General features: G+C 33.4%; 1 protein-coding gene across 1 annotated transcript; it reads left to right on the top strand.

The window, feature by feature from the left end:
- The first annotated feature begins 27130 nt into the window (after nucleotides 1-27130).
- Nucleotides 27131-29148, top strand: LOC139858150 (uncharacterized). Its single transcript, XM_071847002.1, has 4 exons — nucleotides 27131-27262; nucleotides 27718-27901; nucleotides 27987-28050; nucleotides 28188-29148. Exons 2-4 carry the CDS (start codon nucleotides 27726-27728, stop codon nucleotides 28518-28520), a joined length of 573 nt encoding a protein of 190 aa, XP_071703103.1. The 5' UTR covers nucleotides 27131-27262; nucleotides 27718-27725; the 3' UTR covers nucleotides 28521-29148.
- Nucleotides 29149-72089: the final 42941 nt, after the last annotated feature.

Below are 72089 nucleotides of genomic sequence, written 5' to 3' on the forward strand. Positions count from 1 at the left end.
ACAAGAACTTATTATCCTCTTCGATGAGCTTACTATCGACGATACACTCCACTTCATAGGAGAACCGGTTGAAATTATAGATCGTGAAACCAAACTCTGAGACGACGTGAAATCCCGACTGTCAAAGTTCATTGAAATGCCCAAGGAAGTGCCTTCACCTATTCGTAGAATTTGCAACGCAAGATCTCGAGGAAGAAACAATGACTACTACTTCCAACTAAATTTCGGGACGAAATTTCTTGTAAGGTGTAGGTAATGTAACATCCCGCGTTTTTCCGTTAAATTTATTTTTAACACCGTCTTTTTTATAGATAATATCTTTCGTTATCTAAATTCGTATCTTTCGTTAACTAACGTTCGTAATATTTTCGCTATTTGATTTTAACATCTCCCGTTTACTCTAGCATTTTTAAAATAATTCGTGTGGTTAATTCACGCACCCGCTTCCAAAATCGAGGGACTATTTGTGCTAAGTGACCAAACTTGGCCAAGAGAGTCAACTAGTCAAAGTATCCTCCCCACCATTCATTCATCACCCACCACCATCTTCATACTTCCATTTTTCTCTCAAATCCTCTCAACAAAGAATCATCATCCAAATCTTTTCAAGGAAGCAAACATTAAAACAAATCGTACTTTTGGAATCCTCTCTTCATCCTCTACATCTTGATACCAATTTCATTTCGTTTGGGTAACATTTCTAAAACTCTAGATTTCTCTAATTCGATTTATAAACTTTAAATGGTGTTAGTTAGTGTCTATGGCTCAAGTCTAACATGAATATGTGTTTAGTTTGCTCGATTTGTTGTTTTGAGTAACTAGCTTGAATATGAAAAATGGGTGTGCTTAATCTTGAATTTTGGAGGATTAAATGTTGATATTATGTTAAACTTCATGTATTAAAAGTGTTACTAGCATCATTAGCTTCATTTTGATGTGTAGGTTGATTTAGAAAAGCTTCGTTTACAAAATTGATGAATTCTTGATTCTTGGTTAGGGTTTGATGAACTTTAAAAATGGATTTTTGATGCATTGAATGCTATGACATCTTGTTAGTAAGTGTTTAGTTGCAATTTATGTTTAATTACCTTCGAAACGGCGTATCGTATGCATAAATTGGATTCTCGAATCACCGTTTGCATTTTTGAGCTTGAAACGTTAAATAATGATCATTTATTGAGGTTTTCATTATTGTTAATGATGGATTTGATTTATGAAATGTGTTTATTTATATTCCTCATTAAATTACCTTTCTAACGATATAAGATACGTGTTTTGAATGTTTACGGTTCATAAGGTATGGTTGTTTGAAGTTGGATTCGTTTAAGTGTTCAAAACTGTCAGACTTGCTGAACAGACCATCTGAGCGCCGCTCAAGGTCCTGAAGCGCCGCTCCCGGCCCCGGCTGTCCAAAAATGTACATTTTCGTTTAATTCTAACTATACTACGCACCCCCGATCAACATGAAACTTGGCCAACATGCTTATATTTGATTAAAAACCCCAGAAAAATAGTTCGGGACCCGACCCGAATGAAATGTCCCGTTCATATTTATTATAAACGTTCCATATTAATTGATTTCTTTTCGAGGTTTTAACCTCTATATGAGACGTTTTTCAAAGACTGCATTCGTTTTTAAAACAAACCATAACCTTTATTTTATCGACAAGGTTAAAAGGACACCACCTAGATTATCAGAAATGATAATCTAAAAAATATCACACTTACACACTACCAATACATATTGGTTTACAATATTAATATGTTACAACAAAGTAAATTTTGAATGCAGTTTTAAACAATATTATACAAGCATGCTGACTCCAAATCTTGTCCATATATTAGCATGCAACAGTGAAAGCTCTTAATAATCACCTGAGAATAAACATGCTTTAAACGTCAACAAAAATGTTGGTGAGTTATAGGTTTAACCTATATATTTATCAAATCGTAATAATAGACCACAAGATTTCATATTTCAATATACATCCCATACATATAGATAAAAATCATTCATATGGTGAACACCTGGTAACCGACATTAACAAGATGCATATAAGAATATCCCCATCATTCCGGGACATCCATCGGACATGATATAAAACTCGAAGTACTAAAGCATCCGGTACTTTGGATGGGGTTCGTTAGGCCCAATTGATCTATCTTTAGGATTCGCGTCAATTAGGCGTGCACTAATTCTAAAAATTAGTGATGTTCCCTAATTCTTAGGCTACCAAGCAAAAAGGGGCATATTCGGCTTCGATCATTCAACCATAGAAAGTAGTTTCATGTACTTGTGTCTATTTTGTAAAACATTTATAAAGCTGCATGTATTCTCATCCCAAAAATATTAGATTTTAAAAGTGGGACTATAACTCACTTTCACAGATTTTTACTTCGTCGGGAAGTAAGACTTGGCCACTGGTCGATTCACGAACCTATAACAAATATGTACATATATATCAAAGTATGTTCAAAATATATTTACAACATTTTTAATACATTTTAATGTTTTAAGTTTATTAAGTCAGCTGTCCTCGTTAGTAACCTACAACTAGTTGTCCATAGTTAGATGTACAGAAATAAATTGATATATTATCTTGACCCAATCCACGACCCAGTGTATACACGTCTCAGGCTAGATTACAACTCAAAGTATATATATTTTTGGAATCAACCTCAACCCTGTATAGCTAACTCCAATATTACTGCATATAGAGTGTCTATGGTTGTTCCAAATAATATATATAGATGGGTCGATATGATATGTCAAAATATTTGCATACGTGTCTATGGTATCCCAAGATTACATAATATATTAGAATAAATGTATAATACAATATAAGTTAGCTAGGATATGATTTGTATAGAATTGTTACAATATTTCCCGTAGCTACAACAATCAAAAAATATCCAATCTTGTTTTACCCATAACTTCTTCGTTTTAAATCCGTTTTGAGTGAATAAAATTGCTATGGTTTTATATTGAACTGTATTTTAAGAATCTAAATAGAAAAAGTATAAGTAAATAGTCAGAAATATAAGTTACAAGTAATTTTTGTAAGAGGTAGTCATTTCAGTCGAAAGAACGATGTTTTGATGACCATTTTGAAAAACATACTTCCACTTTGAGTTTAACCATGATTTTTGGATATAGTTTTATGTTCATAAGAAAAATCATTTTCCCAGAAGAAAAACTTTTAAATCAAAGTTTATCATAGTTTTTAATTATCAAACCCAAAACAGCCTGCGGTGTTACTATGACGGCGTATGTCCAGTTTTACGGTGTTTTTCGTGTTTCTAGGTTTTAAATCATTAAGTTAGCATATCATATAGATATAGAACATGTGTTTAGTTGATTTTAAAAGTCAAGTTAGAAGGATTAATTTTTGTTTGCGAACAAGTTTAGAATTAACTAAACTATGTTCTAGTGATTTCAAGTTTAAACCTTCGAATAAGGTAGTTTTATATATATGAATCGAATGATGTTATGAACATCATTACTACCTCAGGTTTTGTGGATAAACCTACTGGAAATGAGAAAAATAGATCTAGGTTCAAAGGATCCATGGATGGCTTGAAAGTTCTTGAAGCAGAATCATGACATGAAACCAAGTTCAAGTAAGATTTCCACTCGAAATAAGATTGTTATAGTTATAGAAATTGAATCAAAGTTTGAATATGAGTATTACCTTGTATTAGAAAGATATATTACTATAAATAAAAAAGATTTCTTAAGGTTGGATGATCACTTTACAAGATTGGAAGTAAGCTAGCAAACTTGGAAGTATTTTTGATTTTATTAAACTAGAACTTATAAAATTTATGAAGAACACTTTGAACTTGAAGATAGAACTTGAGAGAGATCAATTAGATGAATAAAATTGAAGAATTAAAGTGTTTGTAGGTGTTTTTGGTCGTTGATATATGGATTAGATATAAAGGATGTGTAATTTTGTTTACATGTAAATAAGTCATGAATGATTACTAATATTTTTGTAATTTTCTGAGATATTTCATGCTAGTTGCCAAATGATGGTTCCTACATGTGTTAGGTGACTCACATGGGCTGCTAAAAGCTGATAATTAGAGTGTATATACCAATAGTACATACATCTAAAAGCTGTGTATTGTACGAGTACGAATACGGGTGCATACGTGTAGAATTGTTGATGAAACTGAACGAGGATGTAATTGTAAGCATTTTTGTTAAGTAGAAGTATTTTGATAAGTGTCTTGAAGTCTTTCAAAAGTGTATGAATACATATTAAAGAACTACATGTATATACATTTTAACTGAGCCGTTAAATCATCGTTAGTCGTTACATGTAAATGTTGTTTTGAAACCTTTAGGTTAACGATCTTGTTAAATGTTGTTAACCTATTGTTTATTATATCTAAAGAGATGTTAAATTATTACATTATCATGATAATATGATGTATTAATATGTCTTAATATGATATATATATATATACAGTTAAATATTGTTACAACGATAATCGTTACATATATGTCTCGTTTCGAAATCCTTAAGTTAGTAGTCTTGTTTTTACGTATGTAGTTCATTGTTAATATACTTAATGATATGTTTACTTATCATAATATCATGTTAACTATATATATATATATATATCCATATATATGTCATCATATAGTTTTTACAAGTTTTAACGTTCGTGAATCACTGGTCAACTTGGGTGGTCAATTGTTTATATGAAACCTATTTCAATTAATCAAGTCTTAACAAGTTTGATTGCTTAACATGTTGGAAACACTTAATCATGTAAATATAAATTTCATTTAATATAAATAAACATGGAAAAGTTCGGGTCACTACAGTACCTACCCGCTAAATAAATTTCGTCCCGAAATTTTAAGCAGTTGGAGGTGTTGACGTATCTTCTGGAAATAAGTGCGAGTATTTCTTCTTCATCTGATCTTCTCGTTCTCAAGTGAACTCGGGTCCTCTACGAGCATTCCATCGAACCTTAACAATTGGTATCTTGTTTTGATTAAGTCTTTTAACCTCACGATCCATTATTTCGACAGGTTCTTCGATGAATTGAAGTTTTTCGTTGATTTGGATTTCGTCTAACGGAATGGTGAGATCTTCTTTAGCAAAGCATTTCTTCAAATTCAAGACGTAGAAAGTGTTATGTATACCCGCGAGTTGTTGAGGTAACTCAAGTCGGTAAGCTACTGGTCTGACACGATCAATAATCTTGAATGGTCCAATATACCTTGGATTTAATTTCCCTCGTTTACCAAATCGAACAACGCCCTTCCAAGGTGCAACTTTAAGCATGACCATCTCTCCAATTTCAAATTCTATATCTTTTCTTTTAATGTTAGCGTAGCTCTTTTGTCGACTTTGGGCGGTTTTCAACCGTTGTTGAATTTGGATGATCTTCTCGGTAGTTTCTTGTATTATCTCTGGACCCGTAATCTGTCTATCCCCCACTTCACTCCAACAAATCAGAGACCTGCACTTTCTACCATAAAGTGCTTCAAACGGCGCCATCTCAATGCTTGAATGGTAGCTGTTGTTGTAGGAAAATTCTGGTAACGGAAGGTGCCGATCCCAACTGTTTCCGAAATCAATAATACATGCTCGTAGCATGTCCTCAAGCGTTTGTATCGTCCTTTCACTCTGCCCATCAGTTTTTGGATGATAGGCAGTACTCATGTCTAGACGAGTTCCTAATGCTTGCTGTAATGTCTGCCAGAATCTTGAAACAAATCTGCCATCCCTATCAGAGATAATAGAGTTTGGTATTCCATGTATGGAGACAACTTTCTTCAAATATAATCGCGCCAACTTCTCCATTTTATCATCTTCTCTCATTGGCAGAAAGTGTGCTGATTTGGTGAGACGGTCGACTATTACCCAAATAGTATCAAAACCACTTGTAGTCCTTGGCAATTTAGTGATGAAATCCATGGTAATGTTTTCCCATTTCCATTCTGGGATTTTGGGTTGTTGAAGTAGACCTGATGGTTTCTGATGCTCTGCTTTGACCTTAGAACACGTCAAACATTCCCCTACGTATTTAGCAACGTTGGCTTTCATACCTGGCCACCAAAAATGTTTCTTGAGATCCTTGTACATCTTCCCCGTTCCAGGATGTATTGAGTATCTGGTTTTATGAGCTTCTCTAAGTACCATTTCGCTCATATCTCCAAATTTTGGTACCCAAATTCTTTCAGCCCTATACCGGGTTCCGTCTTCCCGAATATTAAGATACTTCTCCGATCCTTTGGGTATTTCATTCTTTAAATTTCCCTCTTTTAAAACTCCTTGTTGCGCCTCCTTTATTTGAGTAGTAAGGTTATTGTGAATCATTATATTCATAGATTTTACTCGAATGGGTTCTCTGTCCTTCCTGCTCAAGGCGTTGGCTACCACATTTGCCTTCCCTGGGTGGTAACGAATCTCAAAGTCGTAATCATTCAACAATTCAATCCACCTACGCTGCCTCATGTTCAGTTGTTTCTGATTAAATATGTGTTGAAGACTTTTGTGGTCGGTATATATAATACTTTTGACCCCATATAAGTAGTGCCTCCAAGTCTTTAATGTAAAAACAACCGCGCCTAATTCCAAATCATGCGCCGTATAATTTTGCTCGTGAATCTTCAATTGTCTGGACGCATAAGCAATTACCTTCGTTCGTTGCATTAGTATACAACTGAGACCTTGCTTTGAGGCGTCACAATATATTACAAAATCATCATTCCCTTCAGGTAATGACAATATAGGTGTCGTAGTTAACTTTTTCTTTAACAATTGAAATGATTTCTCTTGTTCCTCTTTCCATTCAAATTTCTTCCCTTTATGCGTTAATGCAGTCAAGGGTTTTGCTATTTTAGAAAAATCTTGGATGAATCTCCGGTAATAACCAGCCAGCCCTAAAAATTGGCGTATGTGCTTCGGAGTTTTCGGGGTTTCCCACTTTTCAACAGTTTCAATCTTTGCCGGATCCACTTGAATACCTTCTTTGTTCACTATGTGACCGAGGAATTGAACTTCTTCCAACCAAAATGCACACTTTGAAAATTTAGCGTACAGTTTTTCTTTCCTCAACAACTCTAGCACTTTTCTCAAATGTTCTTCGTGCTCTTGATCATTCTTTGAGTAAATAAGTATGTCATCGATGAAAACAATGAAAAACTTGTCAAGATATGGCCCACACACTCGGTTCATGTGGTCCATGAACACAGCTGGTACGTTAGTCAACCCAAACGGCATAACCATAAACTCGTAATGACCGTAACGCGTACTGAAAGCAGTTTTTGGAATATCATCCTCCTTCACCCGCATTTGATGATACCCAGAACGTAAATCAATCTTCGAATAAACTGACGAGCCTTGTAGTAGATCAAATAAGTCATCGATTCTCGGTAGTGGGTAGCGGTTCTTGATGGTAAGTTTGTTCAACTCTCGGTAATCAATACATAACCTAAATGTACTATCCTTCTTCTTGACAAACAAAACAGGAGCTCCCCATGGTGATGTGCTTGGTCGAATGAAACCACGCTCTAAAAGTTCTTGTAATTGGCTCTGAAGTTCCTTCATTTCGCTAGGTGCGAGTCTGTATGGAGCACGAGCTATTGGTGCAGCTCCCGGTACAAGATCTATTTGAAATTCAACAGATCGGTGTGGAGGTAGTCCCGGTAATTCTTTCGGAAATACATCGGGAAATTCTTTTGCGACGGGAATATCATTGATGCTCTTTTCTTTGGAATTGACTTTCTCAACGTGTGCTAGCACAGCATAGCAACCTTTTCTAATTAGTTTTTGTGCCTTCAGGTTACTAATAAGATTTAACTTCGCGTTACTCTTTTCTCCGTACACCATTAAGGGTTTTCCTTTTTCTCGAATAATACGAATTGAATTTTTGTAACAAACGATCTCTGCTTTCACTTCTTTCAACTAGTCCATACCGATTATCACATCAAAACTCCCTAACTCGACTGGTATTAAATCAATTTTAAATGTTTCGCTAACCAGTTTAATTTCTCAATTCCGACATATATTATCTGCTGTAATTAATTTACCATTTGCTAATTCGAGTAAAAATTTATTATGCAAGGGCGTCGGTGAGCAAATTAGTTTAGCACAAAAATCTCTACTCATATAGCTTCTATCCGCACCCGAATCAAATAAAACATAAGCAGATTTATTGTCAATGAGAAACGTACCCGTAACAAGCTCCGGGTCTTCTTGCGCTTCTGCCGTATTAATATTGAAAACTCTTCCGCGGCTCTGCCCATTAGTATTTCCCTGATTCGGGCAATTTTTAATAATGTGACCCGATTTTCCACATTTATAACAGACTACGTTGGCAGTACTTGCTCCGACACTACTTGTTCCGACATTACTCGTTCCGGAATTATTTATTCCTTTAGTTCTGTTAGACATTGGTCCGTAGACCTCACACTTTGTCACACTATGATCATTTCTTTTACACCTGTTGCAAAATGTTATGCAGAACCCCGGGTGATTCTCTTCACACCTTTGGCATTGCTGTTTCTGATTATTGTTGTTGTTGCGGTTGTTATTGTTGTTGGGACGATTATTGTAATTGTTGTTGTTGGGACGTTTGTTGTAGTTGTTGTTGTTGGGATTGCGATTGTTGTTGTTGCAATTTATGTTGCGGTTGTTGGGATAATTGTTGCAATTGTGGTTATAATTGTTGTTGTCGTTGTTGTACTGGTGACTCTTGTCACTGTTTTCCTCCCACTTCCTCTTGAGTTGTTTTGTGTTGGTTTCTTCGACCGCCTGTTCTTTAATTCTCCCCTCAATCTGATTTATGAGTTTATAAGCCATTCGACTTGCCTTCTGTATGGAAGCAGGCTCGTGTGAACTCACATCTTCTTGAATCCTTACTGGTAACCCTTTTACAAACGCGTCGATCTTCTCTTCTTCATCTTCGAACATTCCCGGACACAATAGGCACAACTCTGTAAATCGTCGTTCATACGTGGTAATGTCGAACCCTTGTGTTCGTATCTCTCTAAGTTCTACCTTGAGCTTATTGACATCGTTTCTAGGACGGTACTGCTCGTTCATCAATTGCTTGAATGCCAACCACGGTAGTGCGTAAGCAGCATTTTGTCCTACCTGTTCAAGATAGGTATTCCACCATGTTAACGCCGTACCTATAAAGGTATGCGTAGCGTACTTAACTTTTTCCTCTTCAGTACACTTACTTATGGCAAACACCGATTCGACCTTCTCGGTCCACCGTTTCAATCCAATTGGCCCTTCGGTTTCATCAAATTCTAAAGGTTTGCAGGCAGTGAATTCTTTGTAGGAGCATCCTACACGATTTCTTGTGGAATTAGTTCCACTGCTAGATCCAGAGTTATTGTTATTTTGCATCGCAGCCTGTACTGCGGCTATGTTTGCTGCAAGAAAAACACGGAAGTCTTCCTCACTCATGTTCAAATTCTGACGAGTTGTCGGTGCCATTTTCTTCAAAAATAGCCAAAAGAATTGAGTTAATCATATAGAATTTAAGAGTAGTCAATAGTATTTCGTAGCATAATATGAACTTATTTATAAAAGTTTTTTCTTCATATTAGCATTTTATAGTTTTAATTCGGGTAATACCTACCCGTTAAGTTCATACTTAGTAGCTACTATACAATTCAACTACTACGATTCTATATGAAAAAACTTATTACAATAATAATTCGCGTTCAAACTTTATACAATAATTTACAAACTTACAGTACCGCCATTATACATATAGGATGAAATATATCACATAATATCATTGCTACTCGGCAGCTATAAAGACAATTCTAGTTAATACGCAAGTTGTTCAGCAAAAGAAATAAAGACACGTAATTCATAAGTCCAGAAACAAGTCATGCATTCTGGTTTTACTAAGACGACTTCCCATCCTTGGTTTTGTGGAAAGTAACCGTTATGACCATTGGCTAGGCAGCATGTTGTAATGTCGTCAAAAGGACGAGGGTTTCGTAATGCCCAACAGCCCCGTAACAATCTAAAAACCTTGTTTCTCATCTCAACTACCTAGTCTGTCACTTGTGGGAATATTTTATTTAAAAGTTGCAACCCAATGTTCTTTTTCTCAATTTGATGAGAAGCGAACATTATTAACCCGTAAGCATAACATGCTTCTTTATGTTGCATGTTAGAAGCTCTTTCTAATTCACGAAATCCTATTTTGGGATATGTTGAGTCAAAATAGGTTCTTAACCCGTAGCGTAAAATTGCATTTGGGTTCCCCGCATTTAACGCTTTAAAGAAAACACGGCATAACTTACGGTCTCCCCAATGTGATATACCCCACCTATCAAAGGAAAGCCTTTTATAAACTAAGGCATTTCTGGAAAGTCTTTCAAATGTTTGACAAGTTAATTTCGCCATAACTAAATGTGCCGATGAATTCCGACCTACTCTAGACAAGATTTCCTCAATCATATCCTCTGGTAGGTCTTCTAAAATATTCGGTTGTCTACCCTTAACGTCCATTTTGTTTTTATACTGTAAAATAGACAAGGATTAGATTCGTAAAAGATAATTAACAAACAACACAAGAAATTTTTACATGGAACATAAAAGTACAAGCACACTATAATACATATAATACACAACATGATTACAACCCTCTAATCAAAATCACTGGTTTCATCTTCTTCAGACTTGGTTCGTTTTCCTAATTTTCTAGGGATATATGATGTTCCTCTAATATGAGCCGTCATTTTCCACAATGGTTTAGAAAACCCTGGTGGTTTAGAGGTTCCCGGGTTATTGTTACAATTTAGGAAATACGGACGTTGCCGATACATATAAAGTTCATCGGGGTTGGAATCAGGTTTCTTTAATTTTATACCTTTTTCCTTATTATTTTCTTTTGCTTTATTAAATTGGGTCGAGGTAATTCCTATAAAATCATCGGAATCCTCATCGGGATCCGATTCATCGAAAAATTGTTAATCTTCCCAATAATTTGCTTCCTCGGCGGAAACACCATTGACCATTTTTAACGTTGGTTCGTTGGTTGAGGATTTTCTTTTATTTAATCGATTTACTGTAGGTATCAATATTTCTTCCTCCGGAACCTCTTCTTCTTCTTCCGGTTCCTCCTCTTCCAGTTCCTCCTCTTCCAGTTCCTCTTCTTCCGGTTCCTCCTCTTCCGGTTCCTCCTCTTCTGGTTCCTCTTCGGAAATTTGTTAATCTTCCCAAAGTATATTCGACTCTTCATTATTATCGAGTGAGTCGATGGGATTTGTACTAGTGGTAGACATCTATCACACAATATCAAACATATTAAGAGGTTAATATATCACATAATAATTACATATAGTTTCCAACAAAAGTGTTAAGCAATCGTTTTTAAAGAATACACGGTCGAAGTCCAGACTCACTAATGTATCCTAACAAACTCAATAAGACACACTAATGCAATTTTCTGGTTCTCTAAGACCAACGCTCGGATACCAACTGAAATGTCCCGTTCATATTTATTATAAACATTCCATATTAATTGATTTCTTTGCGAGGTTTTGACCTCTATATGAGACGTTTTTCAAAGACTGCATTCGTTTTTAAAAATCATATAAGAATATCCACATCATTCCGGGACATCCATCGGACATGATATAAAACTCGAAGTACTAAAGCATCCCGTACTTTGGATGGGGTTCGTTAGGCCCAATAGATCTATCTTTAGGATTCGCGTCAATTAGGCGTGCACTAATTCTCAAAATTAGTGATGTTCCCTAATTCTTAGGCTACCAAGCAAAAAGGGGCATATTCGGCTTCGATCATTCAACCATAGAAAGTAGTTTCATGTACTTGTGTCTATTTTGTAAAACATTTATAAAGTTGCATGTATTCTCATCCCAAAAATATTAGATTTTAAAAGTGGGACTATAACTCACTTTCACAGATTTTTACTTCGTCGGGAAGTAAGACTTAGCCACTGGTCGATTCACGAACCTATAACAAATATGTACATATATATCAAAGTATGTTCAAAATATATTTACAACATTTTTAATACGTTTTAATGTTTTAAGTTTATTAAGTCAGCTGTCCTCGTTAGTAACCTACAACTAGTTGTCCATAGTTAGATGTATAGAAATAAATTGATATATATTATCTTGACCCAATCCACGACCCAGTGTATACACGTCTCAGGCTAGATCACAACTCAAATTATATATATTTTTGGAATCAAGCTCAACCCTGTATAGCTAATTCCAACATTACTGCATATAGAGTGTCTATGGTTGTTCTAAATAATATATATAGATGGGTCGATATGATATGTCAAAACATTTGCATACTTGTCTATGGTATCCCAAGATTACATAATATATTAGAATACATGTATAATACAATATAAGTTAGCTAGGATATGATTTGTATAGAATTGTTACAATATTTCCCGTTAATGGTTTATCCTAGGAGATACACGCATAAAAACATTATTTTATACAGAAAAATCGAAAAAAGAGCACAGAAAATAACAAAATCTAGCGGTGTTCAGAATTTGTCGTCCAGCGTTAAGCAGGCCGCCCAGCGTCAAGCGTAAGCCCTGCAGGCAGCTTCTATGCATAAGCCCTTTTACTCCGCGCGTGAACGGCAAGCAGCCACATCAGCACACGCCACCGACATTCTGGATACTTCACGTAACAGAACCATTCAGTGATTGACACGTGTATCCCGTGAATTTTGAACATTCTGTGCCTATAAATAGACCCCCTGGGTCACCACATTTCACATCATTCTGATCTGAACTTCGGTCAGAGAGAAGTACACTTTCTCTCTCACACAGTTCTTTCTCACTCTAAAATAACATTAGCCGCTTAGCAGCTGTGCGCTAGACGGATCATTACAGATTGATCCACAGATTGATTGAGGCCACCCCACAAATCTTACATCTGTGTTCCGGGTCTGCAGAGATTATTTCTCGAGGGCAAACAACAATCAACATTATACGCCATATGCTAAGCAGTTATTCTCTGTACTAGTACCTTACAGCCGCTATACGGAAAATCGTACTAACAGATGGCGCCACCCGTCTCAAAGACCACCAAAACCACCAAGAGCACGAAGGCAACTGAAACAACCACGTCAAAAACAACACTTGAACCAGTCGATGAAAACCTCATTGAAAATATACAAGTTGATCAGTTAACTCTTGAAGAGACTTCCGTTGAAGAAGAAGATCATTTGCACACTGACATAGCAGATGATCAAGTTCATGAAACCATACCACGATTGAGAAAACCATTGATGGGAGGTTCTAGCACAGGAATATGGAAGGCTAGACGAGGAACACATAATGTCTCTTTCAAGAAGACTTCTGATGTGAACGCTAGGCATAATGTAACGACCCTGGATTTTCCAACTTTTAATTAATAATGATTATTATTAATACCTGTGATTAAATGAAGGTATTGTTATACATTTACTTGTTACCATGATTGACTTTTAATTGCCCGACACGTCTTTGTGACACACGAACATTTCACGAATAATATTTTTAGATATTATTTACATTCATGATTGAATTTTATTAATCATTTTTAATTAACTAAAGTTACTAGTTAATTACTTGGGCTTTGTTGGATTTAAATTGTTAATCACTTGAACTTGGGCTTTCATTAGTGTTAGTGGACTTAGAAGCCCACTCTACTCACCTTAATGGACTTATTAGCCCATCACTCATGTAAGTATTACTTTTAAGATAAAACTAGATGGATTAGTGCATGGAATCTAGTTACAAGTTACTTACACATCTTTCCCATGCAAACACCCCTGATAACCATCTTTTTAAGACAATTACATGTAAGAGACTTGTGGACAACTCCCTCCCCATTCTCCTTGTGAACCGTCGGCCTAGAGGCCTTGGAGAGAGTTCAAAATCTTTTTTTTATTACTTATCCTCTTGTATCTTCATTTCTCACACACACTTCAAACTTGCATCTTATTTTCTCTCCTTTTTCTCTCAAGACTTGTGAGTAACAAAGCTTTTTCTTCTCTTCTTTTCCTTGCAAAAACCATAGCATACATACTCCCATATCATCATCATTTGCTTGTTTATTTACTAGTTTCTTTTTGTTGTTTGATTACTTGTAGTTGTTGTTGTTACTTACTAGTTACTAAGAATCAAACTCTCTAGTTTGTTATTCACTTTATCTTGTTCATACAAGAACATACAAGAACATAAACTTTCTAGTTTATGTTCTACATTTAATGTTTGAAAGATTGAAGGTTCATGAGTTGTAAAACCATACTTGAAGTTCATGTTGTAGACTTAAAGTTTACTTCCTTAAAGATCAAAACTTTGGCTTGAATCTTTAAAAGTGTGAGCAACCATGAACTTATTTACTTGTAGATTCCAATTATTTCTCCATTTTGTTCATGTTTAATTCGTGATTTTGGTTGTTGTTGGTCAAGTGTTACTAGTTAACTTTGATCTCATTTTTCTTGAACTAAAGTTAACTTGTAAGTTCAAGAACATGGAAGTATAACTTTTTAGTTATAACTTCATACACTTGTGTTGGATTTAACTTAATAACTTTAGATCTAGACTTTTGGGTCTTGGATCTTCAAGATCTAACTAAGAGCTATGTTCTACAACTTAAGATCTTGATTAGTTAGTTTACTTTCAAGTTTGTAGTTCAATATTACTTTTATAACTCTTGTATGTGTTGGATCTAAGGTCTTGATGTAACTTTGGTTCATCAAATATCATACAACTCTTAAGTGAGTTGTTCTACATATCTTAGACTTATACTAGTGTCATGATAGTCTAAACTTGGTTAATATTACCTTTAGAGTTCATGTATGTGTCGGATCTAAGTTCTTGATGTAACTTTTGTTCATCAAACTACTTGCAACACTTAATTGAGTTGTGCTACTTATCTTAGACTTACACTTGTGTTATGATGGTTAAAACTTGGTAAAGATGATGTAAACACATCAACGAGTTGTACACTTGAAGCTAAATGCATCAAGGGTGAGAACCGTGATGAACATCAAGCACCAAGAACCCACCGAAACCTACTACTTACTGTTTTTTGGAACTGATCATAACACCTAGGCTACTTTAAAGTTGATTTTCAGTTAGCTCTATTCGAGTAGATAATTTTTCATTTAAGACTCGTCTTAATCCGAGTTACGGTTTAGGATCTATGGCCCTCCAAACGTCACTATGTCCTTTTAACGTTGTGCTGAAAAAATTCTGACCTACTCGCACTTAAACCGTCGCCATGGTCAAACGAAGACGATTTTTCTTCTGGAATTTTTACATCAACTAAAGGACTCATATACGGAGTCATCGCCACTGGTCTCACCTTATTTCAGTAGGTGTAGAGGCCGTGGTGACTGACTGAAGTCAGCCTTTGTTTTAAACTCTTTTCTAGAATGAAACTTACTTTATACTTTTTGTTTAATGATGAATGGTGATGACCCTTAAGACCTAATTTACATACATTTAAACCTATTGGAATGATTTACTGACTTAGTAATATTTGACTTAGGTTGAGGACTTTCCGGACCTACATACTTGCTTACTTCCCGACTCAACTTTATTACTACTTTACCACTGTGAGTTATAGCATCCCTTTTTACTTTAACTATTTTGGGAACTGAGAATACATGCGCATTTTATGTTTTACATACTAGGCATGAGTACTTAAACTTTTATATATGTGTGGGTTATACAACGGCATAAACATTCCCTTTAGCTCGGTAACGTTTAGTCATTGGTTTTTGAACCGGTGAACGCGAATCTTAGATATGGATCCATAAGGTTTGACATCCCCACTCGGGCTAGTAGCGCTAGCATTTAACGGGTGTTTAATACTTTGTAATCATACGCACTCGCTAAGTGTACTTTCAGGGGGTTATAAACGTTAAGTTAGTTACCAAGTGCCCACGGTTAAATATATACTTTATCATACTGTTTTGAAACGCTCTTTGTAGCACTGAAATCTCGTGGCCTACTTACATTACTGTTATACTTAAACTATAGCTCACCAACCTTTGTGTTGACGTTTTAAGCATGTTTTTCTCAGGTGCTTAAGGTTGCTTGCTTCCGCTGTTGTACTAGTCTTGCTGTAGACACCCGCTGCTTTAGAGATGTCACCGCATGAACGTTTATCTTGCATTCATAAACTTATTTACTTTTGAACAATGATTTGTAACGACCTAAGGGTCACGTACTATTATCTTTGCTTCTAGTCATAGAAGCATACTTTTGGTTGTAAAACAATTGACGTTGGTTATGACGTCAGCTTTTATCATGAATGCAAACTTGTTTTGAAAACGCATATAGTGTTTGACCTTGTAATGATCCTGTTGTTGATGATTTGTACACGATGGTTTTGTACGGGGCATCACACATAACAGCAAAGGAAAGTCAATTTCCAGATCACAATTGTCCAAGCTATTTAATCAGTTGAATGCCTTAGTTGATGATACAGGCAATCAACACAATGATGAAGGTTTTTTGGACGATGATTGGAATTTTGAAGACGAATGTGAACAATTCTTTATGACTGAAGAAATGGCAAGCAAGTTACTGGATGGAATTTTAACTAAAACAGCGCCATCACGATTTAAACAAAAGTTAGCACAACCAACCATCCGTGCAACAGCTGTGGATAATTTGTTTGCTTTGATTACTGGTGATAAAGCTATCAAACCACCAGCAATGGCAGAATCAACATAGTGTTTTATTCCTCGAATTGCAGATTATCCATTACCAAGAAATTTGGGAATTCTATCAATCGGTGTTTATGATGGTACAACAGATCCGGAGGATTTTTTGACTATGTTTGAAGGTGTTATGAGGTTACAGCATTGGGAAGATGAAACTGCGTGTCATATGTTTCCAATGGTACTGCAGAAAATGGCACGCGAGTAGTTTGCTAGTTTGCCACCAAGGAGTATTACCAATTTTCTTGATTTGAGGGCAAAGTTCGTGATGCAGTATCAGAGTTTGAGAAGATGCACGTTGTCACATCTTGATGCACATGAGATAACAATGCGTCAGAATGAATCATTGAGTGATTTCATGAAGCGTTATACCATTGAATGTCAGAAAATACCAGACATACCAGAGTCTCAGCTTGTTTCAGGATTTATATTTTGTCTCGATCAGCGATGTTTTGGATGATTAATTCATGCTTTATGTTATGATATTCCAAAAACATTGCATCAAGTGTTGGGTATTGCTCAGAAGCATTTACGATCAGGTGAAATGGGATATCCAAGAGTGGATAATTATCAGAGAAATTTCAGGCAGCAAGGCGGAGAGCGGAACAAGAATGACAATTATCAGAGGCAACGAGGCTATGACAATAATTACCAGCAACAGCAGAGCAGTTGGAGAGGAAATAATCATCCAAATGACAATTATCACTATCGAAAGCCATTAGACAGGCATCCACTTATTATGGAATTAACCAAAACTCCAAAAGAAATCTTGTTCACCGAGCCAATTAAGGAATCATTTCACCCTCCACCACCGATGGAAGAGCGTCAGGGACTATAGAGTGATAAGTGGTGTGACTTCCATGAAGCATATGGACATGAAACAGATAATTGCAAGTCATTAATGAGGGAGATCATTGCAAAGATCAAGGCTGGAGAGCTGAATCATCTTTTGCCAGGAAAAAAGTATCGATGAAATGATCCAAATAAACATTTTGCTTGGCAGGGAAAAGTGGGTCACGGTGGACGACGTGATTGGCACAGAAGGGAAGAACGGAATGATGAAAGGGATCCAACTCCAGAAATGCACATCAAGATCATATGGAATGAGGAGCAGGAAAATGAAGCAGACGGAGAACGCAGTACAGAGAGCTGGATGTATGCTCCAATCATATTTCATACCATTCCAAATTAGCGCCTGTCAGAAGAGCCTGTGGTCATTTCAGCTGTAATAGCAAACAGAAACATCACTCGCATTTATACTGACACAGGTAGTGAAGCAGATATTTTGTATTTGCATTGTTTTAAGGAGTATCCGTTCAGCGTGAAGGATCAGCTACGCTACACGAACTTAAAGATTGCTGGTATCACGGGTGAATCAATAAGAGCAGTTGGTAAAGTAAAACTGGATGTCACACTGGGAACACACCCTTTGGTCCGTACAGAAATTGTGGACTTTACAGTTCTTGATGGCAGATCACAGTTCAGTGCGTTGTTCGGTAGGTGGACCCTTCGCAAATTCAGAGCAATTACCTCTACACCGCATGCAGAATTGCAGTTCCCAACACCAAACGGTGTAACAGTAATACACTCTGAATATGTTGGACCATCAAGAGAGAGATCAGTTGTTCATGAAGCTCCAGGGAATTTTTTCAGGGGGAATCATCAAGGCAGTTGTTCAGTAGAAATGATGTGAACGGGTACTTCAAACCACCTAAAATGTGGCAACATTGAAAGCAGGACACAACACGGTACACGGAAGACAGTATAACAGCATGAATCTCGCAGAACAGTTCTTATCACATTTTTAATTTCCATCAGTTCAGGCAACAACACAATACACTTTTTGTAATTTTCTGATTGGGACTTGATCACCCCATACGAAGATATTACACAAAAATGTTGTATGTGTGACAGTGTTATCAATAAAAATTTTTAAATTTTTCTTACGCACAGCATTACGCGTTACGAATATAAAGCATGGCATTCATTCCTACCCACATAAGGCAACGCATTTTTATGTCCCCGATGGTAGAAGCTCTTGTGTCAACATTATAGAGATAAGGGATCGGCTAGCGTAAAGTTTTTACTTCGCTAGAGGGCACCGAGGCAAAACTAAAGATCTCATAATGTCATGACATACAGAATGGTTTATCACAACGGCATAAATCCATTTATAACTTGTAAACAGAAAACATTAAATACAAGTATATTTTATAAAGCCGCACAAAACCTAAGCGCAACACGCTAAACGGAACATTGCAAGTTCCATAAACAGAATTATCTCTAACACGTTTATCAATTTTTATAACATATAGACAGAATACCATCATTATGATTCATTCACATCCTATTTCAGAAGTTATCAAAAGACTTCTCGATATTTCTTCATAACATAATTCAGCTAATGCAGAACGGAGAATGGATAAGTTGTTTACACAGTAATCATAAAAATTATACATGTTTTGATCAGCTACAGGCCAGATATACAATTTTTAAACTGAATAACACAATGACATTTATGTAGCAGTATACTTTAAGATTCATAAATGAGAATGCTGTGATGGGGTATTACGAACAACGGATGACGGATTACAGTTCAATGCATAATCAACAATCAGTTTAAGGCAAACATCATTTCATATGACATGCTATATGAAATTCAAATGCACATAGCAGCAAAATAATAAGAATAGCAAAATATGCTAACATTAAGCATAATGGCAGTATACACAAACAAATTATTAAGTTATTACATATTGTTATTACAGAGAAAATATTTCCTTAAATAGGCACTTCTAAAATGTCCTTAACTGACACATCTTCCCTAGCACACACCTCCTCTACAGAGTTAATCTTCAATGAAGTAACTTCATCCATGGCCACTTTCAGTCTAGCATCAGCACCTGGTTTGATAAATTTTGCAATAGCAGCTGGTAGGGGGTCAGGCTTCATGGGAAGAGCATCTAAAATTTCCAAAGTAGCATCTGAAAGATCACTTTCTGTAGATACCTCAAGATATCTATGAAAAGTTTGCCCAACAAAGGGAGAACTCAACACCCTCTGCATTAGTGCAGGAATCCCATTCTTTAATTTCACAAATTTTTTCTCTGAAGCAGCAGCAGTAATGGCTTTTTCATCAGCATGACCTTTTTCTCGTTCAACCATTCTTTTCAATTCTCCTACTTCTTTCAATAGTTTTTCTTTCTCTTCTATAACCTTCTCTTTCTCGGTCCTCTCTGCAACACATTTTTTCTCAATTAGCTGCAATGCCTCCTCCTTCTTTTTTGCCATGTCAACTGCCATTTTCCACTTAAGATCAGCATCTTTTAAGTCAATCTCCATCCTTTTCAGCTTGCTGGCAGTATGGATAGCATTATCCACAAGAGTTGCTTGGGCCTCTTGCATTTTCAGACCATGAAGAACATGGTGATTCAGAAGCAGTAGTGATGCAGCTGTTGATTGGCAACTTTGTTTAAGGGTCATTGCAGATAGAGAAGAAGAAAGATCAGTAATTGTATTTCCCTGCAACATAACCATACGATCAATAAATTATAGTAAAAATGAACAATACAGATAGATTTCCACGAATTAGCTGATAATATGCACCTTCAGAAAATTGGCAAAGCTGTCAGATTTATTGACAGGATTTTCTAAAAACTCTCTTAAGCCGGCCAGGGGAACAATGGAAGGCGGCTGCGATGCGGAAGAAGACTGTGTTGTATCAACCCTTGATGAAGTTAATGGATTAGTATAAGGAGGAGTTTTAATAGTATTATTTTCATCTGCTTCTTCATTGTCTTCTTCATCATTATCATTCTCAGCATCAACAACTTTATCACTCTTATCACCACTAGCAGTGGCATTGTCACCATCTATTGATAAATTCAGTTCTGCATCATAGATAATCAATCTTACCGATAAACATTAACAAACATTGTATAGTACATAAGAAAATGATGAAGACATACTTCTTTTCTTTGTTTGTTGAGAAGCTTTGCTAGATGCACGATTCCACAAACACTTTGTGCATTTTCCAGTTTTCTTAGTGATAGGCGGTTTTAGATCAGACTCAATAATTTCCACATCCGATGAGGAAGGTTGCACAATATCATCATTATCACCTTCCGTAGGCCGTTCAGGGCTTTTCAATTGTTCTTCAAATGCAGTATCTCTGGCCTTGTCAACCTCAAGTTCAGCATCAGTTTTTGGCCGTTCAGAAACAGTAAGAGCATCCAGATTGGCCTTCTTGAATATTTTAAAAACCTGCATTTTGTTTTCTGCAAAGCATAATAAATGCATTGAATGCAAGGCACATACGAATACATTTTACAGTAACATAATGTAAGTAAGACACATATAAGTTACCTACCACAGCCTTTCCAATGCAACACTGGCACAAATCCATCACGCCAATTATCACTCATTCCACACCGTGCTAAGATGGCTTCATTATCAGCATATGAACATTGTGGTAGTTCCAGTGATTTCCATTTTTCAACAGTAATTCTTTCATCATCAGACAAAACAATTGACTTACTTACCCCTATTTTGGTTTTCCTCCATTTTCGAATGTTTGCCCAATTATCCTGAATAACTCTTTCATTAACAAAGAAAAAGGGTTCTTTCCATCCTTTTAGAGAAGTTTCTTTTGTTCCAGTAAAGGCTTTATTAGCTTTACAATCAAAAGTATACCAGCATTTACCAATCAATCGAGTCATAAACAACTCGTGAAAATATTTATACTTGGAGTCTTGCTAACAGCATTGCAGTATAGTTCAAAAAGCATAATTTTTTGTAAACCTAGTGGGTGAATCTGACTAAGGCCAATCCCATAGTGAGATAACAGTGTCTGCAGAAAAATTGTGGGGGGAATACGAAGATTTCCAATTGTAAGCTGAAGCTTATACAGTGTAATCATCTTCTTAGGGGGATTATTTGCCCTCGCATCAGGAGAGGAAACCATGGGGTTTAATAATCTAAGGTTTTTATGATCAATACATAGCTTGTCGATTTCAGCTTCAGTGATACTGGACGGAATAGTGCTCGCATCTCGATTATCTCTTTGAGATGAAGTGCTGCAGGATTCGGCCATGGTAGTGTGAAAAGTAAAACAGGGAAAAGAGGTAGACAAGTGATGAATAATTACACTAACCTTGAAATTCACAGTTTTGCTAAAACAAATATTTGCAGTTGTCTTTAGCACAGATGATCGGTTTTCGAAAGAGTAAAAAGAAAAAAGGGAACGGTTTATGTATAAGTAGATTAATGAATGGAAGAGGGGACGAGATTACGACGCGTGTATGGATCAAATTAATCGAACAGAACAATTTGAATTTTGAAAATTTATCAAAAAGATTTTGGGGGCAAATTCATAATTAGATATGTGACGTCAGAGCAGAAAATCATACGGCTGCAGCAGTTTTGTGTATTCGAGGAGAAAGGCATTTCTTATTTTTTAGTTTAATGACTTTATTTTTTACAAATATAAAGACATCAAACTGGGGGGACTTAATGGTGTATCCTAGAAGATACACGCATAAAAACATTATTTTATATAGAAAAATCGAACAAAGAGCACAGAAAATAACAAAATCTAGCGGTGTTCAGTATTTGCCGTCCAGCGTTAAGCAGGCCGCCCAGCGTCAAGCGTAAGCCCTGCAGGCAGCTTCTATGCATAAGCCCTTTTACTCAGCGCATGAACGGCACGCAGCCACATCAGCACACGTCACCGACATTCCGGATACTTCACGTAACAGAACCATTCAGTGACTGACACGTGTATCCCGTGAATTTTGAACATTCTGTGCCTATAAATAGACCCCCTGGGTCACCACATTTCACATTATTCTGATCTGAACTTCAGTCAGAGAGAAGTACACTTTCTCTCTCACACAGTTCTTTCTCACTCTAAAATAACATTAGCCGCTTAGCAGCTGTGCGCTAGACGGATCATTACAAATTGATCCACAGATTGATTGAGGCCACCCCACAGATCTTACATCTGTGTTCCGGGTCTGCAGAGATTATTTCTCGGGGGCAAACAACAATCAACATTATACGCCATACGCTAAGCAGTTATTCTCTGTACTAGTACCTTACAGCCGCAATACGGAAAATCGTACTAACACCCGTAGCTACAACAATAAAAAAATATCCAATCTTATTTTACCCATAACTTCTTCGTTTTAAATTCGTTTTGAGTGAATCAAATTGCTATGGTTTCATATTGAACTCTATTTTATGAATCTAAACATAAAAAATATAAGTTTATATTCGGAAATATAAGTTACAAGTCATTTTTGTAAGAGGTAGTCATTTCAGTCGAAAGAACGACATCTTGATGACCATTTTGAAAAACATACTTCCACTTTGAGTTTAACCATGATTTTTGGATATAGTTTCATGTTCATAAGAAAAATCATTTTCCCAGAAGAAAAACTTTTAAATCAAAGTTTATCATAGTTTTTAATTATCAAACCCAAAACAGCCCGCGGTGTTACTACGACGGCGTATGTCCGGTTTTACGGTGTATTTCGTGTTTCCAGGTTTTAAATCATTAAGTTAGCATATCATATAGATATAGAATATGTGTTTAGTTGATTTTAAAAGTCAAGTTAGAAGGATTAACTTTTTTTGCGAACAAGTTTAGAATTAACTAAACTATGTTCTAGTGATTTCAAGTTTAAACCTTCGAATAAGGTAGTTTTATATATATGAATCGAATGATGTTATGAACATCATTACTACCTCAGGTTTTGTGGATAAACCTACTGGAAATGAAAAAAAATAGATCTAGCTTCAAAGGATCCTTGGATGGCTTGAAAGTTCTTGAAGCAGAATCATGACACGAAAACAAGTTCAAGTAAGATTTTCACTCGAAATAAGATTGTTATAGTTATAGAAATTGAATCAAAGTTTGAATATGAGTATTACCTTTAATTAGAAAGATATCTTACTGTAAATAAGAAAGATTTCTTGAGGTTAGATGATCACTTTACAAGATTGGAAGTAAGCTAGCAAACTTGGAAGTATTCTTGATTTTATGAAACTAGAACTTATAGAATTTATGAAGAACACTTAGAACTTGAAGATAGAACTTGAAGATAGAACTTGAGATAGATCCATTAGATGAAGAAAATTGAAGAATTAAAGTGTTTGTAGGTGTTTTTGGTCGTTGGTATATGGATTAGATATAAAGGATGTGTAATTTTGTTTACATGTAAATAAGTCATGAATAATTACTAATATTTTTGTAATTTTATGAGATATTTCATGCTGGTTGCCAAATGATGGTTTCCACATGTGTTAGGTAACTCACATGGACTGCTAAGAGCTGATCATTGGAGTGTATATACCAATAGTACATACATCTAAAAGCTGTGTATTGTACGAGTACGAATACAATACGGGTGCATACGAGTAGAATTGTTGATGAAACTGAACGAGGATGTAATTGTAAGTATTTTTGTTAAGTAGAAGTATTTTGATAAGTGTATTGAAGTCTTTCAAAAGTGTATTAATACATATTAAAGCACTGCATGTATATACATTTTAACTGAGTCGTTAAGTCATCGTTAGTCGTTACATGTAAATGTTGTTTTGAAACCTTTAGGTTAACGATCTTGTTAAATGTTGTTAACCCATTGTTTATTATATCTAAAGAGATGTTAAATTATTACATTATCATGATAATATGATGTATTAATATATCTTAATATGATATATATACAGTTAAATATTGTTACAACGATAATCGTTACATATATGTCTCGTTTCGAAATTCTTAAGTTAGTAGTCTTGTTTTTACATATGTAGTTCATTGTTAATATACTTAATGATATGTTTACTTATCATAATATCATGTTAACTATATATATATATATATATATATATATATATATATATATATATATATATATATATATATATCCATATATATGTCATCATATAGTTTTTACAAGTTTTAACGTTCGTGAATCACCGGTCAACTTGGGTGGTCAATTGTTTATATGAAACCTATTTCAATTAATCAAGTCTTAATAAGTTTGATTGCTTAACATGTTGGAAACACTTAATCATGTAAATATCAATTTCATTTAATATAAATAAACATGGAAAAGTTCGGGTCACTACACCGAACGTGTTGACTTTTTCGTTGACTTTGACTTGGACCAAAAGTTGACTTTTATTCAAACGTAACCAATACTTTGTTTAATCGTTATAACTTTTCTTTTACACTTATATCTTGCATGAAACTTGACAACGTGATTCACATGCTTTATAATCGAGTCGTAATGAGCCATAGGACTAATTGAACACATTTCGCCCGACCTTGTGTCGTAACCGGTTAATTGATACAACTTACTTGTTTAGGTCAAGGCTAGGAAACTTTCATATATACCTTTACTTTGTGAAGTACCTTTATACTCATGCACTCGAGGTGAGATCATAGTCCCATCTTTTAAACAACTATTATTCTTTTAAATCGTGGGCTGAGAAACTTATACTTTGTTATATCTTGTACGACTTACTTTTATACTTTGAACACAAGTACGAAGAAACAAACATTCCACGGCGAGTTTGAACAAAAATCCTCAATTCGATTATCATTAGTTACACTTGCCGGGTGTAAGCGAGAACTTATGTTGTATGGCCATATGGGTTTGACAAACCCTCATTCGGACGGTTCGCTACCGTTCTACGGATGAAATATATTTTCGAGAAACAGTGTATGTTCTAACACTATTGTGATGGGGTTCTTGGATGGAAAGTTAAGCTTTGATAATTGGGTGCTCGCGAATAACAATTTTTGAAATGCAAACGATTTGGATAATCAACTATACAAAATCTTGTGGTTCAAAAACAACGTTTATTACTACACCTATGATTTCACCAACGTTTTTCATTGAAAGTTTTCTATATGTTTCTCAGGTTCATACTTGGCTACTTGAAACATGCTTCCGCACACTTTGATTACTTGCTTGGAGTCAAGCATACATGCATACGCTAGCGATAGCACTTTTGGATTTAACTTAAGCATACATACTTATGCTATTTATAGCAAACTGTGATTTTCAACTTATATTATGTCGCAAGTTGTTTCATTTATACTTTACTACTTTTGTAAACTTAACTTGTTGTCGAACCTTTTGATAAACTAAACTTCGTAAGTCTTGTACGTTTCAAATTAATGCGACATAATTTTGGTCAAACGCGTCTCATATACGGACTATGACCACGTAACGGGACCTAAGTTAACGGCGCCGTCAACGACGATTTTGTCGGGCGTTACAATCCTCTCTATTGATAATTGTTTTGCTATTAAATTTGAACCTTTTGGTTTTAATATGAAGGAATATCCGAGTGGAATCATAATGCGATGTAACAGTGCTGGAGACCATTATCCTCTACCTACACACAAGCTGCATCAACTTCAATCCCATTTTGCTTTTTTCATTTACTTGAATGATTTGTGGCATCAAAGTCTTGGTCACCCGAGTGTTAATATCATTTAATCCTCTAGTAATAAAGATTATGTTTCACGTAATCCATCTAATAAATTATCTTTTTGATCTTGTTAATTATCTTTGTTAACATCTCTAGTGAGACAGAAGTAATTATACGTGACAAATAATTAAGGAAATGCATGGGTGGCCGTAGTGATAGAGACAAACAACTTGATTGAAAAAGATATTTTTAGTTGTCATTAATATGTTTAAAGAAAGGGTTCAGACATTGCACTCGATTAAATCCAATGTCTAATAAAGAACTTTACAACTGTCGTTAAATATATTTTAAAAGTAATCCACATGTTTTCTTAAAATTTTTTACTAAAATCTCGTCGTTAAAACGCCTTTTCACCCGCAGACATAGGACTATTATTGTCTTTTATTTAATATAAAAACAAACACATCTAAATGTCATAAAAGAGTTATTTATAATAGTTATCAATTAATTAATTTACCATCGAAGCTTAACTTGAGTGGTATGTGGCTCGAGGATTCAACTTGGAGTACTGTCAACCCATGTTCGATTCTTACTTAAAGCAAACCAATTTTCAACCTAACTCTTCAAAGATACTACTAACATTAATGCAAATTATTTAAATATATATAAAAAGGGCATAAAAGAATTATTTATAGTAGTTAATAAATTAATTTAGGAAGGTCATATCTTTTCCTTTAATATATATAATAAATAATAAATAAATATAATAAATAAATAATAAATAATAAATATATAATAAAATAAATAATAAATACTCATTAATATAATAATAATAAATAAAAATAATAAATAAATAAATTTAAATATAGATACTCTGTACTAAAATACTCCATACAGTACGTAGTACGTAGTACTCCGTAACTTTCTTTTTATAAATTAACTAAATCAAAATTAAATTAGTAACCTGTTTCAATTTCGTATGCATCTATCTATATATTACATCCGTATCTACCTCTTTTTCCTTTTCTCCTTCGTTTTTCTCCGTCTCCAATTTTGTTTCCGACTACATTAAATAACTCTCCGTTCACGTCTTCTTCCCTCAGGTAAGATATCCCCTCAACCCTTTTTTTATTTCATATTCTTTTTATTTCACCTTTAATTTAATTTAATCATTATTTTTACACGATATAAACTTTTAACTCAACTCTACTGATTTCAACCATCACGCATCTGTATTTTTCTTTCTTAAAACGATATATAATTCATTCTTCATATCATTAAACATCTGTATATAAATTTTTTCAAATATTACGTATACATGTGTGTATCTATATATCATACATATATTTCTGTATAAAAATTTGATTTAGGCTTTTTACACAGATCTGCGTAGGTATTTACCGATTTATTTGCTCGATCAAATTCGACCTGATTTCGATTTCAGATCTGGTTAAATTAGGGCTAAAAATTGAAAATTGGTGAAATGTTTTATCTTCTCAGATCTGGTTAAATTAGGGCAAAATAAATCTGATATAATAATTTTTTATAATTAAAACAGGAAAAAATATGAATCACTGTGGAATTCATCGAAACAACACCTTTGAAGAGATGAGGAGCTCCGTCTCCGTTTCATTATCATTCGAAAATTCAGGTGAGCCTATGGTTTGCCCTAAACCTAGGCGACTCAGTTTATTTAATTCCACCGTTAATGAGCCTGTTAGGCCTCTCCGATGGCAGATGTGGTAATTTTTTTGTTTTAAATATTTTCAGTCATCAGTTGAGCTTTAATCTTCTTTTTTATTTTACTATTATTTGTTTTATTGGCAGCTACCAATCAGAAAGTTTTGAATCGAAAGCTGGCCCTGAGCTTCTTGACATCATCTTTTCAAAGGTAATTAGTTGAATTCACATGACTAATATTTTAATATTAATGGATTTATCAGTTGAATAATCAGTTACTGATCTGTATGAATTGAGATAAAGCTAATTAATTGATTAATTAAATATTTGGTATATTGTTTATTATAGGGTGGCAGTAATGTTGGATCAGATCAACCATGTACAAATATAGCTTCGTCGCCCCCGTTTTTTAGTGGGTCGCCACCAAGTAGAGTTTCTAACCCGTTAATTCAAGATGCCCGATTTGGGGATGAAAAGGTTATCCCCATTTCGCCGCGTCAAATGGTCCCCATTCCTGCAGCATCGGCTGGTGTGTCGTCAGCGTCTTCACAGTCCTCGTCTGCGAGAAAAGGTGGATGTCTTCGTTCAAATTTTGGTAACAAACCGGCTGTCAGGGTTGAGGGGTTTGATTGTCTCGATAGGGATAACAGGCGCAATTGCAGTATCCCGACTCTGGCTTAAATCAAACCCCTGAGTTTAAACATACTTTAAGATTATCGAGTACATAAAAAAATCATTTTACAGAAACAGATAAGATCAGCAGTAAGTTTAAAATGTTAAGTCTATTTAAATTTAGTCTTCTAATGAGGAATTTTGAAGTGATAAAAGAGTGTGTGAGCGAGAGATATATGGAGGAGTAAGGATTCAGTGGGTTACTATTAGTGTAAATAAGAATCTTTTGAAAATTGAATCTTCATTTTTTAAGTATGTAAGTAAATTAGGGAGATGATGGTGAAAAATAATGTGAGAGATGAGTTTGAGTTAATGGTCTTTCTTGGTTTAGGTTTAAGGTGTTATCGTCATGGTGATGATTTGTAATTATAAAAAGTATCTAGAGGGTAATTTCCGAAACATCAAATTTTCCTTTTTTATGTTCTTTGAATTATTTTGTTAGCAGCAGAGCAGCAGCTGATTTGCGATTTTACGAAGCGAAATGTTTATAAAGTTTTAAGATCGCTAATCGATGTGAGTTGAATTGAGTTTATGACATTGTAAATACGTATATGTAAGCTCTTTAAGGGAACTTAATATCAAATCTTGTTCTTTGTTTTTGATACATTCTGTTCATTTTTTTTGTGCAACCTTATTTTAATCATGTTTTTGTTGATATGCGTTATGTTATGTTTGTTTAGAGTATGCATTGAATTGAATTAGTTGCAAAGAAATTACCAGAAAGTGTGAGATCAATTTTCAAAATTTCTAGTGTTGGGTTGGATTCAACTACGAGGCTTTTAAGGTGAAAAACCATGATTGCTTTGTAGTTGGTTAAAAAATCACATAATTTCCCTCCAAGATTAATTACCATTGACAGTTACAAGTGAGTGTGATATTAAGGTTCTTAAAGTGAAAACTGTGATACTAGATTACTAGGCTATTTTTGGCGTTTTGAAACAACTTGTATTCTGGGCATCTTGTTCTTGCAAGTTGAAACCTATACATAGTCCGTCTCGATTATTTTGAACTTCTTTGCTATTGAAAGTTGAACCTATACATACCCTGTCTCGGTATTATTTGTTAATAATGTTGTTTTCGTTAGTCCTGCAAGTCAGAATCCACTGCATTAATCATTAATGTTGACATCTGTTTCTATTTACCCTCTCTCGTTTTTATTCTTCACTATTCTATTTCAAATTTATTTTTTAATTTTTCTAATAAAAAAAATATCCAGGTAAAGTTGTATATTCCATCCGTCCAAAATCTATGGTCCTCAGACAAAAAATAACAGTTTAAGAAAAAATACATGTTACATGTACTTTTCTGTTTACTTTTCAATCTTACCCCTTACTTTTTACCTATCTTTTTGTCATACATGCATAAAGTAGGGGCACAAGAGATTTTTATCACATTATTCTTTTCGATTTATGGATGTGAACAATTAATTTAAAATATCGTAAAATGGAATAATGGACTATAAATTTTAGACGGAGGGAGTAATATGTTTAATATACGCATATAACAAAAAAGTGGGTAAAAAAAGCTGTAATAATCTTTGTAATAATCTTTAATTTAATACAGTACATGACTTTTTTTAACCGCTTATTTTCTGTCAGAAAGTAATAAGAAATTTAGAACGATGGGAGTTGTACACACTCACCTTTAATACGATCCGATAGGGGGGCATATATGCCGTTTTCTTTTTTTCTTTTTTTTTAGAAAAAAAAAAAATGCCGTTTTCTGACATAAAATAAATTCTGTCATTTTTTTCTAAAAATAAAAGAACGAAAAAGGTAGAGGAAAAAACAAGTCTTATCCATGCGTCTGCCTATCACTATGAGAGGTCTACATTTTTGTATACCCATCTTGTGGATCCCTCTTATCTCTAAAAGTGCACACCTTCCGTACAGGATAATATTTGAAAGGCAATACGTACAAAACTCATATATTTCATAAAAATCTTAGCATGTGGAAACAACTACCATGACAATTGATACTAAAGAAGTTGTTAGTGATTTTAGCATGATCCAACGTCATTTTAGTTGATTGGATTGCTAAGTTGAAAGTGCTCGAACCATTGAAACGCTACACAGATTGGAGAGTGTAAAGTACACGTTCGTAAAGTGTAAAATGATTTGAGGATATGTTAGTGAGCTTGGAAATAACATTTGGAACTTAAGGAATGCGAAACGCGACTTGAAAGAATGCGAAACACGACTTGAAAGGCTAAACACACTTGAAAATAAGCTTAAACTTGATTTTGGTGTGTAGTAGCTTTAAGCCGCGGCGCGGCTCATGGGCACGCGGCGCGGCTTAAAGGGTGATTTTGAGTTCGAGAGTTTTGGCATTTTTGGAAGTGTTGTGCTTTGTTAGCTCGCAGCGCGGCTCCTGGACCCGCGGCGCGGCTTAACACTGAACTCGCTGAAAATGTGCCTTTTCAACCCAAAAGGCACATTCGAACTCCAAAATGCACATTTGAACTCCAAACGTTATGTGGTTGTTTCAGGACATTTATGAACGGTTTTTCCATGTATTTGGACTTGTTTAAGCACAAATACATGGGTGTGGCATTTCAAGCATTATGTGAGTTCATATGAAAAGTTGCGACTCTTCAAAGACACCTTTTGACTCATTATAAATATATGGATTAATTTCCTTATGAATGGTTAGACACTTTACACAATGTTCCAGAGTTTGAACATGTCTAACACACTTTCAACGCAAAACTCCCAGATTTATACAATCTACAATTGCAAGGAACAATTATCTTTTGGTCAAGACGATTGTTCATACTAGTCTTATCCTAATAGTGATTTCGTGTAACCCGTGACCAAGTGGGTCGAAATACTCTATTAAGAAAATGTTCACACGATTCTAGTATCAATCCAGTTGTTGATTCTTTACCCACTAATCCATATTTCTCCAACAATTTAATAGAGTATTTGAGAATCAAGGCCGGGGTGAATTTGTGAAGTTTTGAAGGAATGAAGATTATGAAGGAATGGCTATATGGGATTTTAGTCATAATTAAGGCATGATTTGTATTGCACTTTCTGAATGGGATGTATTATGTTCATTCTTCTGACTGCATGAGAGATTATTGGGGCTGCCAATAATTATCGGGTACGCATGTTTCATTCCCAGTTTGTGCCTAAATGACTTGTTTATGAATATAAAATTCAAATGATGAACTTATTCAAACCCTTGGACAAGCTGTTATTGCTAAGGTCAAAGACCTTGAATATTTAGAGTATTTTATTGAAATTTGTGAAAGCGAAAATTTTAGTGGGTTCACTATCAAATACTTAGGCGGCCACGACCTAATGCTTATATTTGAGGAATCCGATCTGGCCCTTGATCTGATAAACAACTCGGACCACCCATTATGGAAATGGCTTGAGGATATTAATCCATGGGACCCCGAAGTTTATAAAACCTCTGGTAGACTTGCCTATGTTAATATATTTGGGGTACCTATTACTTGTTGGTTAGAGTCCACTTTCGTTGACATCGCAAAAAATTGGGGTGAGGTAATTGAAACGTTTAATTGTTCAATAACTAATGAAAACAACCAAGACATATCCCATGGCTCGGTTATTGTCAAAACAAATAACTTTGCACCGATAAACGGTCAAGCAATTGTTAATCCTGGAGACATCAACCAAACAAAGGTTTATATCACCGAAATCCAAAACTTTACCATGTTTAACCCTTATGGTGATATCGATAACTCATCTAATTGGGACGATGAAAGTCTCTCGAATGGTCATATTTCTGATGAAGAATCTCACTTGGATTGTGAAAATCAGGTTGAAGGTAACGTTGAAAAGATCACTCAAAATAATAATCATATACCCGGTCAATCACAAATGGTTAACGCACCCATAAAACAAACATCACCCAATTCCTCCAAACGTATGGATACTATACATTTTAATAATAACACTTGTAGCCAACCTCATCAATCAACCAATATTTCGAGATCTATCAACCGTAATGATACCACCAACATACATACTCCAAACCTCACCAACTCCAATACCGAAGCCAAAACCAATTGCTCAGAAAAGATATCTTGTTCCTCAAATGAAAATTTGCCACCACCCATACCTGATTTTGTTGTCCATAAAATTAACACCAACATCTCAACTCCTACACATGGCGAATCTGCCTCTCCAAGGCTTTCAGTCAACCCACAGCCCTACATCTATACCGATACAAACAACCCAAATCCACTAAATGATGAAGCAGTCTTACCGATACCACACGTGACAGTTCAGCCAAATACAGTTTATTCTAGCCCACTGGACCAAGTGCTTAATGATGATACACCAAGGTCCACTCCTGATACCCTTGATCAGAACAGCCCCATCTGTAGTGAAACATCCCACATTCCAAATTCACCAATTCGTGACTCAACCGTGCAAGGTGATAATGATTTCGACTCTAGTCAGCAGCACAACCCCATTAATTCACCATTAAACCTCCAATCAAACTCACCATTACAATTTATGCCCGCCCCAAACGACACACAACAAACGAACTCCGATCCTTTCAACATTGATCCCTTACTTTTTACGGATAAGACAATCGCTAAAAAGAGAAAAATCACCAATTCCATCGCCTACCCTATCACTAATCCAAAAACCACCCCTCAAAATCCTGATATAAAAAGGCCTAGATCCAATATGCTCTACATTAAACACCTTGCAAGAAGTGGCCAAAAACTCAGAATTTCACAGTTGGCTAAACGTGGTAAATCCTCAACTAATGGTGGCGGTAACACATCCAGTTACTCGAGGGGATCTCACACGGACACGGTGCGTAACAAAAAGAATAATAAGACAAGTTCTACCACTAGCAACAATTTGGACACAAACGAATTCGGGAAATGTATCGGGATCCGCCGCAACAAACAATGAATCCAGCCTCCGTTACATCGTTTTTGTAAGTTTTCTTATGTGTACGATTTCTTTAAATATTCGGGGTATTGGGCAAACGGGTTAAATAAGTTGGCTTAAACGTATTTGCAATAAAGAAAAACCAACGATTTTAGGTCTACAAGAAACTAAATGCGGACAAACACGTGATAATACCATTGAATCTTTCTGGGGTAATTCTGATTTTAAATTCGTCCAAAAGGACTCTGTTGGTGCTTCCGGAGGTATCTTAACTATTTGGGATACCAATATCTTCTCCGTTAACTATGCTATTGAGGGTGAATTCTTTTTAGCAATTTGCGGGTCATGGGCGGGTCATGACTCTGAAATTGCCTTCATTAATGTATATGGCTCTCATTCCAACTCCAAAAAACTAAGACTCTGGAACGAACTTTCATCCCTCATTAACTCTCTTAACATTCCACACATTGTTTTTGGCGATTTTAATGAAGTAAGAAATAAAACGGAACGTATGAATTCGGAATATAATCAACATTGGGCGGATAACTTTAATAACTTCATTAACCACTCAGGATTAATCGATCTCCCATTAGGCGGTAAAAGATTTACACGGATATGCGAAAAAACAATGAAGTTTAGTAAGCTAGATCGATTTCTCGTTTCTGACGGTATTTTTACAATCTGGCCCAACACATCATCCAAAACTCTTGATCGTGACCTTTCTGATCATTGCCCCATCATCCTAAGGAATAATCCCATTGATTCTGGCCCAAAACCTATACGCGTGTTTAACACATGGCTTGATCTAAAAGATGCCGACATTGTCATAGAAAGGGCTTGGTCGATCCCAACTATTGGTAATAGACCAGATTGTATCTTCCGTAATAAACTAAAAAATGTTAAAATGGAACTTAAAAAGCATAGTAATCAACTCGATAACATAGATTCACAAATCCGAGATCACTTAACCGAATGTAATAACTGGGAACAAACCGCCGAAACCAGACCATTATCCGAATCAGAAAAACAAAAATGGATTGATGAAAAAATGAAAGAACCCGTTCATATACATTATAAACGATTCATAATAGTTGATTTCATCGCGAGGTATTTGACCTCTATATGATACATTTTACAAACATTGCATTCGTTTTTAAAAGACAAACTTTCTTTACAACGAAAGTTGACGGCATGCACACCATTTCATAATACATCCAACTATAATTGGCTTAATAATAATCTTGATGAACTCAATGACTTGAATGCAACGTCTTTCAAAATATGCCATGAATGACTCCAAGTAATATCCTTAAAATAAGCTAATGCACAGCGGAAGATTTCTTTAATACCTGAGAATAAACATGCTTTAAAGTGTCAACCAAAAGGTTGGTGAGTTCATAGGTTTATCATAACAATCATTTCAATATATTAATAGACCTCAAGATTTCCGTTTATAAATATATGTACACTCGCAAGTGTATAAAAGTATTCTATAAGTTGTAGGCACCCGGTAACAAGCCTTAACGTTCATGTTTTACCCTCTGAAGTACACCAGATCAGGTGTGTTTAAAATAACCTCGAAGTACTAAAGCATCCCATAGTCAGGATGGGGTTTGTCAGGCCCAATAAATCTATCTTTAGGATTCGCGCCTACCGTACATAGACAAGTAGTTTAATGTTACCAAGCTAAGGGTATATTTCTGGTTTAAACCCACATAGAATTAGTTTTAGTACTTGTGCCTATTTCGCAAAACATTTATAAAAACAGCGCATGTATTCTCAGTCCCAAAAATATATATAAAAGGGAGCAAATGAAACTCACCATACTGTATTTCGTAGTAAAAATACATATAACGTCATTTAACAAGTGCAAGGTTGGCCTCGGATTCACGAACGTATCAATATTGAGATTCAATATTGCAGGAAATTACGTAGACGCAACGGAGATGATAAACACTAGATTGACCTCACGAGCATACCCATGAACCATACCCATCACCTCCATAGCTATAACCCATAATTTCCTTAGCTTCGACTCATTAAAAAAAAAACTATTTTGAAATCACTCGGACAGCACTCCGTCGTAATATTTTATGTATACTAATAATATCTTGAAATAATACAGAGCAGATATATATATATATATATATATATATATATATATATATATATATATATATATATATATATATATATATATATATATATATAATCGATTGAGAGAGTTTAGAGAAATATATTTTCAAGTTTCTATGAAATAATGAAACCTATTGAATTCTATTTATAATAGATTTTTGAATTATTAAAGTGAATTATTAAAGTATGAATTATTAAAGTGAATTATTAAAGTATGAATTATTAAAGTGAATTATTAAAGTATGAATTATTAAAGTGAATTATTAAAGTATGAATTATTAAAGTGAATTATTAAAGTTAAAGTAAAGTAAAAGTAAAGTAAAGGTAAAGTTAAAGTATAGTAAAAGTATAAAAACTATGTATGTATAATGCGCGTATAAATATATATAATATTAATTTAAATCGTTATATATATTTAATGAAATAAAATATAAATATCGTTATATTTATTATACTGGTTAAGTAATGAGTTGTCAAAAGTGATTCTAGATATTTATAAAAGTTATATACGTTTTAATAATAAAGTTCTTTTTAAACTGAAAACGTCATTGTACGCTTGAAAATAGATTAATAGAATATTATGGAAACCAATTCTCCACTAACTTTTGTCTAACTTTCGTAAATGACACTTTATGTTTTTATTTATAAATAGCTTTACAAATTATTCTGAATATCGTTAAGAGGAATAGATTTTCTCAAATCATAGTGGACCTCTCAACAGAGACTTGTAATCATAATTCAATGTTTCTGATAATTCAATCATTTAATATATTTTTTTTTAATTTCGTCGAAAATCATATTGAAACAAATACGTTCGTGTAAAGTATTATACGTTTAATACTTTATTAATATTCTCAAGTTATAATATATATATACATATACATATCTATTTATATATAACGGTTCGTGAATCGTCGGAATTTGGTCGAGGTTATAATGAATGTATGAACACAGTTTAAAATTCTTGAGATTTAACTTAACAAACTTTCCTTATCGTGTCGGAATAATATAAAGATTAAAGTTTAAATTTGGTCGGAAATTTTTGGGTCGTCACAGTACCTACCCGTTAAAGAAATTTCGTCCTCGAAATTTGATAGAGGTCGTCATGACTAACAATGAGAATGTTATTATAACGATTATAGAGTTTTATCATGTTCAAGAAGCATGGATAAAATAATTCGATTACTCGAAACGTGTGAGTGAAGTTATCGTAAACGAATGAAATAAGATAATAGTGATTCGTCGTATCTTTTGACGTCATCACGATTGATCTCCGAAAAGAAAATCTTTGTAATCTATATTGGATTTGATTATTAGGCGATTAAGGAAATTATGATCCTCTTCGAATTAATGCGATAATCCATTTTGATTTCTCTGTTGGATATTTCACTATAAATCCACCTCCTTTGTTTTCTTACAACTCACACCTTCTCAACTCATATTTTAAAGTATTTGTCAATATGCTTCATCCAGTGCTGATTCTTGATATACTCCTCACTTTCATATCTGTCGCTCTTCTTTTTCATCTGCCTCCGGAAGAATCTATTTACTTCTACTATACTCTTGGTTTTATAGTGTTTTTAGTTCTCCCGTGTCTTTATATTGCTATATGCATTGATATATACGGTTTGTGATTTCTGGGTTGTTGTTGGGTTTTATATCTTCCCTTATATTTCAAAGTCCTTGCTTCTTCTATAATCATTGTCATCCACAGTTAATGCTCTCTTCTATTTGCTATGATTTATACTCCCATTTCTAGTTCGGAGCTTTGTCCTTTCGTTTCTTCTTCTTGCGATTAAGCACCGCTTGTAATGGTCCAGAATTCGCAGATATAAATTTCGGAATGAACATTGTTAATGTTCTAGGAAGGAAATTGTAATGGCACGATCTTGACTTGTCAAATTACCAGAATACCTCGGAAAAGGCCGAATCATCAAGAAATATTTTCTTGATATTTAGAGATCAAAGAGAATACAAGAGTCGTGTAACATAGCACATGATGACGTTATGATCTGTGAATAATCATGTTCCATTTAGAAACTCAGCATGAATTACTGTAATATAATCACGTTGATCAAGTGTCATTATATTATACTAACTCATGCTTCAGCTCCCAACACTTCTTCAAGAATATTCCTATTTTAAACTCGAATGTTTCAGAATTTAGAAACTAAAATAGTTTCTTTTATGATATAATACAGATAGCGCGAAGAGGTAAATGATTTCAGATAAGAATAATTATAAAAATATCTTCAGAAGTATGGATGATATTTATAATGAAAGATACGATGATATCTTAGAATGTCTAATATCAGAGGATGATGAAGGATATTGTCCGCAGGGGTTTAGAGTCAGGAGCAAGGTATTTGTTAATGACTTCAGCAAGTACTGAATCATTTAGATTCTTTGAAGACAGGTTTAGCCTTTGTGATTTGTCCACAGCCTCCTTCATACTTTGCCCAATCCGTTTTCCAGTTCCAAAGCTTCTCTTTTTCTGAGCTTTGCCAATATACTATCCTTTATCATCCAACTTTTTACTGTTAAGGTCGTTTACAGTTTTTGCTGCTTCATCAGCATTTTTCAAAATTTCGAGAACTGGTTCGCAGTTTAGGGTGTTTTTCAGAAATTTCTCATTCAAAGAATGTAAGTCTTGGAGGTAGACGTTGTGTGTATATGTAATTGTTGATGTAGACATGCTGCGAGGTTTCAAAATACTGATTGCTGATTCTCAATAATTGGTATGGCAATTCTTGTTATAAGGTACGAATGAGTATATGATAGGGTTTCGATAATTATAATGATTTTTTTTTTGGAAAGTCAAAGATCAGTGAAGTTGTTGGTAAGTTTATTGCTAATGTGGTGAATATAAACGATTCCCTGGTAACGTTGGCGAAAGGGTAATGTATCTATCGAGGTTATAATAAGACTGTTTTGATTGAGTAGTCGAAATTGACTTGCTGGAGCTGTGACAAAACTGTCTATTTTGAAACGGAATTGAAAAGTTATTTTAGCTAGTAAATGCCAAAGGGTCTAACACGGATACGTGTCGAACTATGACTTGGGTTTTGAGAGTTTTTCGGGTGTATAATTGTGGGTAACATGTGGTTGGATCATCATCTCGATTGTTCCTTAGTTGAAGTGTCTTCAGGAATTTCGAAGGGTTTGAGCACATATTGTAATCGTTAATACATATGATGTTCTAACACATTTTTGAAGTCAAAGTTTAGCTTTGAAAGATATAGGAATCTAAGAGTGATGATACTGGTTATATTTCGAATTGAATTATGCGATTTCAAAATCAAAATATGTAATTGAATTTGAATGAGTATGATTGTTTTGATTTATATGAAAGAATGGATATTTTTGTGAACGTAGGGAGTATAGTTGATGATTGCTGAATCAGTTTTGAAAAATATAATATATTAATTGTGAATTTATATATCTCTCAGGTATTACCTACCCGTTAAAAAAAATTCACAATTAATATTTTGTACAAAAGAAGTTTATTACAGTCTTTATGAAAATATATGTGTATATTTTCTTTAGATGTAATATAGATTTAATGAGTTAATATTAAATTAAACTCATTTGTTTTATGGTTGAAACTAGAATTGAGTAATCCCTAAAACTTTATTGCATAAGTATTTCTTCAATAATATTGAAATTATGAATCATTACTTTGTTATTTGTTGGTTTTCGTGAAATTCTTGTGAACTTCGCAAGGTACGAATGATGTTATTTGAAAAGTTTCGAGTACATCGATGATGAAAGTGTAAAATCAAACATATATTCGAATAATACACTTGGTTTATTATGAATTGGAATTTTATTGAATTGAGACAGAGATTGTTATTAACGATGGTTAAGTTGCGGACGAAGGACGTACATCATTGCATATTTGTAATATGAATTAACTGAGTAGTTAAGATTCACACATAATAGCTTGGTACGGGAAGATTTATTATGGTTTAAAAATTTATACATATAAAATATACATATAAATCTTTCAATTGGAAATGAGTTAATACTTCATAACTCGTTGATACAATATATTTGTTGTTGATTCGTAATGATGTCCACAATGATTCTTGAACTGACAGAGTTTGTGATGTTACAGGTGCTGTTGATTCTGACGATACTGACGGCACTGACTGTGTTGATGTTGCTATGGTCCTGTTGATACTGTTGGTAAAACAATTCTAGCTTGTAAACTGTACACCATTTTCGATCAAAGTTTCTACTCTACCATCTCCGTTCACTCATCCGATTTACGGTCAGAATTAAATAATCTCTAAGATTTTGGAGATTACATAACTGCCGCAGAGATATCTCTTCAATGAAGTTTATGAATTAATACTTCATCGTTTGTTGTTGTTGATATTCCTGGATATTTACAGGGCGTATGACGTTGATGTTTGAGATACAGATTGTCATGTTGCGGTGTGGGATGTGGATGTTGTTGTTGTTGGTGGTGATGGTAATGTTGGTGTTGCTGATGGTGGTACTGTTTATGCTGCTGGTGCTGCTGCTGGTATTTGTAACCTTTGCACCATATTCTCCAAAGCCACTACCAGAGCGCGAAGCTCGTTGACTTCTTCTATTACACCGGGGTGATTGTTGGTTCGGATGAGCGGATAAATAAAATCTAGAATTTGGTATAGTATGTAATCGTGACGAGATACTCTAGAAATAAGAGAGAAAATGGTGTTTCGAATAGGTTCACCGGTAAGTGCTTCAGGTTCTTCGCCAAGAGGGCAATGTGGTGGATGGAAGGGATCACCTTCTTCTTGTCTCCAATGATTAAGGAGGCTACGAACCCATCCCCAATTCATCCAGAATAGATGATGACTAATTGGTTGATCCATTCCGGTCACACTGCTTTCGGAACTTGAGTGGGATTCCATTTCGGAATCCGAGGGACTTGAACTAATGACGAATTCCATTTCGTACGATTGAATAAAGAATTTTTCGATATGAAATGATTTTCCGGCTATCGGGTGGTATTCTAATTATATATAGCAAAAGGTTTCGTAGATTACGGAGGAATTTACGGAATATGTCAGACAAAGTTTACAGTAACAGATACGCTAAGATATGAATTAGCAGATACGCTAAGATATGAATTTTGTCTATACACTATTCATGCAATCAATGCAATAAAATGTGTCTAGACTAAGAATGATAAGCAGGCAATTTCTGACAAAAATGATGAGCAAAACTTTTGACATGCAGACACGGTCGAAGTTCAGACTCACTAATGCATCCTAACAACTATCAGTTAGACACACTAATGCAGACCTGGTTCGCTAAGACCACCGCTCTGATACCAACTGAAAGAACCCATTCATATACATTATAAACGATTCATAATAGTTGATTTCATCGCGAGGTATTTGACCTCTATATGATACATTTTACAAACATTGCATTCGTTTTTAAAAGACAAACTTTCTTTACAACGAAAGTTGACGGCATGCACACCATTTCATAATACATCCACTATAATTGGCTTAATAATAATCTTGATGAACTCAATGACTTGAATGCAACGTCTTTCAAAATATGCCATGAATGACTCCAAGTAATATCCTTAAAATAAGCTAATGCACAGCGGAAGATTTCTTTAATACCTGAGAATAAACATGCTTTAAAGTGTCAACCAAAAGGTTGGTGAGTTCATAGGTTTATCATAACAATCATTTCAATATATTAATAGACCACAAGATTTCCGTTTATAAATATATGTACACTCGCAAGTGTATAAAAGTATTCTATAAGTTGTAGGCACCCGGTAACAAGCCTTAACGTTCATGTTTTACCCTATGAAGTACACCAGATCAGGTGTGTTTAAAATAACCTCGAAGTACTAAAGCATCCCATAGTCAGGATGGGGTTTGTCAGGCCCAATAGATCTATCTTTAGGATTCGCGCCTACCATACATAGACAAGTAGTTTAATGTTACCAAGCTAAGGGTATATTTCTGGTTTAAACCCACATAGAATTAGTTTTAGTACTTGTGCCTATTTCGTAAAACATTTATAAAAACAGCGCATGTATTCTCAGTCCCAAAAATATATATAAAAGGGAGCAAATGAAACTCACCATACTGTATTTCGTAGTAAAAATACATATAACGTCATTTAACAAGTGCAAGGTTGGCCTCGGATTCACGAACGTATCAATATTGAGATTCAATATTGCAGGAAATTACGTAGACGCAACGGAGATGATAAACACTAGATTGACCTCACGAGCATACCCATGAACCATACTCATCACCTCCATAGCTATAACCCATAATTTCCTTAGTTTCGACTCATTCAAAAAAAACTATTTTGAAATCACTCGGACAGCACTCCGTCGTAATATTTTATGTATACTAATAATATCTTGAAATAATACAGAGCAGATATATATATATATATATATATATATATATATATATATATATATATATATATATATATATATATATATATATATATATATATATATATATATATATATATATATATATATATATATATATATATATATATATATATATATATCGATTGAGAGAGTTTAGAGAAATATATTTTCAAGTTTCTATGAAATAATGAAACCTATTGAATTCTATTTATAATAGATTTTTGAATTATTAAAGTGAATTATTAAAGTATGAATTATTAAAGTGAATTATTAAAGTATGAATTATTAAAGTGAATTATTAAAGTATGAATTATTAAAGTGAATTATTAAAGTATGAATTATTAAAGTGAATTATTAAAGTATGAATTATTAAAGTGAATTATTAAAGTTAAAGTAAAGTAAAAGTAAAGTAAAGGTAAAGTTAAAGTATAGTAAAAGTATAAAAACTATGTATGTATAATGCGCGTATAAATATATATAATATTAATTTAAATCGTTATATATATTTAATGAAATAAAATATAAATATCTTTATATTTATTATACTGGTTAAGTAATGAGTTGTCAAAAGTGATTCTAGATATTTATAAAAGTTATATACGTTTTAATAATAAAGTTCTTTTTAAACTGAAAACGTCATTGTACGCTTGAAAATAGATTAATAGAGTATTATGGAAACCAATTCTCCACTAACTTTTGTCTAACTTTCGTAAATGACACTTTATGTTTTTATTTATAAATAGCTTTACAAATTATTCTGAATATCGTTAAGAGGAATAGATTTTCTCAAATCATAGTGGACCTCTCAACAGAGACTTGTAATCATAATTCAATGTTTCTGATAATTCAATCATTTAATATATATTTTTTTTAATTTCATCGAAAATCATATTGAAACAAATACGTTCGTGTAAAGTATTATACGTTTAATACTTTATGAATATTCTCAAGTTATAATATATATATACATATACATATACATATCTATTTATATATAACGGTTCGTGAATCGTCAGAATTTGGTCGAGGTTATAATGAATGTATGAACACAGTTTAAAATTCTTGAGATTTAACTTAACAAACTTTGCTTATCGTGTCGGAATAATATAAAGATTAAAGTTTAAATTTGGTCGGAAATTTCCGGGTCTTCACAAAAAATGCAACAAATCACTAAAGAAAAAAAGAAAACTAACATGCTTAAACAAAAATCAAGAATTAAATGGGCACTTGAGGGAGACGAAAATTCAAAATATTTTCACAATTATATTAAAAGAAGAACAAGTAAAAACAATATCTATGGTTTGTCAATTAATGGTACATGGTCCGAAGATCCTAACCAAACAAAGTAAGAAGCATACTCATACTTTAATAACATCTTCCAATCCAAACACCTCTGTGACGAATGCTCCTTCGACAATATTTCACATATCGAATACATCACCTCGTTGGACAACCAGCTCTTAGAATCTAAATTTAACGAAAATGAAATATGGGAAGCCATATGTAACTGCGACAGCTCCAAAGCACCTGGCCCGGACGTCTTTAATATGAAATTCTTTAAAAAAAACTGGGAATTGATAAAACAAGATCTCATTAAATCTCTTGATTGGTTCTGGGCCAACTCGGAAATCTCCGATGGATGTAATGCATCTTTCTTCACTTTAATCCCGAAAAAACCTAACCCAATCGGACTAAACGAATATCGCCCAATTTGCCTAATAGGTAGCTATTATAAAATCCTCACCAAAATACGTTTCCAGCCGCCTTGCCAAGATCATCCACAAAGTTATAGGATCTGAACAAACCGCATTCCTCAAAGGCCGAAATATCCTTGATAGCGTCTTAATTGCAAATGAAATAATTGATGAATTAAAACATAAAAAACAAAAGGGGCTAATTTTTAAAGTAGACTTTGAAAAGGCATTCGATTGCATTGAATGGGACTTTCTATTTAAAACCATGCAATTCATGGGTTTTGGTTTAAAATGGATTAGTTTCATTCGTGCATGTCTTTCCTCTTCATCTATCTCTGTACTAATCAATGGCTCGCCCATCTGAGAATTTTCTCCCGGAAGGGGAATTCGACAAGGTGATCCCATATCGCTGTTTCTATTCATAATTGTCGCCGAAGGTCTTAATATACTTGTCAAAAGAGCATTAAACAATGGTCTTTTACAAGGATTAAAAGTCGGGCACGACAACCTCATCATAACACATCTCCAATACGCGGACGATACAATCTTTTTCGGTGAATGGAATAAAAGAAACGCCAAATATATCTCCAAACTCCTAAAATGTTTTGAAAATATATCGGGTCTCAAAGTTAACTTCCACAAAAGTAAGCTCTATGTTATTGGTAAATCCACGGCAGAAACCGAGCAAATGGCTAGTTACATTAACTGCTCTGCGGGATCTACCCCATTTACTTATCTCGGCCTTCCTATTGGAGTCCCCACTTCTCACACCTCTTCTTGGCAACCAATCGTCGAAAAATTTGACAAAAGACTATCGGATTGGGCTGCCAAATCAATTTCCTTCGGGGGTCGCCTTACGATCATCAAATCTATTCTAAGTAGTATCCCATTATACTACTTTTCATTATTTCATGCACCATCCGCTATCCTTAAGGTTCTCGAATCTAAAAGACGGAAATTCTTTTGGGGAGGTTCTTCAAATGATAATAAAATTAACTGGATTAAATGGGATCAAATAATTTTACCATATGAAAGTGGGGGTTTAAACGTGGGATCTCTTTTTTCTAAAAACATATCACTACTATGTAAATGGTGGTGGCGTTTTAAAAATGAAGATAATGCTCTATGGGTAAAAATAATCAAAAGTATCTATGGGCAGGGGGGGTTGGATGCTAACATTTTATGCAGGAACATTTCAGGTCGCACCATTTGGAAAGAGATTATTAAAGCAGGAAAAGTCGCAGACAACGTAGGAACATCCTTCACATCCTCAATTTCAAAACGCATTGGCAATGGTACATCGATTAGCTTTTGGCACGATATATGGATCGGATCAGACAATTTAAAAGCGTTATTTCATAGGCTCTACATGTTGGAATCTCATAAAGAAGTAACTGTTGTCGATAGAATTCTGCACGTTAATTCCACTTCGATCGAAAATTGGGATTGGTCCCGGACTCCTAGGGGTCGTGCAATGAACGAACTTGCGGAACTCAATAATCTAATTTCCTCCGTAAGTATTTTGGATTGCCCCGACTCATGGAAATTTTCCCTTGACGCATCCGACATCTTCACTACATCAACTATGTCAAACCTGATCATACGCTTAAATATGACATCAACTCTAGAAATCTATCATTACCGCACAAAAAATATGTTCCACAAAAGGTCTTCATATTCTCATGGAGGCTCATTCAACTAAAATTCCCTGTCAGAAGTGAACTTGATAAAAAAGAAATTGACCTTCACACCATCTTATGTCCCTTATGCGATCACCATATCGAAACCATTGATCATGCGTTGATAAATTGTCAAAAAGTATCTTCAATTTGGATTCAACTACTCAAATGGTGGAACCAAAATATCACAACAATTTCTAACATCAATGAAGCCATCATCTCCGATCAAGGCTTCTCGCATACCCCCATTGGATCTTCCTTATGGCAAGCTACTAAATGGATTGCGTGCTACATTGTATGGAAACATAGGAATCTTAAAGTTTTTTCAGGAAAAATATGGAACCCTGCAGTGATAATCTCCGAGATTCAAACTCAAAGTTTTAGTTGGAACTCAAACCTTTCGCGTAAAAAAACATCAATCGATTGACATCAATGGCTCCTCAACCCTTCATTCTACGTGGCATCTCCTCCAAATCGCATGGGAGTCGGTTAATACGACATTATTTAAATCGGGTAGTGTTCGTTTGTCCTATTTTGCCTATGTGGGTTAGATTAAATGGGTAGGTTGTTCGTCATCTTTGTCGCCGCTTGATCGGCACGGCTGTCTCCTCCTGCCCTGCTTGTGTTTCTTCACAAGTTCGTCCCTCATTGGGTTATTTAGACTACGCCACTCCCGATTATCCTTTCTAGTTTTAACTCCAATCTTTTTCCGAGTATTTCGATTGTTAAAAACATTGTATAGAAGCGTATAGGGACTTGTATTATTATAATCCGGGTAATAATAATAATACTTTTTGCTTTTCAAAAAAAAAATAAAAAAAAATTCAAAAAAAAAAAATGAATATAAAATTTGGACACTGATTTTGGATCGGTAGCGTATAATTAAAGGGGGATGATTCTCACACACACTTTTTTGATCCTCACACACCTATTTTAACCTTTTACTCTTCTAATAATACTCAATTGTTGTGTGAGGATCAAAAAAGTGTGTGTGAGAATCATCCCCATAATTAAATATAACTATCCGATTGGTAAATGAAAGTTTGACCTTCATGATTCTGGAGAGAACATAGTGACTTTGACTATATTGTTCAGTTGAAAAGAATGTTGCACACCGTTTTGATAAGTAACATTCGTGTGGACCATAATCACATTTTATGCTTTAGTTAAATGGATGAATTACGGGTCGGTTATGAAACCAATCGGCAATGAAACTGATCAATTGGTGGTCATTATACATGATCGCGAAATTGATAGTGGGTATGAAATTAATTCTTATAAAATCTTAAGTATTTTCATGAATTAATTCACTAGATTTATAATGATTGGTGGTTGTAAGTAACCGATATATGTCCTTATGGCTGTTGTGTTTGAACATATAGTCCTAACACATGACAAGTCACACATGACAAATGCTTGTTAATAATAAAATATGCCTTGGAGCATCATGTTTTCCCATGTTCTTTGATTATGTTAATGTTTTATATTAATCATTATAATCAAGTGATGAAATATATATATATATATATATATATATATATATATATATATATATATATATATATATATGGGCAGGATCAATGGGGAAGTAACCAATCGGGGGGAAGCGGGGGAAGCAAAAAATTTTTTTTTTTCGTTTTTTTTTGGAATTTTTTTTTCGGCATCAAGATCACACGAAAATATGAACATTTAGAAGAGACACTTCGTGATGAATGTTATTATTTAGGCGGGAAAAAAATCGACAAAAATAACATTCAAGATAATATTGTTCGTGAAGAATATGAACGTTTTTTTTCTTCATGTTTTGTGAAGTAAAATTTAGCCCGATTTAGAGTTTAGGGTTTAGGGTTTGGTATTTTGGGTTTATGGAATAAACCCAAAATACCAAACCCTAAACCCTAAACCCTAAACCGTTCGTGCTAAAAACTCAATCTAAATCCTAAATCTAAACCCTAAATCTAAACCCTAAACCCTAAATTTCTAAACCCTAATATCTAAACCCTATAAACCCTAATATCTAAACCATAATATCTAAACCCCAATAGCTAAAACCTCAACATACGCTCGAAAAACACGATAATTGTTATATATTACTTCTTCGAGCGTTTTCCCGCCAAAATAAAAACATTTATCACAAAGTGTCTCTACTAAATGTTCATATTTTCATCCCATCTATAATGTTCGTGAACAAAGTTTTTTCAAAAAACGAAAAAAAAAATATTTTGCTTCCCCCCGCTTCGCACCGATAGGTTATTTCCCTCTTGATCCTACCACTATATATATATATATATATATATATATATATATATATATATATATATATATATATATATATATATATATATGGATAAACGTACCATGAATTAAGTTTATGTTCTTGAAATTCATTTATGCCATGTTTTAAATACTACTGTTGATGTTGGCATAAGTGGAAATTATACATGAACACACTTGGATCAATGGTATGTTGATTTATAACAATATGGTATATGTTATTGTTGAAATGAGTGGTATATATGATGTGTGGTGTCAATTAAAAAGAAGGTGGTTGTTATATTCTTTTGGATTGGATGATTGACATAGAACCCCCTCATAATTATTAATGATTAATAATTGTGATGTTGGAGTCACAATGGATAAAGTGGTAACAACTTTTAGATTATTTACGGGTAGTTATAATCCGTGGAAAAGTCATAAGACAACATTGTATGTTTGTAAAGTGAATGGTTTTGTTGCCAAATAAAATTTCCATGAAATATTTATTCATTGATGAGATATGTCCATAAACCATTTGATGATTTATTAAAATGGTGCAAGTTAGTGACACCAATATATTTTGATATGGAACAAGGATTAAAGGTTTCTTAATTGTTTCTAAGTGCCGAGTTGCTTTGGAAATTGGTGGTATGATGTATGTGATTACATCAAGTGACCAATATTGTATTATTTCTAAGTGCCGAGTTCCTTGAGGCATATTGTATTATTTTGAGTTTACTATTGATCAAGAGGATTATACATCTACAAGTTGTTGGTTTTTAACACTTGGTATAAATGAGATATCTTGGATCAAAAAGGTTGATGTTGAGATTATGGATATTATAAACTTGTTGTCATTACTTCTTGGTTTTAGAAGTGGATTGACTAAGGTATGTTTATAATTATAATCTCACTATCCAATGTAATGGTAATAATTGTGTACACATGGATAATGGGGATGCATTATCAAGGGTGTATAAATTATTGGTTTACATTGATTACTTGTGAAAGGTGGACATATGCAAGGACTAATCAATGAATTGATTTGAGTTCTCACAAGTTTCTTATGGTAAAATAAGGACTTGGTAAATCCTTGGTTTAAAGGATTGCAAAAGAATGGAAATTGATTGAAGTCATAATGAATAAGATTAAAGTTCATGGTGATCTCTAGTTATGGGATGTGATGTGATGTGATTAAGGCTTGTATTCGAACAAGTGAATGTTTAGACAATTATGCCTTAGACAAACATTGTTTCGTGGGTTTATCACGAATGAAGAGATGTATATGTATTTTTTTGGGTCACAACAAAATTTGATTAAATCACTTGAGAAAAGCATTAGCTGATAGTACGCACAAGTTGGCTAATGTTGTGGGATTGAAGTACATTTAGATCTTCCATAGTGGGATACCCAATTCCCTTCTAGTACAACGCTAGGAGCTGAATTCAATGAGGAAATCCTACTATCTGAAGATTGGAACACATTTAATATATGATCCCAAAGTATGTGTTCGGACCCGTGAGATAAAGAAGGTTGAAGTTAAATACTTTTTAATAGTTGTCTTGAAAAATTGCATCGCGGGAGCAAGATTGAAAGAAACTACCTATGTGAACATGAGGTTAAGCCGTCTCAAGAAAGCTTGGGACTTAGCTTTTGATATGTTCATGAGAGGATTGAGACACATGGCTTATGAAATGTCCCGTTCATATTGATTATAAACATTCCATATTAATTGATTTTGTCGCGAGGTTTTGACCTCTATATAAGACTTTTTTCAAAGACTGCATTCATTTTTAAAACAACCTTAACCTTTATTTTATCGATAAAGATTTAAAAAGCATTACGTAGATTATTAAATAATGATAATCTAAAATATACCGTTTACACACGACCATTACATAATGGTTAACAATAAGAATATATTACATCAAAAATAAGTTTCTTGAATGCAGTTTTTACATAATATCATACAAGCATGAACTCCAAATCTTGTCCTTATTTTAGTATGTAATAGCGGAAGCTCTTAATAATCACCTGATAATAAACATGCTTAAAACGTCAACAAAAATATTGGTGAGTTATAGGTTTAACCTATATATTATCAAATCATAATAATAGACCACAAGATTTCATATTTCAATATACATTCCATACATAGAGATAAAATTCATTCATATGGTGAACACCTGGTAACCGACATTAACAAGATGCATATAAGAATATCCCCTATCATTCCGGAAAATCCTTCGGACATGATAAAAATGAATTCGAAGTACTAAAGCATCCGGTACTTTGGATGGGGTGAGTTAGGCCCAATAGATCTATCTTTAGGATTCGCGTCAATTAGTAGATCGGTTTACTAATTTTTAGGCTACCAAGCAAAAGGGGAATATTCGACTTCGATCATTCACCCATATAATGTAGTTTCATTTACTTGTGTCTATTTCGTAAAACATTTATAAAAATGCATGCATTCTCATCCCAAAATATTAGATTTTAAAAGTGGGACTATAACTCACTTTCACATATTTTTACTTCGTCGGGAAGTAAGACTTGGCCACTGGTCGATTCACGAACCTATAACAAATATGTACATATATATCAAAGTATGTTCAAAATATATTTACAACATTTTTAATACGTTTTACTGTTTTAAGTTTATTAAGTCAGCTGTCCTTGTTAGTAACCTACCACTAGTTGTCCATAATTAGATGTACAGAAATAAATCGATATATACTATCTTGAATCAATCCACGACCCAGTGTATGCACGTCTCAGGCTAGATCACAACTCAAACTATATATATTTTTGGAATCAACCTCAACCCTTATAACAACCCTCATATTTCCATACCTGAATTGACTAATTTGACTGTAGGGTTGTTATCCATACGTAATATATAATTAAATTTGACATTGATCAAATATTTATTTGTAGTCAACACTTTTTGTTAACTAAAGTTTACACTAATTATATAAAATAACTTTAGTTAATATTAATATTAATGTGTATTATATTTAAAACTATATGAAACATAATTATTAATTAAATGATAAGTTATTTTAATCATTATATATATATTTTTAGCTTATAAAAAAAGATATTTTTTTTATAAATTAAATAATGAGCCCATGAATTTTGACTAAATATTTTTAAAAACAAAAACTGATTAAAAATATTTTTAACATGTTTTTATTTTTGTCAAAATTGGCACCTTTATTTTATTTATATTTTTTCTTTTCACCAACCATTTTTTTCTATAAATACCCACTTCCATTTCATAAAAACTTGTATCAAATCTTTGAAAAAACTCTCTCACAAACTTGGGAAAGTACTTGAGGTATTTTCTATATTTTTATCGAATTGCTTTTATTTTTTTGTATATTATTTAAATATTCGAATTTAATATATATAAATTATTTTTACATGTTATAATTAGTATTATAACTATTATGATGTATAAAAATAATTTTGATAATTTATGCAATATTATTTATAATTAAATACGAATTATGTAGTATTTAAACATAAAAACAATATAAAATTCGTAATAAAATATTAAATAGTAATAAAAATAATTATAATTTTTTTTTGAGATTATTATAATTTTATAAATAATCTAAAATTATAAAACTTAAATAAATGGGACGTTTAGTATTTAAAAATAATTTACTTTTGCATTATTCTAAACCGAGAGAAATAATAAATAAAATACAAAATAAATACAAACGTGTATTAAATATTTTTATAAAATTTTTATATGATTAGTAGCATCACTAGATACTTTAAAAAATATATAAAAATTAATTTTAAATTATTTTTCCTATTTAGTTAATTATAGGCCGATTACAATAGTTAAATAATTAGAAAACATTAAATAAATAATATTTTGATATAAAATTTAATTTAATAATTTTTATAACATTTTTACATAATATAAAACCTGTAAAAAATATAAAATTAATTATTTAGGTCGATTTAATATTTATTACCTAATTAAATTTGATTAATATAAACCGAGTATATATATAAAGAAAAGTGGGAAATAAATACAAAAACTTGATAAAATTATAATTAACTAAGTTTATAAAAATTATAAATATAATATTTAATGAATTAATATTCGAATTAACATATATTAGTATGATTTTCGATTAACATAAGTATATTACATATACTAAATTGATATTATTATTATAACTTACGGTTAATAACTAAGTATACTATATAATAAAGTATAATGCATATAATATAAGTTAATAACAATACATTATTAATAAACACTTATTTTATAACTATACTAATTTAATAATAATAACTTATAGTATATAATATAAGATAATCAAATTGTTAATACATTAATAAATATAATATAACATATATAATAACATATAAACCTAAAGTGAAGGTTAATCAAAGATAATGTACAATTCATGTGAACTTCATCGCTACTCACGGTCATAAGTGAATGATGTCTAGGTTGCCATTTATGGGTAAGCTTGTGGATCTCGAATGTCATGACTTAGATTCTGGTCAAAAGTCCTGGGCCCCCGGTTACATCTGGTCATTCCTGACTTATTTGATAGCAACGAAGTTTGAGTAAAGTTATACAACGTCTTGCTAAAGATTAACCCGAACTTTCTAAAATTGGAAAATTACTATAAGTGGAAACTTTCCATAAATAGTAACCTTCCGAAAATGGAAATTCTTTAGTGAACCATTACTATCAATATAGTACTATATACTATTTTCTGTTAGGCAATGTCTAATCATACGTTCTATCTCTAGGTTGAGATCTCGGTCACGCCCTTTCGTTCAATTCTTTCGTGGAATACTCTTTTGTGCTACTAAGGTGAACTTCATAGCACCATTTTTTACTATTTCATAACTGTTTTACAACTTTGGGGTGAGACACATGCTTGATTTTAAACTGTTTTACGCTTAGAAACAAGTACTCAACTGTTAACTATGTTGTCTTGCTTTGATTCATGCTAAATTCCTACCGTAATATCGTTAATTGCTACGTATAAATGCAAACTTAATTATTGTGAGTAGGCCTATTGAGAGTAACGTCTCTAACCATTCGACCGTTTGTCTTTGGTTACATAATAATGATTCCACGACACTGACAGTACAAGGTGTCATAGGGTAAACTTGTTTAGTAGCGATATTACAAAATGCAGCAACACTTTTAGATTGATATTTCTATATCAATCAACTTTAAACTAAATCTTGTGGTCTAAAACTTTGGATATTATTTATAAACCTGTGAATTTCACTCAACCTTTTTGGTTGACACTTTAAGCATGTTTTATCTCAGGTGATGATTGAGCTAGCTGTTTGCAACTTTGTGATGATAGATTTGATGCTTGCATGGAGTCCACATCGCATATTATATTTTAGTTCATAAACATTTATTTTACGTTTTAATAATAATGTAAACATGTATTACTGCTTCCGCTGTTTTATTAAAAAAGGTTTTATTTAAAAAGTCTCATATAGAGTCGTTCTCGTTTATACAACTGTGTTATGATATGATTGGTCACAATTACCCCTGGTCCATTTTGGGGGGTGTGACAGATTGGTATCAGAGCCAGGTTGTTGTAGAGAACTAGGATTGCATTTTAAGTGTGCCTTATACAATTAGGTACCTTAACAATGTAGGACTACAACTTCCTTTGACTATAGTGCCTTTAATTGTTACCTTTAACTGTTAAATACTGCACTATACTTTAGAAACTTTACTTATCTTAGAATGCCGAGCCAATCTAAGAACTCTGCTCATTCTCCTAATACTATTCAATTCCGCCACCACATTTAAATGCGACACCGTTCTCGACATTCCTATGTCATCTATCATGGTTTTGTGTATTACATATGTATTACATGAAATATTATCCATGATTTTTGAAACTCCAATATTTGTTACTATTCATACTCAAACGTATATAACCTCCTTGTTATACCACGTACCTATATGCTTTATGCCTTTATGCATCGGTTTGCGAACCAGAAAATGTCATTGAGTTATCGAGAATCTCAAAGATATTATAATGTCATCACTACTCATATTCGTTACTTTTAAATCTTTGTTTTCTCGTTATTTTTGATCATTGAATTTTCTTGACGGATGGCGTCTACGAAACTCTAGAATGGAAGGGTTTGGATTACCGATTTAAAGGATCCTATAGCTCAAGACCCTAGACCTGAATAGGCCATTACGAATTGAAAGTCTTTAATCTAAAGATTATCAGATTACATACTTATCATTTTATGATCTCGACACGTCATACTGCTATTATTGGATTATAGACACATCATATCTTATTATATCTTATCATATCTATCTTAATAAACTTTGTCTAACACTTTTCCTAAATTTCCTCCGTAAATTACAGAAATCTTTTTGCTATATATACGTATATCAAGAAGATAAATATATCATTCAATATTCAACACTCATCTCATAACAAAAACCCTTATTCCGATCAGATAATATGGATTTCTCACTTGATTCCTCGAACTCCTCGAGCTCCAATGACAGCGTAATCGGAATGAACCAACCAATTAGTCATCATCTATTTTGGATGAATTGGGGATGGGTTCGTAGTAAAATTAATCAATGGAGATAAGAAGAAGGTGATCCCTTCCACCAACCGAATTCACCTCTTAGTGAAGAACCTGAAGCACTTACCGGCGAACCCATTCGGAACACTATTTTCACCCTCATTTCCAGGGTATCCAGTCACGAATATATAATATCTAAAATTCTAGATCTTATTCATCCACTTGTCCGAACCGTCAATCACCCCGGAATAATAGAAGAAGTCAATGAGCTTCGCGCTCGAGTGGTGGCTCTGGAGAATATGGTGTGAAACCTACGAGCACCAGCAGCATAACCAGCATCACCACCAGTACCAACAACATTACCACCAACGGCATCAGCTTCACCAACAACAAACACCACAATCTGTACCTCGGATATCAACATCATACGCCCCATAGATACCAAGGAATATTAGTAATAATGAGTTAAGATGTATTGACTCATTCTTCCTGAAAATTATATATGTATACTTTATATATATATATGGTTTGGAACAATAATAAATCTTTTCGTATTAAGCTATTACGTGTGAATCTTAACTAGTATGTACTACTTGGTTAATTCATATAACTAATATGCTATGATGCACATCCCTCGTTAATGACTTAACAATGCGTTAATCACTGCTTCATCACAATAAACTCCATTTCATAATAAACTAAGTGTATTATTCAAATACATGTTTGGTTTTACATTTTCATTTTCGATGTACTCAAAACTCTTTAGAAAACATCATTCGTGCCTTGTGAATTTCACAAGAATTCCACGAGCATCAACATCATATACCGAGGTATATCAATAACAATGAACGATGGAGTATTGATTCATAACTTCATTAAAGAAAGATTCTGCGATGATTATGTAATTTCTCAAGTTTTGAAGATTATTTATTCTCGCTTCAACCGCAAATCAAATGAGTTTAATAGTATATTAACTCATTAAATCTATATTATACGTGAAGAATACATATATGAACGTATATCTTCATAAAGATTGTAATTAAAAATCTTTTTGTACAAACTGTTAATTGTGAAAATATTTTAACGGGTAGGTAAAACCCGAGAAATATTTATATCTCACATTAATATCTTACATTGTACATTCTTCAAATTCTGATTCAATAATTAGTAACTATACTACTTACATCCACATATGTATCCGTTTACTAAAGAATAACCATTTTCATACAAATTTAATTTCCTATTCTGATTTGGACATATCGGAATCCAAGTAAAGCTTTAGCAAGTGTAATCTTCCTAAAGATCACTACATTCATGAATTATATTCATTCGTATTCTATGTTGAATTATCATATCAAACCACCGAAATTATCATTCATTACTTTTGAAATCAACAACGCCTATTCATCAACCATTAGATCCGTTGACGATTACAATCAGCGTTTAATCATCTAAAAATGAAATTTCTTGAAACCATCTCGGATTGATAAACGATGAATCAAATATGGCTACATTAAATGTAGTGGAAACAGCAAAATTGTAGATGGTCTCAATGGCCAAAAGTTTGATAATAAAGAATGATACGTTGGAAAAACTCAAAAGAAAATTTGGAACTGAAAAACGGATTGAGCTAACCATGGAGGAGACCAAGGACAAATACAAGGACCAAACCCTATATTCAAAGAATCCAGGTAATTCTGGATCCGATGAAATCTTTAGAGAATATCTTGCTCCGAAGTTATGTTAAAAGCTTGCGGAAATTTTTTCTTCATCAACCTTCGAACTTAGAAATTCCACAATGTCGTTATAAATATCCTCTATATTTCTGAAGATATTTTCATAACGATTCTTGTCCACAATTAAGTATCTCTTTGCGATATCTTTATAAAGGAAAATATTTTAGTTTCTATATTCAGTAAAATTCAAGTTTAAATTATAAATGTTTTGAAGAAATGTTGGAAATTAAAGCATGAGTTAGTATAATATAATGACGTCAGGCCAACGTGATTATATTACAGTAAGTCATGTTAAATTTTTAATGGAAGATGATGATTCATAGACTTTATAATCATCATTTGCCATGTTACACGACTCTTACATTCTACTTAATCTCTGAACATATCAAGAACATATATTCCTGATAGTTCTATCCTCAGTAATTCTGGTAATTTACCAAATCAAATCGTGATATTACGCTTAGAACATTAGGTTCATTCGAAACTTCATACCTATAAATTATGGACCATTACTCGCTTAACTTAGAGTCGAGAGCAGAATAAAAAGGTAAAGAGCTCCGACATATAAGGGAAAATACAAAGCCCGATAACAACAAGAAAATTACAAATCGTGTATATCAATGCGTATAGTAACATAAAGACACGGGAGAATTAAAAATACTATAACCCCAAGAGCATAGTAGGAGTAAACAGATTCCTCTGGTGGTAAAAGAAAAAGAAGCATGACTGCATATATGGTCAATATAATAACAAGTATCAATACGGGATTGAGCATATTAACAAATCTTTTGGAAGTATGAATCTAGGAAGAAAGTATAGAAGTGGTGAAGATAATGAAATGGAAGAAGCTAATTTATAGCAAAATTTCCAAACACAGCAATCGAGGCAATTCACCGCATTTAATCAAAGAAATCCCAAAATTCCGGAGAATCAAATCTTATAGATTACGAAGATTTCCTTTAATCCCTTGAATTCTGGAAATCAATCGTGACTACATCAAAAGTTAAGGCGAACATTTAATTTACTCAATCACTCTTTTACGATAGCTTCGTTTATACTCTTCCTATAATCGAATCGTTTTATCCATATTATTCAATAGTGATAAAACTTTATTCTTCAACTTATATTCATCATTACAATATTCTTGTTGTAAACAATGATGATCTCTATCAAACTTCATGACTATAATTTTCATGAACTACTCTCTGTTTTGTCTACCCTAATATTGTGGCATAACCACTCAAGGTTTTAAATGAGCTCGATATTATTCATAACACATTTTATATATCCAATTTACTGAAATGACTTGTATAACATCATCATTTTGAATGATCTCCGCATTGATAATAAAATGCACTTCGTAGAAGAACTTGTAGAAATTATGGTTTGTATGATTTTAATTCTTGAAACAGAACAATATTCTATCCGTTGGAATTCACGCAAGGCCCCAAGCATACCTGGGAACGTGAAAACCAAATAAAACGTAGATATCCTCATCTATGTACGAACAACGCCGATTGATGGCAACAACTAAATTTCGGGACGAAATTTCTTTTAACGGGTAGGTACTATAACAACCCTCATATTTCCATACCTGAATTGACTAATTTGACTGTAGGGTTGTTATCCATACGTAATATATAATTAAATTTGACATTGATCAAATATTTATTTTTAATCGACACTTTTTGTTAACTAAAGTTTACACTAATTATATAAAATAACTTTAGTTAATATTAATATTAATGCGTATTATATTTAAAACTATATGAAACATAATTATTAATTAAATGATAAGTTATTTTAATCATTATATATATATTTTTAGCTTATAAAAAAGAGATTTTTTTTATAAATTAAATAATGAGCCCATGAATTTTGACTAAATATTTTCAAAAACAAAAACTTATTAAAAACATTTTTAACATGTTTTTATTTTTGTCAAAATTGGCACCTTTATTTTATTTATATTTTTTCTTTTCACCAACCATTTTTTTCTATAAATATCCACTTCCATTTCATAAAAACTTGTGTCAAATATTTGAAAAAACTCTCTCACAAACTTGGGAAAGTACTTGAGGTATTTTCTATATTTTTTATCGAATTGCTTTTATTTTTTATATATTCTTTAAAAATTCAAATTTAATATATATAAATTATTTTTACATGTTATAATTAGTATTATAAGTATTATGATGTATACAAATAATTTTGATAATTTATGGAATATTATTTATAAATAAATACGAATTATGTAGTATTTAAACTTAAAAATAATATAAAATTCATAATAAAATATTAAACAGTAATAAAAATAATTATAATTTTTTTTTTGAGATTACTATAATTTTATAAACAACCAAAAATTATAAAAATTAAATAAATGGGACGTTTAGTATTTAAAAATTTTTTACTTTTGCATTATTCTAAATCGAGAGAAATAATAAAGAAAATATAAAATAAATACAAAAATGTATTTAATATTTTTATAAAATTTTTATATGATTAGTAGCATCACTAGATACTTTAAAAAAATATAAAAATTAATTTTAAATTATTTGACCTATTTATTTAATTATAGGCCAATTACAATGGTTAAATAATTAGAAAACATTAAATAAATAATATTTTGATATAAAATTTGATTTAATAATTTTTATAACATTTTTACATAATATAAAACCTGTAAAAAATATAAAATTATTTATTTAGGTCAATTTAATATTTATTACCTAATTAAATTTGATTAATATAAACCGAGTATATATATAAAGAAAAGTGGGAAATAAATACAAAAACTTGATAAAATTATTTTTATAAAATATCCTACTGAATTATATAATTAACTAAGTTTATAAAAATTATAAATATAATATTTAATGAATTAATATTCGAATTAACATATATTAGTATGATTTTTGATTAACATAAGTATATTACATATACTAAATTAATATTATTATTATTATAACTTACGGTTAATAACTAAGTATACTATATAATAAAGTATAATGCTTATAATGTAAGTTAATAACAATACATTATTAATAAACACTTATTTTATAACTATACTAATTTAATAATAATAACTTATAGTATATAATATAAGATAATCAAATTGTTAATACATTAATAAATATAATATAACATATATAATAACATATAAACCTAAAGTGAAGGTTAATCAAAGATAATGTACAATTCATGTGAACTTCATCGCTACTCACGGTCGTAAGTGAATGATGTCTAGGTTGCCATTTATGGGTAAGCTTGTGGATCTCGAATGCAATGACTTAGATTCTAGTCAAGAGTCCTGGGCCCCTGGTAACATCTGGTCATTCCTGACTTATTTGATAGCAACGAAGTTTGAGTAAAGTTATACGATGTCTTGCTAAAGATTAACCCGAACTTTCTAAAATTAGAAAATTACTATAAGTGGAAACTTTCCATAAATAGTAACCTTCCGAAAATGGAAATTCTTTAGTGAACCATTACTATCAATATAGTATTACTATTGTCTGTTAGGCAATGTCTGATTATACGTTCTATATCTAGGTTGAGATCTCGGTTACGTCCTTCCGTTCAATTCTTTCGTGGAATACTCTTTTGTGCTACTAAGGTGAACTTCATAGCCCCACTTTTTACTATTTCATAACTGTTTTACAACTTTAGGGTGAGACACATGCTTGATTTGAAACTGTTTTACGCTTAGACACAAGTACTCAACTGTTAGCTATGCTGTCTTGCTTTGATTCATGCTAAATCCCTACCGTAATATTGTTAATTGCTACGTATAAATGCAAACTTAATCATTGTGAGTAGGCCTATTGAGAGTAACGTCTCTAACCATTCGACCGTTGGTCTTTGGTTACATAATAATAATTCCACGACACTGACAGTACAAGGTGTCATAGGGTAAACTAGTTTAGTAGCGATATTACAAAATGCAGCAACACTTTTAGATTGATATTGCTATCTCAATCAACTTTAAACTAAATCTTGTGGTCTAAAACTTTGGATATTATTTATAAACCTGTGAATTTCACTCAACCATTTTGGTTGACACTTTAAGCATGTTTTGTCTCAGGTGATGATTGAGCTAGCTGTTTGCAACTTTGTGATGATAGATTTGATGCTTGCATGGAGTCCACATCGCATATTATATTTTAGTTCATAAATATTTATTTTACGTTTTAATAATAATGTAAACATGTATTACTGCTTCCGCTGTTTTATTAACAATGGTTTTATTTAAAAAGTCTCATATAGAGTCATTCTCATTTATACAACTGTGTTATGATATGATTGGTCACAATTACCCCTGGTCCATTTTGGGGGGTGTGACAACCCTCTATAGCTAACTCTAACATTACTGCATATAGAGTGTCTATGGTTGTTCCAAATAATATATATAGATGGGTCGATATGATATGTAAAAACATTTGCATACGTGTCTATGGTATCCCAAGACTACATAATATATTAGAATACATGTATAATACAATATAAGTTAATTTTCACGTAGCTACAGCAAGCAAAAATAACCAATCTTGTTTTACTCATAACTTCTTCGTTTTAAATCCGTTTTGAGTGAATGCAATTGCTATGGTTTCATATTGAACTTAAGTTTATGAATATATACATATAAAGTATAAGTTTATAGTCGAAAATACAGGTTACAAGTCATTTTTGTAAAGGTAGTCATTTCAGTCGAAAGAACAACGTCTAGATGACCATTTTGAAAAACATACTTCCACTTTGAGTTTAACCATGATTTTTGAATATAGTTTCATGTTCATAAGAAAAATCATTTTCCCAGAAGAACAACTTTTAAATAAAAATTTATCATAGTTTTTAATTAACTAACCCAAAACAACCGCGCGGTGTTACTACAACGGCGTATATTCGGTTTTACGGTGTTTTTCGTGTTTTTCGGTTTTAAATCATTAAGTTAGCATATCATATAGATATAGAACATGTGTTTAGTTGATTTTAAAAGTCAAGTTTGAAGGATTAACTATTGTTTGCGAACAAGTTTAGAATTAACTAAACTATGTTCTAGTGATTTCAAGTTTAAACCTTTGAATAAGGTAGTTTTATATATATGAATCGAATAATGTTATGAACATTATTACTACCTCAGGTTTTGTGGATAAACCTACTGGAAATGAGAAAAATAGATCTAGCTTCAAAGGATCCTTGGATGGCTTGAAAGTTCTTGAAGCAGAATAATGACACGAAAACAAGTTCAAGTAAGATTTCCACTCGAAATAAGATTGTTATAGTTATAGAAATTGAATCAAAGTTTGAATATGAGTATTACCTTGTATTAGAAAGATATCTTACTGTAAATAAGAAATATTTCTTGAGGTTAGATGATCACTTTACAAGATTGGAAGTAAGCTAGCAAACTTGGAAGTATTCTTGATTTTATGAAACTAGAACTTATAGAATTTATGAAGAACACTTAGAACTTGAAGATAGAACTTGAGAGAGATCACTTAGATGAAGAAAATTGAAGAATGAAAGTGTTTGTAGGTGTTTTTGGTCATTGGTATATGGATTAGATATAAACGATGTGTAATTTTGTTTACATGTAAATAAGTCATGAATGATTACTAATATTTTTATAATTTTATGAGATATTTCATGCTAGTTGCCAAATGATGGTTTCCACATGTGTTAGCTGACTCACATAGGCTGCTAAGAGCTGATCAGTGGAGTGTATATACCAATAGTACATACATCTAAAAGCTGTGTATTGTATGAGTACAAATACGGGTGCATACGAGTAGAATTGTTGATGAAACTGAACGATGATGTAATTGTAAGCATTTTTGTTAAGTAGAAGTATTTTGATAAGTGTCTTGAAGTCTTTCAAAAGTGTATGAATACATATTAAAACACTACATGTATATACATTTTAACTGAGTCGTTAAGTCATCGTTAGTCGTTACATTTAAATGTTGTTTTGAAACCTTTAGGTTAACGATCTTATTAAATGTTGTTAACCCATTGTTTATTATATATAAAGAGATGTTAAATTATTACATTATGATGATATTATGATATATTAATATATCTTAGTATGATATATATACAGTTAAATGTTGTTACAACGATAATCGTTACATATATGTCTCATTTCGAAATCATTAAGTTAGTAGTCTTGTTTTTACATATGTAGTTCATTGTTAATACACTTAATGACATGTTTACTTATCATTTATCATGATTAAACATAGTGTATCAATATCTTAATATGATTTATATGTATTTAGTAAGACGTTGTTTTAACGATAATCGTTATATATATCGTTTCAAGTTTCTTAATTCAATAAACTCAATTTTATGTATATAACACATTGTTAAAATACCTAATGAGATACTTACTTATCATAATATCATGTTAACTATATATATAATCATATATATGTCATCATATAGTTTTTACAAGTTTTAACGTTCGTAAATCACCGGTCAAATTGGGTGGTCAATTGTCTATATGAAACCTATTTCAATTAATCAAGTCTTAACAAGTTTGATTTCTTAACATGTTGGAAACACTTAATCATGTAAATAAAAATTTCATTTAATATATATAAACTGTTGGGATTTAACAAGTTCATAATATACTTAAACTATTTTAAGAATTAAGAAATCGGAAGCATGTTAATTACCAATTTTAGACTTATTAAACTTTAACCAATTAAAGTTAAATCCCAATTAGGATCAAGTTGTGAAACATACTTACAAACTACAAGATAGATAAGAGATTATACCTTCTCCAAGCTATGTAGTTGATGATGAAGATGATGATGAAGAATAGAGCTTCAAATGGAGGAAACCTCAAGTAGTTATACCCCAAACTTATGCACCAACACCTACCCTTAGTTAGGATTTACTTGCACTTGAATATTGCTTGCAAAAAAAATAAAAGAACACCTTACACTCTCACAAAGGCCACGGCCTGTTCAGCAGAAAATGAGAGAGTTTGATGCAGTTTTTTGCTTGTTTTGATGTGTATGCATGTGTTGTGAAGTCTCCAAGAAGTCTTGGTTCATATGCTTAAGGAATATATGGAAGTAACCACTTAAAGCCTAGTCAAATGCATGCTAGTTTAAGGCTCCAATGCCACTTCCAATTTTGTTTTATATTATTAGTTTTATAAAAGTTAGATTTTATTAAAACTAATTTATAAAACTTCTATATAATTTTTATGTACATTTTTATTATATAAAACCCATTTATATAAAATGTAAAATAAATTTATTAATTATTTAACCTATAAATAATTAAATCCAAATTATATATATTATTCCATAATATATATATACACATCAAGTAATATTTAAGAAAACCATTTTTCTTAAGTTTCAAGTGACGCGTATTTAATCAATGATCCAATCGTTAAGATTAAATATGTATAAGGTGTCGGTAAGTTTGTTATTGGGTATGACCCGACTTGGATCATAACACATTAGCCACATTAATTTAATATGTCTCTCGGGCATACGAAATACCTTCAATCTCCCACTTGCACGAGAAACATAAGAAATTAATGCAAGTGATGGATACCACCTAACGACCATCCATCACCCCCAATATGTTATGACCTAGTGCCATTCAATAACATCATCCCTTTCGAGTTCCCATCTCGAATATGATTAGGTGAATCTTTCATTTATCTTTTCATCCTAGATGTCATGTTAAATCCAAGAGACATAGAGTGATCACTCTCTTTTAGATTTAACTTTATCAGGCCTTAGACATCTGACTCTCAACGAATAAGAGGGACAAATTCCATCTTTAATACATACGTCCTAAATATGTACCTTGCATTGTACCTGAGCTCTTCCTTATGAACTACCATATTTCAGAATAGCGAAGGAAAGAATCAAGGCACAATACTTGGTAAATATCTGAACCCAATATGTATCTCAGGTCAGAGGATACAATGATATTCGCCTTTACTCAAGATTACATGTGATCAACCACAAAGGCTCCATTTAGCAAATCTTGAGGGCGGGTCTTCCAATATTTGCATCCCACAAATATCTATGAACCTTGGTAGCAACCTCGCCCCACATTCAGTCCGTGAATGTATACCAATCCAAGTTCATAATAGTCTAAACCTCACACTTGTTCCCACGAATGTGATCGACTACGGAATTTAGAATAATTACTTATTCATGGATAAAATATGCAAAATAGGAACATGACTCAAAATAAATTAATACCATAATTATATTAATGAGTTTGAACAATTTTGTTCCGTTACAATACTTAAAACAGATCATGACCAATCACTAGAATATCGAAGCCCTAATGCACAAACATGTCCTGTATGTTTTGATCCATGTAAGAGCTTCGTGAGAGGATCCGCTATATTAAGATCTGTGTGAACTTTGAGAATACATATCTTTCCCTTTTCAACTTCATCCCTTATGTAGTTGAATCTCCGCTCAATGTGACGGGTCTTTTGGTGAGCACGAGGTTCTTTGATTTGAGCAATCGCACCCTCGTTGTCACAAAAGATCTCAAGAGGGTCCTAAATGGAAGGGAATACTCCTAAGTCGTCGATGAATTTCTTCATCCATGCAGCTTCCTGAGCTGCCAATGAGGCGGCAATGTACTCTGACTCTGTAGTGGATAAAGCAACAACATCCTGTTTTGAGCTCTTCCAAGAGACTGCACCTCCATTTAACGTGAAGACATAACCGGATTGTGATCGAGAATCATCTCGATCAGTTTGGAAACTCGCGTCCACGTAACCTTTTACAGCGAGTTCCTCCTCACCAGACCCGTATATAAGAAACATATCTTTAGTCCTCCTAAGGTATTTCAATATACTTTTAACCGCAATCCAATGACTGTTTCCTGGGTTATTCTAGTATCTACTTGTCAAGCTAAGAGCGCATGACACATCCGGTCTAGTGCATATCATTGCATACATGATTGACCCAATAGCAGACGTATATGGGACTTTCTTCATTCTCTCCTGTTCATCTTTTGTGGTGGGACACTGAGATGAACTAAGGAGTGTTCCTCTTTGAATAGGTACTAAACCTTTCTTATAGTTCTCCATCTTGAACCTTTTCAAGATCTTTTCAATGTATGCACTTTGATTCAAACCTATCAATTTCTTGGATCTATCCCTGTAGATCCCAATCCCCAAGACATATTGTGCTTCTCCAAGATCCTTAATGGAGAAGCATTTACTTAGCCAAGTTTTAACACTTTGCATTTCCGGAATATCATTTCCAAATAACAATATATCATCCACATATAGTACAAGGAACATGATTGTGCTCCCACTAGCCTTCTTGTATACACAAGCTTCATCACCATTTTTAATGAAGCCAAATTTCTTGGCTTCCTCATTAAAACGATGATTCCACATTCTAGATGCTTATTTCAATTCGTAGATTGACTTCTTTAACTTGCATACCCTTTTAGGACACTTCGGATCAACAAAACCTTCAGGCTGAACCATATAGACATCTTCCTCAAGATGTCCATTTAGGAAAGCGGTCTTGACATCCATTTGCCATATTTCATAATCATAATGAGCAGCAATGGCAAGTAATATCCTAATAGACTTTAGCATTGCCACAGGCGAAAAAGTTTCATCATAGTCAACCCCTTGAGTTTGAGTGAAACCTTTTGCTACAAGTCTAGCTTTATATGTATCCAAGTTTCCATGTATGTCGGTTTTCATTTTGAAAAAGCCATTTACAATCAACTAGCCTTGAGCCAGTAGGTTGTTCAACAAGTTCCCAAACTTGGTTGTCATACATGGATTGCATCTCAGCGTTCATGGCTTCCTGCCATTTATCCTTATCAATCCTTGATAAAGCATCATGGTAGTTTGTTGGCTCATCCAAATCAACCACATAGCAACCATCCATGAGAAACCCATATCTCTCAGGAGGATTACTAATCCTACCAGATCTGCGAACGTCTTGTGTATTTTGATCATCCATTTGATCACTCTCAACATTTTCATGTTGAGTGCTAGTGTCAGCCAATTGTGTATCATCTACTTGATCTTGAACCTCCTCAAGATCTATCTTCCTTTCACTATTTCCTTCCATTAGGAACTTAGTTTCAAGGAATTCCGCCTTCCGAGCAACAAATACATTCTGCTCGGATGGATCATAGAAATAATATCTCATATCATCCTTGGGATATCCTATGAAGATACACTTCGTGGATCGAGCATTCAACTTATTAGGGATGTAACGCTTAGGGTAAGCTTCACATCCCCATACCTTTAAGCATGATAGAGATGGAGGTTTTCCAAACCACATCTCATGAGGTGTTCGTTCCACTTTCTTGGTTGGGGCCATATTTAAAATACGAGCCGCGGAGCATAGACAATAACCCCAAAATGATAGAGGTAACGAGCTTCTAGCCATCATAGATCAAACCATATCCATTAGGGTTCGGTTCCTCCTTTCGGAAACTCCATTCAGTTGGGGTGTTCCAGGAGGAGTGAGTTGTTAGATAATCCCACAACTTCTAAGATGATCTTAGAAAGCATCGCTTAGGTATTCACCTCCTCTATCGGTATGAAGTACCTTGATTGTCTTATTGAGTTGATTTTGTACTTCATTTTGATACTCTTTGAATGCTTCAAAAGTTTCGTCCTTATGTTTTAACAAGTAGACATATCCGAAACGGCTGAAGTCATCAATGAAAGTAACGAAGTATCTTTCACCATTCCTAGTTATGGGCTTAAAGGGTCCACATACATCCGAATGTATTAATCCCAATAAGTTCTTAGCCCTTTCATAGGTCCCTTTGAAAGGTGCTTTAGTCATTTTGCCTTGTAAACAAGACTCACATACATCAAACGAGTCTAGTTCATTTGATTTCAAAAGTCCATTCTTTTGAAGTGTATGCATTCGGTTCTTGTTTATGTGACCAAGGCGACAATGTCATAAGTAGGAATCACTCAAATTCCTTTTGAGTTTCTTGGTGCTAGTATGGTATATTGAGCTACTAGATGATGTGTCATCATGAACCAATTCATAAATTCCATTTGAAGGCGAAGCCTTAAAATAGAATACATTATCTAAATAAACGTGGATATCATCATTAACAAAATTAAGATAAAAACCACATTGTTTTAAACGGGAAACTGAAATAATGTTTCGACATAAATCCGGTGCATACAAAACATTGTTCAAAATAAGTTCCAAACCACTTGGAAGCTTTAATACAAAGTCTTCTTGAGCCTTCACTTGCACTTTGGCTCCATTATCCATAAAGAGACTTGATGTTCCCGCTTGCTTGCTACTTCTTTTGAACCCCTGCAAAGAATTGCAAATGTGAGTTCCACATCCAGTGTCTAATACCCATGTATTAGAAGAAGTAATACTAAGCTCTATATATACCATATATATATTACCTGAGGTTTGCCCCGCATCCCTCTTTTCCTTCAACTCCTTAAGGTAGACCGGACAGTTGCGTTTCCAGTGACCCATTTCACCGCAACCGAAGCACGGGTCTTCCTTGGGGTTTGCTTGTCCAGCAACCTTTTGCTTCTTGTTCTTGTTTTTGGTTGGGGTAACCATCCTCCCCTTTCCCTTGCCTTGATGGGCGGGTCCTTTCCTCTTAGCCGCCTTTGGCTTAGAGGTGTTATTACCTTTGGACCCACCATCATTGACCATTAGCACGGGTGAAGCCCTCTTACCCATGCTAGTTTCCGCCGTTCTAAGCATGCCATGAAGTTCGCCAATGGTCTTATCCATCCCATTCATATTGTAATTAATTACAAATTGGTCAAACCTCTTTGACAAGGAGTTTAGGATAAGATCCGTGGCTAGCTAATTAGATATGTTGAGATTAAGACGGTTTGCGCGATCAATGAGGCTTTTCATCTTAAGGACATAAGATGAAACGGATTGGGAGTCGTCCATACGACATGCATGAAGCGCTCGAACGGTCTCGAAGCACTCGACACGTGCTTGTTGAAGGAACATCTCCTTCAATTGCGTGATCATGTCGTATACAGTATGATGCTCGAAATCCTTTTGGAGTTCGGGTATCATAGTCCCAAGCATTAGGCAAGCGACTTGCACCGAATCGGCGCAATACTTATCCCAATAAGCCATGCCTTCCGTATCATCCTCGTCGGGTTGATCGGGAATGGGGTCTTCCAACACATACGCCTTATCCTCAAGTTTGAGGACAATCCTAAGATTGCGGAACCAATCCATAAAGTTCGTATGGTTGAGTTTGTCTTTCTCGAGGAGAGACCTTAACGATAGGTTGTTCAAGTTAATAGGTGCGTTTTGCATGTTGTTGTTATTGGCGGCCATCTACAAAATTTAACAAAGTTCATTTAAGTATCGATTTTAAATTTAATAAACAATACCCTTTAAATATTAATTGACTTATTAAATATTAGAATCCAACGGTAAATCAAATTTTGGTTAGGTGACCTTTATCCCGTTATTTGATTTAGCTAGGTAGTCATTTATATGACAATTGCAATCCTTTTGCAACTTCTAAATTATGGGATCATGCAATCCTTTTGCATGGCATATTTATCCCATCAACGCCTATTTGTTCCTCATGCTTCGGTGACCCTAAGTTCATGATTCCCAAATCAAGTCGTCCTACTTGTGTAAACATGTAAAATTAACATACAAGTGGTTAGGTGACCTTTATCCCACAAGCATGCGAATTTTACCTTAACCATATTAGTTAGCTCATAACGGTTAGGTGACCTTTATCCCATTATGAGTTCCCTACTATGTTTAAGTGTCCCACAAAAGGATGGCGTTAAACTTGTTTACCTTGTCGATTAAGGGATTTTAAGTTTTCGTTAATTCTAGTTTAAGAAAACATTTATGCCATACACCAACATGCATTTAGTGTATGGTTCATTTGAAATCCATTTTCAAGTCTTGTAATTTTAGCCAATTACTTGATATAAACCATTTTATATATATAAATGATCCTTATCATGTTCTTAATAACCGATTATTAATGTCCTTTTAGCCATTTTTAATTTAACCATTTAAATTGACATTTTGCATGTCGTTAATAATGTTATAATTTAACCAATTAAATTGCCATTTTCTAGTTGTCGACTTGTGTGATTAACTTGTAGCATACAAACATACAATCCACATAATCATACAAAACAACCAAGCATGCAAAACAACATGTTCACAATCAAGCCTTTTGGTAAGCATTTTGTTTAGCCGAAAACAAAATGCCACCGGGTAAGGGGTAATTACACAAAGTAGGAGATTTCAAATCTCCCACTTAACCTTGCATCCAAATGCTTCTTCATGTGTTCTTCAAGTCTTCATCATTCTTCATCATTTTACAAAATATATCCTAATACATTTTGTCTAAAAAATGAAATTACAACCTAATCTATTTTACATACCAAATATAAAATAAATTACATAACCAAATGAATTATTACATGCCAAATGAATAAATATTATTACAAACCAATTGAATAAATATCAATCAACCATGCATGCAACCAAACACAAGGTCAAGGCTTAGATTGTGAACTTTAACTACATAAGAGATAGGCAATACATAATCACAAGTGATTGGCAGTACAAAATCACAAGTGATCGGCAGTACAGAATCACAAGTGATTGGCAGTACAGAATCACAAGTGATCGGCAGTACAGAATCATAAGTGATTGGCAGTACAGAATCACAAGTGATTGGCAGTACAGAATCACAAGTGATTTTGGCCAAAATGACAAACCACCCAAAACCGAAAATTTTACATTCTACTTCATGCATGTTCATAGAATGCAAAATTATAGTGGGTTTAATAAATCATCTCGAAGCATATTCCATCAACTTCGGCTCTAGATACCATTGTTGGGATTTAACAAGTTCATAATATACTTAAACCATTTTAAGAATTAAGAAAGCGGAAGCATGTTAATTACCAATTTTAGACTTATTAAACTTTAACCAATTAAAGTTAAATCCCAATTAGGATCAAGTTGTGAAACATACTTACAAACTACAAGATAGATAAGAGATTATACCTTCTCCAAGCTATGTAGTTGATGATGAAGATGATGATGAAGAATAGAGCTTCAAATGGATGAAACCTCAAGTAGTTATACCCCAAACTTATGCACCAACACCTAGCCTTAGTTAGGATTTACTTGCACTTGAATATTGCTTGCAAAAAAAATAAAAGAACACCTTACACTCTCACAAAGGCCACGGCCTGTTCAGCAGAAAATGAGAGAGTTTGATGCAGTTTTTTGCTTGTTTTGATGTGTATGCATGTGTTGTGAAGTCTCCAAGAAGTCTTGGTTCATATGCTTAAGGAATATATGGAAGTAACCACTTAAAGCCTAGTCAAATGCATGCTAGTTTAAGGCTCCAATGCCACTTCCAATTTTGTTTTATATTATTAGTTTTATAAAAGTTAGATTTTATAAAAACTAATTTATAAAACTTCTATATAATTTTTATGTACATTTTTATTATATAAAACCCATTTATATAAAATGTAACATAAATTTATTAATTATTTAACCTATAAATAATTAAATCCAAATTATATAAATTATTCCATAATATATATATACACATCAAGTAATATTTAAGAAAACCATTTTTCTTAAGTTTCAAGTGACGCGTATTTAATCAATGATCCAATCGTTAAGATTAAATACGTATAAGGTGTCGGTAAGTTTGTTATTGGGTATGACCCGACTTGGATCATAACACATTAGCCACATTAATTTAATATGCCTCTCGGGCATACGAAATACCTTCACAAACATGGAAAATTTTGGGTCACTACAGTACCTACCCGTTAAATAAATTTCGTCCCGAAATTTTAAGCAGTTGGAGGTGTTGATGTATCTTCTGAAAATAAGTGCGGGTATTTCTTCTTCATCTGATCTTCTCGTTCCCAGGTGAACTCAGGTCCTCTACGAGCATTCCATCGAACCTTAACAATTGGTATCCTGTTTTGTTTAAGTCTTTTAACCCCACGATCCATTATTTCGACGGGTTCTTCGATGAATTGAAGTTTTTTGTTGATTTGGATTTCGTCTAACGGAATAGTGAGATATTCTTTAGCAAAACATTTCTTCAAATTCGAGATGTGGAAAGTGTTATGTACAGCTGCGAGTTATTGAGGTAACTCAAGTCGGTAAGCTACTGGTCCGACACGATCAATAATCTTGAATGGTCCAATATACCTTGGATTTAATTTCTCTCGTTTACCAAATCGAACAACGCCTTTCCAAGGTGCAACCTTAAGCATGACCGTCTCTCCAATTTTAAATTCTATATCTTTTCTTTCAATGTTGGCGTAGCTCTTTTGTCGACTTTGGGCGGTTTTCAACCGTTGTTGAATTTGGATGATCTTCTCGGTAGTTTCTTGTATTATCTCCGGAACCGTAATCTGTCTATCCCCCACTTCACTCCAACAAATTGGAGACCTGTACTTTCTACCATAAAGTGCTTCAAACGGCGCCATCTCAATGCTTGAATGGTAGCTGTTGTTGTAGGAAAATTCTGCTAACGGTAGATGTCGATCCCAACTTTTCCGAAATCAATAACACATGCTCGTAACATGTCTTCAAGCGTTTGTATCGTCCTTTCGCTCTGCCCATCATTTTGTGGATGATAGGCAGTACTCATATCTAGACGAGTTCCTAATGCTTGCTGTAATGTCTGCCAGAATCTTGAAATAAATCTGCCATCCCTATAAGAGATAATAGAGATTGGTACTCCATGTCTGGAGATGACTTCCTTCAAATACAGTCGTGCTAGCTTCTCCATCTTGTCATCTTCTCTTATTGGCAGGAAGTGTGCTGATTTGGTGAGAAAATAGTATTAAAACCACTTGCGGTCCTTGGCAATTTAGTGATGAAATCCATGGTAATGTTTTCCCATTTTCATTCCGGGATTTCGGGTTGTTGAAGTAGACCTGATGGTTTCTGATGCTCCGTTTTGACCTTAGAACACGTCAAACATTCCCCTACGTATTTAGCAACATCGGCTTTCATACCTGGCCACCAAAAATGTTTCTTGAGATCCTTATACATCTTCCCCGTTCCAGGATGTATTGAGTATCTGGTTTTATGAGCTTCTCTAAGTACCATTTCTCTCATATCTCTAAATTTTGGTACCCAAATCTTTCAGCCCTATACCGGGTTCCGTCTTCCTGAATATTAAGATGCTTCTCCGATC

The sequence above is a fragment of the Rutidosis leptorrhynchoides genome, chromosome 7 (genome assembly GCF_046630445.1).
Source record: "Rutidosis leptorrhynchoides isolate AG116_Rl617_1_P2 chromosome 7, CSIRO_AGI_Rlap_v1, whole genome shotgun sequence".
Taxonomy (NCBI): Eukaryota; Viridiplantae; Streptophyta; class Magnoliopsida; order Asterales; family Asteraceae; genus Rutidosis; species Rutidosis leptorrhynchoides.

What these genes read in the sequence shown, in the direction of transcription:
- LOC139858150 (XM_071847002.1), top strand. Translation starts at nt 27,726, where the DNA reads ATGAATCACTGTGGAATTCATCGAAACAACACCTTTGAAGAGATGAGG. An exon ending in CCTCTCCGATGGCAGATGTG is followed by an intron (nt 27,902 to 27,986) that starts GTAATTTTTTTG and finishes TTTTATTGGCAG; the next exon opens with CTACCAATCAGAAAGTTTTG. An exon ending in TTGACATCATCTTTTCAAAG is followed by an intron (nt 28,051 to 28,187) that starts GTAATTAGTTGA and finishes TGTTTATTATAG; the next exon opens with GGTGGCAGTAATGTTGGATC.